This window comes from Lacerta agilis, chromosome 1 (assembly GCF_009819535.1).
Source record: "Lacerta agilis isolate rLacAgi1 chromosome 1, rLacAgi1.pri, whole genome shotgun sequence".
NCBI classification, from domain to species: Eukaryota; Metazoa; Chordata; class Lepidosauria; order Squamata; family Lacertidae; genus Lacerta; species Lacerta agilis.
Genome location: NC_046312.1, coordinates 47663649 through 47733947, shown reverse-complemented (window position 1 = coordinate 47733947; position 70299 = coordinate 47663649). Strand labels below are relative to the sequence as shown.

The 70299-nt window shown below is 44.4% G+C and overlaps 4 protein-coding genes across 6 annotated transcripts; 2 read left to right on the top strand and 2 right to left on the bottom strand.

Annotated features, from left to right (window-relative positions):
- The first annotated feature begins 10492 nt into the window (after positions 1 to 10492).
- On the top strand, positions 10493 to 29679 carry SLC39A13 (solute carrier family 39 member 13). 3 transcript variants are annotated; one of them, XM_033148021.1, is made up of 10 exons: positions 10493 to 10619; positions 21106 to 21408; positions 22315 to 22428; positions 24436 to 24557; positions 25205 to 25360; positions 26235 to 26324; positions 26704 to 26754; positions 27356 to 27488; positions 27611 to 27710; positions 28100 to 29679. In XM_033148021.1, the coding sequence occupies exons 2-10, from the start codon at positions 21138 to 21140 to the stop codon at positions 28173 to 28175; spliced, it is 1113 nt and encodes a 370-aa protein (XP_033003912.1). In that variant the 5' UTR covers positions 10493 to 10619; positions 21106 to 21137; the 3' UTR covers positions 28176 to 29679. The 3 variants fall into 3 exon arrangements, with proteins under 3 accessions (XP_033003912.1, XP_033003925.1, XP_033003919.1); XM_033148028.1 differs by lacking the exon at positions 10493 to 10619 and adding an exon at positions 10773 to 10863; XM_033148034.1 differs by lacking the exon at positions 25205 to 25360.
- A 4040-nt stretch (positions 29680 to 33719) lies between these two features.
- On the top strand, positions 33720 to 45498 carry LOC117046205 (transmembrane protein 178B-like). Its single transcript, XM_033148017.1, has 4 exons — positions 33720 to 34194; positions 40214 to 40327; positions 42460 to 42597; positions 43724 to 45498. The coding sequence occupies exons 1-4, from the start codon at positions 33747 to 33749 to the stop codon at positions 43966 to 43968; spliced, it is 945 nt and encodes a 314-aa protein (XP_033003908.1). The 5' UTR covers positions 33720 to 33746; the 3' UTR covers positions 43969 to 45498.
- A 347-nt stretch (positions 45499 to 45845) lies between these two features.
- Positions 45846 to 55310, bottom strand: PSMC3 (proteasome 26S subunit, ATPase 3). The gene is made up of 12 exons (XM_033148016.1): positions 55187 to 55310; positions 54909 to 54989; positions 54182 to 54307; positions 51909 to 52013; positions 51379 to 51441; positions 49269 to 49406; positions 48916 to 49059; positions 48481 to 48629; positions 47271 to 47367; positions 46972 to 47117; positions 46375 to 46456; positions 45846 to 46201 (listed from the first exon to the last, which is right to left on the bottom strand). The coding sequence occupies exons 1-12, from the start codon at positions 55211 to 55213 to the stop codon at positions 46091 to 46093; spliced, it is 1269 nt and encodes a 422-aa protein (XP_033003907.1). The 5' UTR covers positions 55214 to 55310; the 3' UTR covers positions 45846 to 46090.
- A 2792-nt stretch (positions 55311 to 58102) lies between these two features.
- On the bottom strand, positions 58103 to 69516 carry RAPSN (receptor associated protein of the synapse). The gene is given in 9 exon segments (XM_033148013.1): positions 58103 to 58968; positions 60140 to 60339; positions 60988 to 61041; positions 62085 to 62207; positions 62474 to 62572; positions 62958 to 63116; positions 64272 to 64502; positions 64504 to 64611; positions 68791 to 69516. Coding segments are annotated over 9 exon segments (1263 nt in total). The 5' UTR covers positions 69007 to 69516; the 3' UTR covers positions 58103 to 58895.
- Between the last annotated feature and the right edge of the window lie 783 nt (positions 69517 to 70299).

Sequence of the window (70299 nt, the reverse complement as noted above, 5' to 3'; positions counted from 1 at the left end):
AGCAGATTGTCCATAGGACAGAATCATCCCTGACCTTCACGGGACATTATAATAATCATTATAATAATCCTCCACATTATAATAATCATACTGTATTTATTAAGTTCATTTGTATGGGTTTTATGTGTTGATGTTGTCATAGTTACCACTTTAGAAAGGGGGGGTGTGATGCACAAGGGCCAGTAGGTGGCACTGCGCAGATGGAGGTTTAAGGTTTGCAAGCAGAGAAATAAAGTTATATTTTGCCACTCCCAACATGGTGCCATCAGCTTCATTCTACTCCATATTTGCAAATTTCTTTTAATACCCTCCCAAGTTCTTAAGTAATTATCTTTATACAAATTTATATTCTTTGCTGTTAACCACACACCCAAATATTTAATCTTCTTTTCAATTTTTAAGCCTGATAAACTTTGTCATTTATTTTTACTCCCATCATTCACATTTTTTTACCAGGAGCTTGGTTTTATCTTTATTAATTTCAAGACCTGCTATTCCTCCATTTTTATTTACCGGTATCTCTCTCATTGCTTTTGGGATTGACTCTATTGGTTCCTCTACAGATATCACCACTTTCATCTGCAAAAGCTTTAAATTTATATTGTCTGTGTCCCATCCTTATTCCTTTAATTTCTTGATTACATCTTATATTTGTGCCAAAACTTCTAAAACTGTTATAAACAATAAAGGTGACAGCCTTTAGTTCCTTTAGTTATTTTACAATTCTCACTCAATACAATATTTACTATCAATTTTGCTGATTGATCAGTATATGTTGCCTTAACTCCTTTTATAAAAACAGGTAGGTAGCCATGTTGGTCTGTCGTAGTCAAAACAAAATTAAAAAAATTCCTTCCAGTAGCACCTTAGAGGCCAACTAAGTTTGATATTGGTATGAGCTTTCTTGTGCATGCACACGAAAGCTCATACCAATAACAAACTTAGTTGGTCTCTAAGGTGCTACTGGAAGGAATTTTTTAATTTTGTTCCTTTTATAAAAGTATATCCACAACCCATATATTCCAAATCCTTAAACATAAAGTCCCACAATACGTTGTCAAATGCTTTCTCAGCGTCTAAAAACATTAAAGCTGTTTGTTTTTCATTTCTCACTTCTAAATATTCTATTACATCAATTATGTTTCTAATATTATATTTCATTTGTCTGCCTGGCAAAAATCCAGCATGATCTTGATGGATTACCCTTTTTTAATACAGTTTTCAACCTACTAGCTAATATGTCTGCAAACAGTTTATAGTCGTTTTTCAACACTGAAATAGGTTGATAGTTCTTAACCACCTCTGGATCTCTATCTTGCTTATGAATCAAAGTTGTGTATGCACTCTTCCAGGATTCTGGTAACTCCTGTATTCAAAGTTATATTCGTAATATATTTTAAAGGTTGTATTAGGTAATCTTGTAATTTTCTATAATAGAATGCTGAAATTCCATCAGGTCTGGGTGCCTTCCCTAATTTTGCCTGTAAAATTGCTTGCTGTAATTCCATCATTGTCACAGGTCCATTCAGAAATTACATTTTATCTTTCAGAATCTTAGGTAGTCGACTGTCTTCTAAATATTTACCCATTTCTTCTAAATTACCTCGTTTGGCTCAATATAGTTCTGTATAAAAATTCACAAATTGATCTCTTACCGGTATTTCTTTCTGATTTTCCACAATTCTACCTCCTACATTTATTCTATTAATGCAGGTTTTTTCTTTTTTGTTTGCCAAGCTTATAGTTTCCCTGACTTGTTAACCTGTTCAAATTGTTTCTGTTTAAAATATTTAATTTTCAACTCTATTTGCTGATTTATTATAATTGAATATTGCATTAGCAACATCTTGATATCCTGTTTCACTCTTTTTTCAAGAAGAATGTATTAATTCTTTTTCTTTTCTTGCAAAATTTCTTGTTTTTTTCTGCTCTCTTATCTTTCATTGGTATGCGCTTTGCTGTGTAAAAACCCCCTGCATTACCGCTTTACTGTCAGGGACTGAGCAGAGGAAGAATGATGGAGACTGCCTCCCCAGCCTGACCCTTCCGGAGAAGAGGAAGACAGTTTAGAAATACAACGGGGGTTTAAGGGCGGTCACAGCTCAGAGGCAGATGAGGGGGAAAGTTGGGAAATAATGGGAGAGGAGGAGGAGAGGGAGGAGGAAGCACTGTGTGTGTGTGTGTGTGTGTGTGTGTGACGGCTGAGGGACACCGTGTCTTTAGAAAGTATTCCAGACCCCACCACCACCCAGAACTTGGCGAGTATTGAAAGTAGGAGAGCAAAGAGCTCACAGACAGAGGGCACTCATCAGCACCCATAGAAGAGGTGATGAGGATGACAAATGAAGAAGTGGGAGAGACGGGGGGGGGGGGAATTCACTCAGGACAACACAATTATCCAAGAGGCTGGGTTCTAAAGCCTCTCTCTGTAAATACTGAATAAAAAGCGGACAAAAAGAACACCCCTTGTCTTTGTATGTTCCTGGGCAACTGGCTGTGGAGGTTGCTGACAGCAGCCTGACATTTACTTGCATCCCATACCACCTTAAATACTACAAGGCCCCTCTGTCAGAGACCAGCAACGTTTGGCCCCTCCTCCTCCTCCTCACTGAATTATTTTCATTTCAGCTGATTATTACAAGAACACAAGTCATCCTATGAGCAGCAGAACTTCCCCTCCCTCTACTCCCCACCACCACATGCCTCCCAGATGTGTTCTGGGTTTTCCTTTCTCCCAACCCACTGGAGCAGATTTGGTGGGGGTGGCATACAGCCGTGCGGGGAGAGAGAGGAAGTTCTGTCACACACTAAGAAGTCCTTGCACGAAAAAGTCACCTTTGTAATGAAGACCTTGTACCAAAGCTGAACATACACATTTTCCAAATTAATTTTGTCTGATGAAGCACTCCATGGTTCCACACACCTCTCTCTTTCAGTGCTCTTTCTACTATTGTTGTACAAGCAGTAAACTGTAGTTTACTCCTGGCAGAGTTCTAATTCCTAGCATCCTTTAATAAACTACAGTACCCAGAACTTGAGGGTGGGGTGGGGGAGATGTGCTTTGTATGCAGCCTTAGATTGTAGTTCTGATATTTTTTAAGCCACTTGAGAGACCAAAGTTAAAATGCTTTAAATAAACAACCAACCATCTGGGAGATGCCCTTCATTCCTCACAGCCCTCAGCTGTGGGGTTGAAAAGGTTGAAAACTGGCTGTGGGGGCAGGGAGAAATAATTTTTTTCTCCTAGTGACAAAATATTGTGCTTGGAGCGCTAGGGAAAATGTGACAAATCCCCGTAACACAGAAGCTGCCTTGAGGAAAGAGTTCTGGATTCCCCACAGCAGATTATTTAACATCTGCGTATCTGTTGCCCCGGCAAAGGTACTAGGAATTAGGTATCAAGACCTCTGCTGGGTGTGGGGCAGTAAATTCAAGAGTTAATGCGCTGACAGAAGCCTTGAGGTTTACATCTGAAAAACCAGATATAAAAATAATATGATGAGTAAGACTAAAATTCCCTGGTTTGTGCTTCCAAGGGGCAAGGACCCTCCTCCTTCTCCGGCAGTGACTTCTCCTTTTCTGCTGTGCCTTGCAGAACTGCATCCTGGGATGAGTCAGAACAGCACAACCAACCCATGATCTTCAGGCACTCTGCTCCCTCAGCACCCACAAATTTGCTCCCCAGGGCTCATTGCTAAACTACATGTTATCTGGGACACCTGCCATTGGATCTCCCACAGCTTTGTGTTGGTGGTGAAGGGTAGTGGGTATCTCTGAATTTGATCAAAGTAGCATGGACGTGTTTAATCCAGTGGTTTTCAACCAGTGTGCTGTGGCACCCTGGGGCGCCTTGAATGATGGCCAGGGGTGCTGCGAGCAACACTAGCCTCTGTTCCTCTTTCCTTCCCTCCCTCCTCCGATGCCCTCTCATGTCTCTGCCTCCCAAAAGCTTGTACAGCTGTTTGTTGCAGCAGCCCTAGATACAAACTCCCCAGGCAAATGGTGCCTCTGGGGCTGATCAGGGACAGTGGCAGAGCTTCATGCTCCGGCACTGGGGGGGCTGACACGCATCCTGGGGGTGTGGCACGCTGCCCACAGGGCCGTGGTGGGTGTCATGAGGGCGTGGCGCGCCACCTGGGGGAGTGGCGCACCGTCTGGGGGAGTGGCGCGCCGTCTGGGGGAGTGGCGCGCTGTCTGGGGGAGTGGCACACCGCTTGTGGGGGCGGGGCACCCAGCGTGGGCGGGGGGCAGCCGTGATGGTACCCCACCGGGAACACGCTGCCGGGGCGGTGTGCTCCCCCTACACTCCTCTTCCTCCGCCACTGATCAGGGGGCATTGGTAGCCAGGAGCTGAGGCAGTTCAGAGACCAGGGGGCTGCAGTGGCTGTCTGGAGGACTCCCAAGGAGGGGGGAGAGGAGGCTGAGGGAACACTCCACAAAAGAGGGTGTTTGAAAAAGGGTGAGAGGCTGCCAGCTCAGCGGCAAGCAGTGACATAACTAGGCTCCTGAGCCCCACAGGGGTGCCACAGAAAGAATGCAGTTGGTCAAGGAAGCCATGGACTCAAAAAGGTTGAAAACTTCTGTTTTAATTCTTTCCCTGTACAGTGTATGTTTTCTCAGTCAGTAGCATCACCTCAATGCCTGGCGAGAGAAAACACATTTTCCCCATCCTGCCTTGCAGGACACACAAAAAGTCAGGTGTATGAGTGTAATTTTGATCAGGACTTCTCTGTCCCCGCTTGATCTGATCAAATGCAGAGCATCTCGCAGCTACATTTGAGATTGTTTCTTAAAAGGTCAGGAAATCTGACTGCGGGTCGTTTCATGTTGGTTCCTGGCAAACTCCTGAGAGTATTGTTACATACCACCCCAATCTCTGAGCGGTGTGAGATTCCAGGCATTTACACAGGATTCAGTTTCCTCAGAATGAGAGACAGTGGAGACTATGGTGTCTTTAGGCTATATAGTTTATTTACACATATATACAACCTGAGCCTGTGATGGAGGGGCTCACAGCAGTAACACCCCAAGGGGGGCTTTCTTCTCCCATAGCCACAGCTTTAGGTTCCAACAGAAGTCCAGCATGGCTCTGTCTTACAGGCTTCAGCCTGCAGCCTTGCTTCCAGATTCTAGCTTACACACACACCAGCTCTATTCTGGTTTTTGTATTTCTGACTACCAGTGAGCTAAGGGAGGGGACCCACCCAATTTTCAACTGGCATAGAGCCACTTCTTTTGTTACCTTAATGGCCCATATTAGATGGTGCTTACCATGAAAGTCGCCTGGCTCTTTCATTAATATTAATCCTTGCTTGGATATTAACCCTTGCTGGATCCACAGGTTTGTCTCTCTCTAATTCACATGTTTCCCACACACATATGAATATATTGCTGCTCTGACAACTTCAAGCAAAATAGCAAGAAATTTGACTTTTCTTTTTCTCCAAACTGTACTTTGTGTAACAGGTTATTTCTGTCTAGTTTCCCATCCTACCAACGCAAGGTTGCTTCCAGACTGTCGCTATTTTCAGGTGGGATTTAGTTACAGTCGAACAAACTCAGGCTGACCAATTAAGGCTGATTTGGAGCTCTTGTGAAACAAACCCTCTTCCTCAGAAGATCAGACATTTTGCCATAAAAAGCGACAAGAATATGCACTGGAAAGTATGAGATAATACTTGCTTGGCACAAGTTGTCTAGTCTCCCCAAAGCAAATCAGAATGAATGCTCATTAGACCGGTCTCTAGAAATCACTTTATGTGGTCAATTATAAGCTTAAGAGTGTTTAAAGAATGATGGATAAGGGTAGGGTGTTTCTAGATAAGCTATGTAGAGGAAAGGGAACAAGAGAAAGTTTGAGCAATGGGAAGCAGAGGGTTTGATGAACACTAACTTAGGAGACCATCCCAGCTGGTTTTCAGTTGTGGTGCTTGTTGGGAATGTGTTGAAAGAAAGTCAGTGTATCCAGGACAAAGGCTATGGAAGATCACATGATGTGCATGAGTGAGATCCTAGTTTCAGTTTGGGCAACCCCAACTCAAAGATATTCTTATGCTCACTCCACTTTTTCTCTAAGTCATGAGAAGTTTCAGGGGTTTGGTTTCCTTTGAAAGCAGGTCACCGGAGGGTTATATGGTGCTTTGTAAAGTTTTGTGCTTATTTACAAGTACACGTATATGCCTTGGGCATTGCTGGAGGTGCAGCATCAAACACCCTAATAGACCACCCCACACACAGTTCGCTGCACCCATATCAGGTCTTCTGGGGAACAGCCAGCACCTTCAAATTCCCCCCAAATTTACTGGCTGCATCCTTTCTGACACACACACACACACACTTGGATTACATAGGGGTGGCCAACTTCTAAGAGACTGCGATCTACTCACAGAGTTTAAAACTGGCAATGATCTACCCCCTTTTTGGGGGTTCACGTAAAAGTTGTTGTGCTTCTTTAGGGAGGAGGAAAGTGACATTGAGCTTTTTTTTAAGGAAGGAAAGCCCTGTTTTTGGTGGTTTAGGTCATTTTAGGGGGGCAGGGCAAAGATGTTGAGGTTTTTTATGGGAGCCAAAGTTTTTTAGCTTCTTTGGGGGGGAGCCACTGATTTACCGGTGATCTACCACAGACGTTCAGTGATCTACCAGTAGATCATGATCTACCTGTTGGACATGCCTGGATTACAACATTCCTGAGGGAGGCAAGAAGAGGCACCCCATTCAGATATTTGCTGACCATTAAGAGTCATCAGCCTACTGTTCAGCTCCAATGACAACCTGCCACCTCTGACTGATCTAGCAATGGATGAATCTGGGCCAAACCTACCTGGTTTCAGGTTCATTAACCCTCTCTCTTAGAAACAAGAATCCTCAGACTGGTAGGTGCAGACATGGTCCAGATCAATATCAAGCGGTCAGGCTAGGCAAGATCCTGACCTCAGCCAGCTCAATTAGTATTAGGTGAAATATGAAGAGGAAATGAGTCTCACCTTTCCAACTTCCTCCTTCAGCTCTATATAGTTTGTTGGGGGGTGGGGTGGGAGAGTGAGGTAACCACACTTGCCAGCCTATGGTAAAGGTGGGAGTAAGGGGGGTTAGGAGGAGAAGGGGGCTCAGAGATGTCTGAGTACATGAGCTCCTCAATGCTGGCATTTCCCCTGAACAAGTTAGCAAGCTGAAAGAACCCATGGAATAGCAAAGCTCCACAACCCCTTTGCACTCCCATCGCCCCCTGAAGTGAACAATGAGTGAAGGGGGCTAGTAATGTTTAGGGTTCTGTAAATGCAATCTTAGTGCAGGCTGGACAAACCCTGCTTACACAGATCAAACCATCACCCAGCTCTTCCAACAGGAACAGTAGGGTTGGGTCATGTCAGTGAGACTAAAGACACAAATGGTAGCCATGTTGGTCTGCCATAGTCAAAACAAAATAAAAAATAACAATAAAAGAACAAACTTAGTTGGTCTCTAAGGTGCTACTGGAAGGAATTTTTTTTATTTTTTATTTTGTAAAGACACAAAGTTACTCCAAGAAATTTAAAGAAATTAGATACCCAAACATCATGTATACTCCCAACTGTAGAAGCAATTAACTTGCAACTCATAAATATATAAATTCCACATGTTTCCAGGACTATGGCAGGTATGCTACACAAGTTGAAATGTGACTGAGTTATCTGTATTAAGTTTTAATCTGCTGGTGGCTTTGACTTGTTATATTTTAGCATTGTTATAATATAAATATTTTGAAGGAAGAGAAAGAAAGGAGTGAAATATAAAACTATATAGATAAATAGTGCCTCCGTGTGGTTATTCTATGAAGTTACAATCTCTGACTTCCACTGAATGAGCAAAATAGGAAGTTGAGGACTGTAGCATCATAGAATAGCCACATGGAGGCACCATTTATCTATACGTACCCCATTTGGTGCTGGTTCACACTAACAAAATAAACTTTAAGCAAATCTTGTTTGGGGTTTCATCTTTGATTATTGTGAATGGGTCTATGACTGTTTACATACAATATCTCTAAAGCACATTTAACGCACCCTACCCCCCCCCCAAATCCTGTGAACTGTAGTTTACCTTTCACAGAGCTATAATTCCCAGCACCTGTAACAAATTACAGTGCCCATAATTCTTTGGGGGCAGATGTGCTTTGAATGTGTGTACAGTGTGTACACAGCCTATCTCTCTATGATTTGCCATAATGCAAAAGTGGCAAACTTTTTTATGTTGTTGTGAATACAGTTCCCAGTCATTCTTGTTATTAAGGGTCACTGGGCTCATTTAGATATATTTAAGCTATAGCTGCATAGTCACTTTACACTGTACAGTACAGTGGTACCTTGGGTTACAGACGCTTCAGGTTACAGACTCTGCTAACCCAGAAATAACGCTTCAGGTTAAGAACTTTGCTTCAGGATGAGAACAGAAATTGTGCTCTGGCGGCACGGCGGCAGCGGGAGGCCCCATTAGCTAAAGTGGTACTTCAGGTTAAGAACAGTTTCAGGTTAAAAACGGACCTCCAGAACCAATTAAGTTCTTAACCCGAGGTTATTATCATGCTACTGCTGCTGTGACAGGACGTGGGTGGCGCTGTGGGTTAAACAAACACCTGGAGGCATCTGATAGCCCTCAGAAATTTCCAGTCATTACCAGCACCCAGGTTAAACCTCTCCATGCTTTCTGTATGCCACAGCAGCAGCAAGAATCTTAATTGCAAAGAACTGGAAGAATCAAGAGACACCAACTGTGGAAGAATGGCAAATGAAGCTAAAAGACTTTATGGAAGTTGCCGAGCTGACAGCGAGACTGCGCGACCAAGGAGAGGAAACGGTGCAGGAAGAATGGAAGAAATTTAAAATTTATTTGAAAAAGTATTGTAATGTTTAATATTTTAAAACCCTGGGGAAGTAGTTAAAGCTTTGTGGTAGTTAAGTAGGGTATAAGCGATTTATAATATAAAACGTATTAGGAAAATGATAGTAGCCTAGGGCTTGCTGATCAGAAGGTCGGAGGTTCGAATCCCTGCAATGGGGTGAGCTCCTGTTGCTCGGTCCCAGCTCCTGCCCACCTAGCAGTTCGAGCACGTCTAAAGTGCAAGTAGATAAATAGGTACCACTCCGGCAGGAAGGTAAACGGCATTTCCGTGTGCTGGTTCACCAGAAGTGGCTTTGTCATGCTGGCCACATGACCTGGAAGCTGTACGCCGGCTCCCTTGGCCAGTAACACGAGATGAGCGCTGCAACCCCAGAGTCAGACATGACTGGACCTAATGGTCAGGGGCCCCTTTACCTTTTAAATGAATAAGAATGGATATTTGGTTACCGGTAAGTAATGAATCTGTCAAGGAAGAATGGTAATGAAACCCAGAAAGGAGAGGGTCGGGAGAAGTCACCCCAAGATGTTTGAGGGAAAATAGGATGAGTGTATAATAATTTTCTGTGTTGTGTGTGTTTTTGTATTGTTTATGTTTTGTTTCATATAAAATGAATAAAAAATATTTATAAAAAATAAACCTTTCCATGCTTTCAGTGGCTCCAACCTTCAGATCTTTTCTACCCTTTACTTCCCTCACAAACCCTTCATGTTCACTCCTCAATGATTTGCGTTATCATTCAGACATTGCTTTTGTGAAGGCAGGTACTTTGAAAACAAAAGGTTTTGTTGAAAGTTTAATAGCAATAATCTGCACAGGTTGCTGTTTACGCATATCCTGGCTTTAACCCAATTGAAAGTCTTAGCCAGTTCCAGCATTTTAAAGACCAAAGAATGGACACGAAAAACTAGTTTCAGGTAATAATTTTTTTTTTTTTTAAAAAAAACACTCTAGGATACAAGAAATGTGCTTGGCCACTCTTTAGAAGTTTTCCAAAACCCAGTGCCCTTCAGAGGTTTTGAACCACGAATCCCATCAACACCAGCCAGTGGGAGTTGCAGTCCGAAATCTCTGGAGGGGTCCAGTTGGGGAAGGCTTCTTTATAAGTATTATTACTATTACTATTTATTAAATTTGTATACCACTTTATACCAGCAGGACTCAGGGCGGTTCACAACATAAAAACACAAAATACATACCGGTAATAAAAACAAGAACAACCCAAGAATTCCCCCCCCCCAACACATTTTAAAAGGGCATCGGAGGTCTATCAACCAAATAGACCCCAAAAGGGATTCTTCCTCAGTCTTTAACACAAATGCTGTCCCAGAGGGAGGTGCAGGGCACGAGAAAGCAACAGCCACTTCTCTGCGCTGCTTCCTCCGCTGGCGAGTCCTAGCTTTGGCGAAGCCCTAGACTTGCGCTCTGTCACTTGTACGGCAGACTCTTTTCCGGTCCCCCATCCTGCCCTGACCGGAAGCGTGTCCTGTTCCCCGCTGGCTCCCTTAGCGTTTCTAGGAGAAGAAGCGCGTGCTCTCGCTATCCGGTCCCCCTCTGGCGGACACGTCGGAAGCGGTGCCGCGCGCTAAAGCGTCCGCCGGAGCGGCGGCTTTTGATCCGAAGAGGATGGGACCGACGTGGCTGGCTTCTGGAGGCGGAGCCGAGGCTAGAGAGGCGGGGGGAGTCCCGAGAAGGAGACGCAGCTGGATGGCAGGGGCAGCCCGGAGCTCCCCGGTGTCGCACGGTAACGAATCAGCCCCTGAGCTGCCCCTGGGTGGGAAGCACCCCAGCCCTCCATCCCGAGGGTCGAGGGAGACCAACTTTTCCGGGGCGGCTGAGGCAGAGGCGGGCAGAGCGCGGCCGGGGCTTAGAGCGGGATGGAAGAGGCGAGGCGCAAGTGGTACCCGGTGCCCGGGCAGCAATAGGAAAAGAAAGAGCACCCCGGGATTTAAGTGCGTGTGTGTAGAGGGGTATCCTTCATAGACCAGGTGGGTTACTTGGTGCCTCGGGGGAACTCGGCTCTTCGTCCTCCATGTCCTTTAATAACTTGCTGACAGATGTTGCATTTATTAGCTTCGTTGTCTCTGCCGTTAATTATACTGTAGCCTGATCCTTCACTTTCTTCCCTTTTTTATAAAAAAAAGTGCTGTGCTTTTGAGATCTTGTGACTGTGTGTTTCCTAGACTCTGTAAGGTTTGTTGAGAGAAGGGGTTTCCTTTTATCGGCTTCCGATAAGTGGGTGATACTAGGATAATGTAGCGCTCTTCTCTCACAAGGAGCAAGAGCTGCCTCGTAATTTTGTTTTCAGAAGGAAAATAGCCATAATATAGAGTTCTGATCCATACGGCACGCAGACTATATTGATGTGCTTAATGAGCCTTGCACTTACCCCATCGCTTTTCATTTCTCCGGTCCTCCACCAGTTTTCCTTCCAGCAGAAGAAGTCGCGCTAAATAGACTCTGCATGTTTACTCCAAAGCTATTTTACTGAGGTTTACTCCCAAGGCAACTTTGCATAGAACAATTTCTTAGATAATGTCCCATTGTGCCTCTTAATAAACAGACAGGTGTTTTAATAAAGGAGCATCTGTGATGACAGCTTTAGCATATTAGCTGGCCCACTCAAACTATAGCTTCCATTTCAGACAAATTATACTGTAATGGGAGATGTGGAGAGAAGAATTTCAAAGGCAAAATAATGGCTTGGTACATAGAGGCACCTGCATTGGGGATGAATGGAAGTGTATTCTATTTGGTAGAAGTTTTATGTCTTTTGGCCACCCAGAATCGGGTCTTGTAAGAGTTAGGATACTTCTTATAGGCAGAAACAAGTGTGTCTTGTGCCATCTTAAATACAGACACTTTTACAGTGTCAGCCTTTGCAAGTCTACTCAGAAGTAAATCCCACTGAGTTCAACAAGACTGATTTGCAGCCAAGTACATGTGGGATTGCAGGCTTTCTGATAATAATAGGGATCAGGAACCTTCCTGATCTTGATGGACTCCAACTCCCATCAGTCCTAACCAGCTTGGCTAATAGCCAGGGATATGGAAGCTGTAGTCCAACAACAGCTGGAGGGCCACAGGTTACCCACCCATGTATAAACTTTTGTGACCTGGAATTCACTTCACCAGTTGCATAACATATTATCCTCAACTGACAGATAAAAGATATACAGAAATTTGTAGAGGAGGGAGGGTGGAATGTTAAAAGTGGGATCAAAGGGCCGTGAAATGCAAAAAGCTCTGACAAGTCTGTTAAAGCTCAAATGCATATATGTTGAGCACAGTGATCCATTCACAATAGTAGTTATGGGTGCTAACCCAATCATAAGTTAATTACCTATACCTGTAATAGGATAGGGAACTGGAATGGGCAGATTTGGTCTGGTGCAGAGTAGTAACTTTGTCACAAGTAGTTTATCTTAACTTATGGAATGTAGTACAGAAGGTATGACCCACTATACTTCATTGTGACCTTACAAAAGTTTTTAGAAACACAGTGGAACATCTGCATTGAAGCTAAGTAAGGACACATGCTGCTCAAAGATCTGTGATTAGTTGTATCTTCATGGAGGTTGTATAATACTGGTGAATGGTGGACCCATGTAGTGGAGCTGTTTTAAAATATGAAGGATTCATGACTTGATCCTCTTTCAACCAGGAGCAAGTTCACCTGTCATTTGCCTCGTTATGTTCTCACTCTCTTTGTGACTGCTGGTGTGCTGATTTGATAATTGCTTCTCTTTAGGATGAAGGTGGGGCATCAATGAAGTTTATGCAGCTATGAATAGTGTGGACAAATCTCATAGAAACCTTTTTCCTCCTCCATCATAATGTTAGAATTTGGGTCCTCCCATGAACTTTATTAGGTTCAGGACAGGCACCATAAAGCACTTCTTCACACAGTTTGTAATCACTTGATAGGATTCACTGCTACAGCTTGGCCATTGGTCTGAGATGGCCCTAAAAGGGGGTTAGAGAAATTAATGGACAACGCTGCTAGCAAAATAAGGTGCAAAAGAAGAAGAAGAAAATGATCAAAGAGCAGTTTGGAGAAAGGGGGCGTCTTCTCCCGCTTTAGAGGTTGCTGAATACGTGCAGAACATAGCCCCATGAATTGCTAGCTGCACGTCTGTTCATAAGATGCGTTCATAGATGATGTCTCCTCTTGCTGAAAAATTCCACACTAATAATAGTCAAGCCTGGATGTTGCTGTGACTTTGTGAAAGTGGAGGGAAAACGCATAATGTGGTATTGCATGTAGAAGCCACCTTCCCCTCAGCTTTCATTTAAGTTACTGGTCCTTATGGCTACAAAAAATGTTTCAGATTGTTTAGCCAATGCCTGTTGAAATATCAGAAGTCAGGGAGCTGGTTGAATAAGGCTTCCAATGGCTGCATTTCAGTGACCTGCAGAACCAGAATAAATTATGCAAAAGAAGAAGTATTGAAGAATAAATTAGGCAAAGTAAGAAAGATCGTTCTGCTTTTCTTAGTGCAGAATTGCTTGGGATATTGAATTTTATTTTTATTTTTTAGCACAGAGTCCACACATTCCTGCCTGTGACTGACTCATGCTCCTGGTAGGCTTAAATTAGGTGCTTTTTAAGAATTCCATGATGGCTCTTGAAGTAGCATGTTGGGCAACCCCATCACACCCATGGACTCACTGGATGGACAAATCAAACTTGTTTTTCCAATTTTGTCTCTTGTAGAGTGGGAACAATGGCCTACCTCACAAGGCAGTTGTATACTCTAATATGATCTGGAACACTTGGCAAAATTAGAAGTGGCATAAAAACATGTCAACAGCTATAATGTTTCTTCCAGTTCAGATCTTATGTTGTTTGACAGGAGTTTGTCTCTGCAGGGATAGAAGTTTGTTTATTTAACAGAGCTCTATCATGGAACCCTGACATGGGAATGAGGCTCCCAGGCAAACTTAAATCCAGCCACATAGACCTAGGCCTGCTTCCAGCATCAGGCTATGCTTTGGTTCTGAATGGGTCACTCCAGGGTGAGTGGATTGCTTCAAACCCCACAGTGGCGGAATTGGTGCGGCTGGGAGCTGTGAAGCCTTGTAGCTGTTGGCAGAAGGTCAGGATTTCCAGTAGGATTCCAGGCGTTTACTGCTGCTGCTGCTGCTGGACTCATAAAGGGGTCTGGAAGAGAGTTTGTTTGTTGCTGTTTCTATTTCCGTTGCGGGGGAATAAGATGACATTTTGTCTGGGCTCTCTGGCATAATTAGAGATGAGCTTTGGGCATCCAGAGGAATATGCCTATATATATTTTAAGAGTGGCATGGTGGTAGGATACAAGACTGGAAAAATGCTGGAATAGTGTGGTCAGCAAAAGGGTAAACCTGCTGGCTGTCAGGGGAGGAGGCAGGAGCAGAAGAAACTCTTGACCGCTGCACAGAGCTTGCTGTGGAGAGAGCTGAGCTGGATTTTCCAGGTGCATTGGATAAAGGCCATTTCTAGAATAGACTGGAAATCTCTTGCAAGGGAGACTGAGCAGTTTCAGAAATGTCTCAAGTAAACATTCTCGCCTATTTCCCTTTTCCGTTTCTCTCTTTCTCTTGATGTAGGTTTATATTTCAAGTGGCATTGGCTATAGATTCTACTATCCAAGAGAATGGAGTGGGTGTAGATCTCTTGTCTAGAGAGGCATGCAGGCTTTTCACAGTGTTAATAACATAATCCTAAACATGCTTAACCAGAAGTGTTTTTCACATAGCAACCCCAATCATCTACATGTGCCATATGAAAAGGTTTTGTGTGTGTGTGTGTTTCTTGTTGTCCGGTTTTGGGTTTCTTTCCTGCAGCATCTCATTCTGACCTGGAAAAAAAATATCTTATGTATATCAATCCTCCTCCAGTTGCTATTTCAGGAGCACCTCACAATTTGGATAATCCTCCAGGGAACACAGTTATTCACTAGCAAGCAGAGTCTCCTCTCCTCTGGGACAATTCCCACTTCTAATACTCCAAAATGGAATGTGCTCTGAGTCAAGCTTCTACTTTAAAAAAAATTGTGTTGGCCATGACCTCAATCCTAGTCGCTGGGAATTATGAAAGGGTCATCAGGCCAGATGTGTTTTGCATTAAAGCTGTTTCCCTGAGTTACCAAGAACTGGAGTTCTTTTTTAAAACAATAAATAAACAATGGGGATTTCTTAGGACACACACACACATAGGTTTTTTTTTAATACTTGATGGCTCATAGCTGGATATGGGGAATTTACTCAGTTGAAAAACATTGAGTTTGAGTTGTTGTGAGAGGTTATGGAAGTTCTGAGCATGGTGCCTGACCTGTCATGGTTCAGTCCCACAAACATATTGTCTCTTTATGTTACTAATGTGACCTGTTGTAATTGTAGGAGAGGAGAGATGTAGAATCTTTTGTGCTGGCCCTCATCACTCAAGCTCTAGAGCAGGGGTCAACAAACTTTTTCAGCAGGGGGCCGGTCCACTGTCCCTCAGACCTTTGGGGGGCCGGACTATATTTTGAAAAAAAAATGAACGAATTCCTATGCCCCACAAATAACCCAGAGATGCATTTTAAATAAAAGGACACATTCTACTCATGTAAAAACACGCTGATTCCTGGACTGTCTGCGGGCCGCATTTAGAAGGTGATTGGGCTGCATCTGGCCCCTGGGCCTTAGTTTGAGGACCCCTGCTCTAGAGGGATGTTGCCAAAAATCCCCCCCCCCCATTCCCATGGCAAATGTTCCTTCTCTCAGTCATAATATGTAGAACTATTTGTTCCCTGGCTGGTGGTCAGGAATGAGAATTTTAATTCAACATAATCTGGAGAGCCATAGGTTCCTTATTCCCATACTTGCCACTTGAGAATGTAAGAACTGATTTGCTGCATTTGAACAAAGGTCTGTCTAGTTCTGCACTTTTTCTGCTGGCCAGATGCTTGTGGAAAACTCACAAGCAGGCCCTGAACATAATAGAAATCTTCCGATAGTTGGCTTTAACATCTGATGATCCGGTACACTCCCTTTGAAAATGGAACTTCCTTTGGAGCAGTAATGGGAAATGGCCATTGATCAACATCTTCTGCCATGAATTGGTTAAATCCTTTTATAAATAGGCATCTTCCTTAGAGGAGAAGTCTGTCAAAGTTGTGGTAGTTAAAAATAGTGCTTCCCTGTTCCGTTTTATTGCTAAACAAGAAGTGTGTGTGTGTGTGTGACAGGGGAAATATTCCCCGGGAGGAAAAAGTCTCTGATGGTTTGGAGGGAATCCTGCAGGAATCTTGAGTAGTACAGAGTGTGTTCCCCACATGAGCTTTGCTTTCTTTCACCCATATGTTGTGCAGTGAGCAGGGGGCTTCTGTGGCCTGAGCACCTGGTGCTGCATGGTGTGTACAAAAAAGCAGGTGTGCTGACTTTAGGGGAAAGGTGGTTGCTTAGGTTTGGTCTCTGGCATCTGGGCTCAGAAAGACGCTTGTCTCAACTGCTGGAGAGCTGCATCCAGTCAATACTGAGCTTGATGGACCTGTACAGTGGTACCTCGGGTTACAGACGCTTCAGGTTACAGACTCCACTAACCCAGAAATAGTACCTCGGGTTAAGAACAGAAATCGCATGGCGGTGGCACAGCAGCAGTGGGAGGCCCCATTAGGTTCAACCTAGGATGACTCAGAGAAGGAATTTTGGGAGGCATTTTGATACCTTACATGTCTCAGATGGAGTTATTTACATAGGTCCCCCAAATTAGTTGGCACTGGCATGATTAAGGGAGCACTGTTCTGTCCCCTCCCCCTCCCCAATGTTTTCCCAGGCCTTCTAGCCCCCTGGAACTCTGCCTTCTAGGAATTTTCCATAACTCACTGATTCCACCATGGGCCTTGCAAGCAAGTGCATATGGGCTGCTAAGCCACAAATGTTTGTCCTTGCCTGCTTGCTCACATGTCCCATGTTTGTCAGGCGTGAGTAGATTGTCTCCCAAATGACAGAAGTGGCCTTGCTTAGTAGTTACTCTTCTGTAATGCAGTGGTACCTCAGGTTACAGACGCTTTGGGTTACGGATGCTTTGGGTTACAAACTCCAATAACCAGGAAGTGGTTGCCCCAGGATAAGAATGGAAATCGCACGCCAGTGGCGCAGCGGCAGCAGGAGGCCCCATTAGCTAAAGTGGTACCTCAGGTTAAGAACCATTTCAGGTTAAGAACGGACCTCTGGAATGAATTAAGTTCTTAACCCGAGGTACCACTGTATAAGGCGAGTGTTTCTTTCCAAGCCTCTCTTAAATCACTGGAGCCAGAAGGGTGCAGTGGATGAGCAAGACCTCGGATCAAATCCCTGGTTCAGCCACAAAGTTCCCTAAGGGATCTTCAAATAGTCATTGTAGCCCATCCATCCATCCATCCATCCATCCATCCATCCATCTATCCATCCATTCCTGCTTGCTCTTGATTATCTGTTCGTCTCTTCGGCCATCATCATCTTCATCATCTTTCCTGCAAAGCCCCATATGTTGGAGCATAATGTTGAGAAAGTGTTAGTGTAGTCTAAACAATAACTTGAAATTATCCTTGAAAAGTTTTGCCATAGCAACAAGTTTTGCTCTTAGCAACAGGTTTCTTTATAAGGCAAGCTCTGGATGAGAAAGTGTGTGTGTGGTGTAGAGGCTGCTGCTCTGGCCAGATGGCTGAATGATTATCTGCATATAGTTTTATTTTACTTTAGTAGACCAGTAGTTATACAGTCATACCTCGACTCCGAACATTGTGGCTCCCAAACGATTGAAAACTGAAAGTGAGTGTTCTGGTTTTCAAACGTACTTTTGGAAGCCGAATGTCCGACGGGGTTTCCAATTGGCTGCAGGAGCTTCCTGCAGCCAATCAGAAGTCACGCTTTGGAAGTCAAACATTTGGGAAGTCAAATGGACTTCCGGAACTGATTCTCTTTGACCTCCAAGGTATGAGTGTACAAGTTATACTGTATACACTGTAGTGTTACTTTGACAATAAATACTTTAAGAAGAACCAAAATGGGTGAGGTGTTTATTCCCACATGGGAGTTCACCAAGAGAAGAGCTGAACTGTGAAGTGGAGGATTCTGGAAGACTTTCTGGGTGACACTGCTGACTGGAAAAGGAACCCCAAAAGATGGCAAACTGTACTGGCAGAAAGCTCCCCATGCAATTAAGAAGTCTTAAGAAGATTGGGGTTCTAGATCACATGATGGGGAGACCACATGAGTAGGGCAGCCTCCTCACTGCAGAAGTTAGTCCTCAGCAAATTGGGGGCTGTAGGAACAGTGCCAGGGGTGAGAAGCCAAGGCCAGTGGGCTCACCCCCTTGTGTGATGGAAATTGCCTGGAGAAGGTGGGGAGACTGAGTGAATAAGGCTTGTGTCTGATTCTGATCTTATCTCACAGGATTGCTCTGAAGGCAGAAGGGCAGGGAGTCCCATGTTTGCCAGCTTAACTTTTGGGGGGAGCAGGAGAGGTGACTGCATTGCCTGCAGAAAATCTTAGGGAGAAAGTAATTGTAGAATACAAATCTAAGAAGGAGAGGGAGGGATGGAATCTGTTTGAGGGTGGAGAGGGGAAGGCTAGAGCTCATTGGATGAGGACACACTTTGCATGCAAAAAGCGTCTCAGGATTAATCTCTGGCAACTCAAGCCAAGAGTATCTTGGGTTACTGAAAATGTTGTTAATTGCCTTTTTAGTATGATTGAAAGGCAAGATATAAATACTTCCATTGAATAACTACAAAGCAAGTGTGGGACCAGAAGAGATCTTTGCCTGAGACCATGGAAAGCTGATGCCAATCAGACTCAAGTAGACAGGACAGACTAGCTGAAGAAATAGTTTGACCTGATATCCCTAGCTTCAAACTGCAGGGCCAACAGATGGGCTAAATAAAATATTTTTTAAAAAATCTGTGGCTATCCCTGCCGAAGAGCCTTAAACCCCTGAGCTGTCGTTTTTGAGTGGTTGCTCCGGTGACTTCCCAAAAGGTGTTTCCTGACCACATGGTGTCTTGGATATACATGCGTAAGGACATGACAGAGCATACATTGTGGAATCGGCTGCTGCTTGGCTCTCTCACACCACCACAAACCTGACTGGAAGTGCATAGATGGGGCAAAGAGGGAGGAAGCAGGTCTGCCCTGACCAGATTACAAAAATATGCAGATACACTTGCAATATATTTGTTATGGTGTTACTACTTACTTTCTCTTCATGTTCGGCAGCCTAGGTTCCTTCAGAGACCCAAGTAGGCCTCAGGATTTTAGAGGAGAGAGCTGGGAAGGTCTTCCCTCTCCTACATGTAGTCCCAGCCTCTTCTGATCAGCAGGAACTTAAGTTTCAAATATTATTAAAATTCTTATACAGCCCCAAAGTTTACTTTCTCTCTCTGATTCTCTGGAGTTCCATAACTCAGTCTCTGATTGACTCCCCACCACCACCTCAGGGTCCCTCTTTCTTTCTTCTTCTCTCTTTCATTTAGCTTTCCTCCCCCAGGTGGTAAAGACTGCCTGCTGCTAGCCTTTGTAGGCTGTGGAGGTTCCCAGTTATATTGCTGCTGCTGAAGATTCCACCTAAACATTAGGAAGAACTTCCTGACAGTAAGAGCTGTTTGACAGTGGAATTTGCTGCCAAGGAGTGTGGTGGAGTCTCCTTCTTTGGAGGTCTTTAAGCGGAGGCTTGACAGCCATCTGTCAGGAATGCTTTGATGGTGTTTCCTGCTTGGCAGGGGGTTGGACTGGATGGCCCTTGTGGTCTCTTCCAACTCTATGATTCTATGCTTCCTCCTCTCACTGTTCCTCTGAGTCTTTATCTACTGATAAGGATGGGTCTGACACTCCTATCTCCATCCGCTAGGTCGGTGTTTATATTTGGTCATGATGAGGCCACAGCAGTCTGGAGATTGGAGTTGCTTATCAACAGCTGCTTACACATGGGCTTCCCAATGCAAAGTCCAACATCTCCAACCACTAAGGGTGGGATTCAGCTAACAGGCCCTGCCACCCGAAGCCCGTGCAAGAACTTCGGCCATAGCAATGGGGCTTTTCCTCTCCCTCCCTGAAATTATTTATTGGTGTGTGTTTTTCTTTTTGTAAATCTACCAAAGAATAAAACAAAACAAAATTGGGATTAAGGTGTTTTTTTCAGGACGGTAGAGGGCAATACACCCATTTGTTTATTGGTGGTGGCACTTGCCCTTCCTTTGGGAGGAAATGCTCTATGTGAGGGTGGGGGGGCAGAAAAAGTGGGGGTCAATGAGGGTCAGTTGGGGGGGGGGAGTGAGAACTCATGGGGCCATGGCAGCAGAAACACAGGCCCCGAAGGGGCAGCATACCCTACAACATTCCTCAGATGAAAATGTCCCTATTTTCATCTGATGAATGTTGGAGGGTATGGCATGGTGGGGGAAGAGAGCGGATCATACAGTTAGGTAAGCAGAAATATATGTGCTGACAGAGATCTGCTTAGTACCATGTTGAATTCCTCTCTTACATAATTTTAGTATCTGCAGAAGCCATTAACTCTGGGTCTAGTTTTGTACTACCATTTTGATGGGTTTCCAGCTGGGCTGCTGTTCTTGTGATGTCCTCATCAGTCAGCATGTTGCCTCAAGCCACCCACGGTGAACTGGTCAGGTTGCCACTCCATCTCAGATTCCATTGTTGTCACGAGCACAGATGGTTGGTTAGTATATTACCAGATGCCCTTGGCATCTATGCTTGGAATGGTGGGGGGGACGGGGGACACCTTGGTTTGGTCTGACTGGGTGACGTGGCCAAATTTAAATGGGCCAGCAGGCCACACCAGAAAAATTCCACCAGCTCAGTAAGTGTATATACATACAGGAGATATGTGAACTTTCTTTTAGGGATGGTTCAGAAGCACACAGCCCCATTGTGAAGACAGTGATGTTCAGTCACAGAAAAGGGCTGCTGAGATCTATGCTGATAACTCTTTTTCACAATATGAAGATCCCACATACAAGAATAAGTAGCTACCTAGGAGTTGCAGGGACATCTCGCTTCCTTATGAGGTTTCCACCTAGTAAAAAATGAGAGGAAGAAGTATGACTCATCCTTTCTGCCCCTGAAGCCAACAATGGGAAGACTAATTCAGTTCGGGAGGGGAAAAAGAACAAATGTCTTGGGACTGACTTTCAAAAGGGATGGGTGAGGAGGAGAAGCACTGAAGAGTCTTAGGCATGGACTGTTCATCTTTTCTCTCTTCCTTGCAGGGATTGACCAGCCAGGCTGAGGCTGCACAGTGATGATTGGGGAATGGCTGCTTCTCCATGGAACTCTCTCCTTCTTGATGCTTACGGCTGCCTGCCAGGCCCACGACCTTCCACTGAGCCAGGCTGACAATGAGGCTAGTCCCCTGTGTGAAAAGGAGACCGAGTCCTGGGGGGCCATATTCAGCGAGGAGCGCCTGGATGCTTGGATCTGTTCTCTGATTGGTTCAGTTATGGTTGGGCTGAGTGGGGTCCTTCCCCTGCTGGTAATTCCTTTTGAGACAGGGGCAGCACTGAAGTCAGAAGGTAAGCCAACGTCTCAGTATAGCACCCCCTGATGATTCCTGCCTTCTCTTTCTGGCTCAGCATCTCAGCCAGGGATTGCTCAGGGTAGCACAGCTTTTAAATGCAAGACCTGGATGTGGCGTTTGACTAATAAATGCTGCCTACTGTCATAGAGGAGCAATATGCTTTTATCAAGTCATTCCATTAAGTCAGGTGGGTGGACAATGGCTAAGTTTAGGGTTTTGAGCATGTGCCTGTGGATTTTCTAAAATAGGACCTCCACCCTCTAGTTGTAAACCAAATTTAATGTCACGAGAGGTGGATTCTGTGACTTGTGTAACTGCTGCATAGGTATAAGTATTTTGTAAGCCTTTGTTTTCTACCAGCCATGGGAAAGGGCAAAGCATCAGGCATAACAATGAAGCCCTGTCTTCTGGCCACTGGAAATCCAACTGGAAATGCCTCCTTTCTGTGGCTTTTGAGATTTCCCTTGGCACCACTTGCATAGTTTCGATTTTATCTTTGTACTCTTAAGGGCTAGAAACAGGATATTGACTTCTGCACTAAGTTGTGTGTTTGTGTGGTGCTGGCTCAGAACTGGGGAATAAACACAGCCCTGCTCTCTTCTCTAGACACTAGGCGGACACAATTTTCCCACTGGCCCTACCTCTCCCTGCGAGTTCACAACTGCCCCACTGGGTTCTGTTTCCAAATGTCCCTAAATAGCAGGAGCAATGTACTAGGTGTTTCAACTGGCTTTCCCAGATTCAGCACTTTCTTGAAAGTAGACAAAGCATCCTGATCAGCTGCTATGGCAGCAAACCCTATGCATGGGGGAAGAGATGACTGTTCCCTCAGCTTCCCCATGAGTAGCATAGCAAGATGAGATCAAGCTCTGTGGTGACTGGCTGCTCTTTGTCTTTTCAGAGGGATCCCATCGGATGAAGCAGTTCTTGAGCTTTGCCATTGGTGGGCTCCTGGGAAATGTTTTTCTGCACCTGCTCCCAGAGGCCTGGGCCTACACCTGCAGTGCCACTGCAGGTAATGCCTGGAACTGTGCAAATGCCCTGAGATCACACAGGCACTGATCTGCAAGGCGCGCCACAGCCATTTCTTCCCCTGTGTCTGCACAGATTGTTGTGTTCCATTTGGGGTCTCTTGTTATCTTTTCAAAGGCGATGCCTGGATGCCAGGGCTTGTTTTCTCTCTGTTCTATGCTTTGACTCCTAATAATAAGACTAATAATATAGTCACGCTTCTTCCAAAGCTATGTCAAATGAATTACTAATCAACTTGTTGCATTTGTATCCCACCTTGCCTCCAAGTAGCTCAGGTTGATGAACATAGTTCTTCTCTCCCCCATTTATCCTCACAACAACCGTGTGAGGTAGGTTAGGCTGAGAGTGAACGGCTGTCCCAAGGTCACCCAGTGAGTTTCATGGCTGATTATCATAGGGAAAATGCCTTGGCCCTCTTCCCCAGCCTGTAGCCCTCTAGATGTTGTTGGAGTACAGGCCCCGTTCTCCATGGCCATTGACCACTATGGCAGGAGTTGATGGGAGCTGTTGTCCAACAACCAGGCACCAAGTTGATGAAGGAATCATCAAGTACACTTCTATAGATGCAAGAGATGAAACAAACACAGCTGCCTTTGCTCCTGAATAGCATGTTGTTGCCTCTCTGCACTTCAGTAGCCTTGAGGAAGGGTGTTCTTCCATGCAGCCCTGCAATTAACTGCTTGATTCATAAAGGACAACTTCATCTGATCTTTAAGGTCTCCCTCCATAAGAAGGGCACCTGCCCTTGTGCTGCTGCCTGCCTTGAGTCCGCAGGTGTTGTGCCTCCTGAAAATGTGACCTTGGAAGACTTTCCCCGCCTTGTCAGCCTTTATCTGGCCTTTGGGCTTCAGGATTGCGTCACCCCACACATGCCTGTCATTCTCCCTTGCCTACAGCCAGTCTAAACAGCGTGAGGGAAGCTGATCACACTCCATCTAATCAAAAAGGACATATTTTGTCCTTAGGCAAAGAACTTTGCCAGGGTGTGGTGGGAGGAGGAGGAGGAATGAGGTCTCCAGAGCACAGACTTCATGCCTGTGCACGCAGCTTAGGCAGGCTCAGCTTCAGAATTTGCACTGGTAAACATGTGGCATTAACCAGGGGCTGCCTAATATGTCTCTCTGCACACAAAAAATAATAATCCCAGTTTTGTTCTCCGAATAAAACATCCAGGGTTAACGAATTTGCAAGTAATGCATCTCCAGCTTGCAGGATTTGAGTTTTCAAGGAATCAACATTCTCTCACGGGAACTGGGTTGGGAGGGAGCTAGGTGGGTGAAGGTATCCAGGAAGAGATGGGTGGGGAGCGATATACAGTGAGAGACAGAGAGTGGTAGCCATAGGAAGAGGGAGCTATAGAAAGCACAGAGTCCTCTTCTGTTTTCAAGGCTTCTTTTTTCTACACTTGAGAAGAGTGCTTGAGAACAGAAGAGCTTTGCTGGGTCAATTTATTATAGATTCATCCACTCCAGCATCATGCACAGAGCTCATCCATCCTTCCCCTGCCCACCTGTTTTGTTTACAGGTGATTTACAGGTTTACAGGTGTTCTGGGTCAGTTGGCACCCCCACTATAGCTGACATGTGAAGGCACCCTTAGACTCTTTTGTTTCAGCTTTATCAAAGATGTCTGCTGAGTGGACGGGTTGTTACTTTACACCAGCAGCACTGATAATACTCTAGAGCAGGGTTTCCCAAACCTGGGTCTCCAGCTGTGTTTGGACTACAACTTCCATCATCCCTAGCTAGCAGGACCAGTGGTCAGGGATGATTGGAACTGTTGTCCAAAAGCAGCTGGAGACACAAGTTTGGGAAACCCTGCTCTAGAGGTACACTGGCCCCAGATTTCTATGTCTCCTCTGGAAACCAGTTTGCCTTTTGTGTGAATGGAGCAGTGGGGGGTTACTTTTGGGTGGGGAAAATGGTTTTTGGGGCTCCTGATTTTCAGGTTATGATGAGACTTGTTCATTCTACCTCTTTCCCCTCTACAGGAGAAGGGCAGAGTTTCCAGCAGCAGAAGCTCCTGGGACTCTGGGTGATCATTGGTTTGCTGACCTTCCTGAGCCTCCAGAAGATGTTCCCAGACAGTGGAAAGGAAGGAAGCTCCAGCTTGGTGAGTGGATTCTGAGAGGGGTGCAAGATCCCAGTTTGATTATGGCATGTGATGGTTAACTTGTGGCCTTCCAAAATGTTGTTGCACTACAGTTCCCATCATTCTTAACCATTTGGCTGGGGCTGATGAGAGTTAGACTCCCCAAAAAATGTGGAGGGCCACAATTTAACCACCCTTATCCTATATGAGTTCCCATCCCCACCATGTGCACAATTCCTTTGTACTTGGCATAAATTTGTGCAAATATGGAAATGCTTTCAAGATGGTATTTGAATACATTGTGCAAAATACAAAGTATGGGATTTTCAGGTTTTGAATTGTGTGTGTGTGTGTGTGTGTTTAGGTTAGAGTAGGCAATCTGGAAAGCAGGATATCTGTTTGCTTCCCCATCAACCTTGCATGAGCAAAGTGGAGGTTGTCCTTGTCTGATTTGTGTGACTTTGCCTAACAAACCACTTAAAACGACAGTCTCTGGGCTTCCGTATCCATTTTTTGCACACTTTCTTCTGCTTTGGAGATCATCAGATGTGAAGTAGCTATAGTTTTCTTTGAGTTTAGGATAGCACTGTATGAAAGGAATGGAAAAAGGTTTCTGGGCCACTGTTTGATGGACATGGAAAAAGACCAGCTGCTTCTCCATGACTTAGGTCAGTGATTCCAAAGCACCTGCTAAACGGATTCCAAATGGGAGCAGTTTCTCTGCTGTGCAGGAGGCAGCCAGTCCAGTCCAAAGAAAGAAGTTGGGCACAGCTCAGAGTAATGGTTCTTCTCACTTGTCTTCGCTACCAGCCCAGAAGATCAAGGTAAACCATTTGGTGGGGGGGGGGGTGTCCATGGGCCAGTGGAGAAAATGCGATATGTGTCTAAGCAAAAACAACTCAAGAGGAAGTGCAATAACTTCCTGAAAACAAAGATGGCAGGCAGTATTCAAAAAAATAGCCAAACCCCCACTTTTAGGGGAGATCAGGCATCCAGATGCTTTCCTCTTAAACATGTATGAATCCTCCCTATAGTGAGTCAGACGATTGGGCTGTCTAGCCCCATCTACTCTGACTTGTAGTAGCTGTCCAGAGTCAAAGTCACTGGTTTTTCCCAGTCCCACATAAATGGCAGGGATTGAGCCTTTGATCTTACCACTGAATGATGGTTTCAACTCATCGCCTGCTTGGTTTGGACCTTCACCTGCCTTCTCCTTGATCCTTTATGTACATAGTCTATACCTGAATTTAAGCTGCTTTCTTTAAAAGTCTCTATCATTAAAAACAAAATTCCCACGTCTTTACAAAAATGCCATCTCTCAGCATCTTTCTGTGTTTTTAAGAACATAACTGCCATTTTCCCGTTCAGGAGAGAGCTGGACCACATACACCAAGAGAAAAGCCCCATGCTGCATTCCCGTTTGACAGCTGACAACCCATATTTTAAATTTCTGCATCTGCTTCTCGAAACAGGATAACCCACATCCATTGGATTGTTAGAATATGATAGTCACTTTAAAGACTGCTACTTACTATGTTATGTGCCTCGTTAACCACATTCACAAGTTCAATATAAGCTACATTGTGGATAAAATTGGCATTCTTAGCTTTGTTTGTGAAAATGGCGTCTGTGGTCTCCTTGTCTTTCAGGTGTTAGATGCTCTGATTTTATTTCTCTCTCTTTCCCCTGCCACTGTAGATCAGCGGATACCTCAATCTTTTGGCCAACACAATAGATAATTTCACACATGGCCTGGCAGTGGCAGCCGGCTTTTTGGTTAGCAGAAAGGTAAGTTCCCTGTTTAGGGGACCTGTTTGACTCTCCCCTGACGTTCAGATCCCAGAGGTTGGTGTTAAAAGCAAGTAGACAAATAAGAAGCAATTCTGTGCTGTTTCTGTATAGCATTTTCACTCTAGCAGAAGATCTATATAATATGTATGAAATGACTACAGCTTTTTTCCACATTCTTCCTTAAAACCCAACACTAAAAGCCCTTGCAATTGCTTTGAACACTAAAACTGCATAGATCACTATACAAAGGGGGACAGAGTCAGCATCTCCCCTTTCCCCCAGGAAAAAAAATGTTTAGAAAAGTCTTGCTTTGCTGCATTTGTGTCCCTGTTGAGTGATATGGAATGTTTTAACATGTTTCTGCCATTGGATGTAGGTTGGGCTCCTGACCACTATGGCAATCCTTCTGCATGAAATTCCCCATGAGGTAAGTAGCATCTGTAATAGGCTTGCTGGGAAGTTGTCTCAATGTTTTGTCTGAGTAGGAGGCCAGGGCTTTGTTTGAAAGAATGAGCAAATCTCTGAAATATACACACTCTGTAACACACACACACACACAAACACACATACAATAATATACAAAACTTTCCAGGGAAACAAAATCCAAAAAGGTACCTGCCCCAAGAATCTTACAGTCTGAATTTTGACAATGAATGAAGTAAATGGGATGGAAGGGAGAGACAAGGGATAAGCAAATATTGTATATTTGCACATCCTTAGGCTTTCTCTCAGCTAAAGTGTTGGTGGCAGATGGTGAATGTTCTATTTGCTTAGAATTACTTATTGACAACCAAATAATTATAAAGAATACTTTACCTCCCTATGAGGCTAGAATAAATGAGTTAACTGACTATGGTCCATGTTTGACTTCCCCACTTGTTAACTCTGAGGCTTGGAATTAGTTATCTGTTTGGGAAAGGGCTTTTTGTAGATGGCAATTCTGGAAAAGAGCTTGCAGTGCCATGCTTTGGGACTGCTGTCAGCTTCAGTGCAGTTCTCTTTCTTTTGTGTCCGCTCTGTTGCTGTAGGTGGGAGATTTTGTCATCCTCCTTCGTGCTGGCTTTGATCGCTGGAGCGCAGCCAAATTACAGCTCTCCACAGCCCTTGGAGGCATTCTTGGTGCTTGCTTTGCAATTTGTGCTCAGTCACCTAAAGGGACAGGTAAGACTTGGAGTATGCAGAAGGGATTAATGAGAGACCCCCATATCCATCCCATCTTACCCAAATAACAGTTCTCTCCTGCCACCTCCTGGTCACTGATGTGTTTCTCACTATCCATGCAGGGGAAACCATCGCTTGGATTCTCCCATTTACCTCGGGGGGCTTTTTATACATCGCCTTGGTAAATGTCGTGCCCGATCTCTTAGAAGAGAAGAATCCTTGGTAAGTGTCTTCACCACATCTATTTATGGGGGGAGGGACTTGTGGGGGGTGGGGAACACCCCATGCATGACTTCCAGGGCAGCAAAGGGAAATCTGTGGCCTCCATATTGTTGGAGTACAACTCCCATCATCTCTATTGACTGTGTTGAGTGGGGCTGATGGAAGTTGGAGTCACGCAACATCTGAAGAACCAAAGGTTCCCCATCCCTGATCTTAGGAGCCATTTGTTCCATCTTACAATGGCTTTATTGTTTTTGCAACCTTTTATTATTATAAGCTGCCTTGAGGATCCCAGAAGGAATAAAAATGGGGGGGATGGAAGGATCCAGATCCTCATCATGTCTGATCTTCAGCCCATCCTCTCCTCTTCTTCTTTTTCCTTCACCCAGGAACTCAGTGCAACAAGTACTCCTCCTGTGTACTGGCATCATTGTCATGGTGCTTCTCTCATTCACTACCGAATGAGCGACTCCTGCTCCGGCTGCCTTCTGCTGCTTCCCAAAGCTGCCTTCATTCTGAACTGTTACAGAGCAATAAGGGACACCATTGAATTTTTGTTTTGTGTGCCTGTGGATTTGGCTGCTGCTACGAGAGGCAAATCAGGGATGCCTGGTTCTGGAGGGGAATACTGGACTCCATTTCTTGTTTCTAAAGCTCCACAGGCCAGGACTTCCAAAGTATTGAGAAAAGAAAGTGGGGTGGCTGGATTTTTCTTTTTCAAGTTGTGTGTGTGGTTAAAAAGTAATAATTTAAATGAACAAAAACCAACCAGCAATGAAGAGAGGAACTGCTTTTGTTGAAATGGGCAGTGTTGCCAGTTTGGACTTGATGTGTGCTAGAATAAAAAGGCAGGTTGCAATGTCAGCGTAGAAATGAAAGAATTATCTTCCATCCCAGGCCAAAATACCTGGTTATTTCATATAGGAAACCACAATATACCTGGTCAGACTTACATTAGTCCCTCTAGCCTAGCAGTATGTACTCTGACTTGCAGTGGCTCTCCAGGATCTTGGGCAAGGAAGGCTCTGGTACCCAAGATCCCTTTCAAACTAGAGATAGTAAGTAGGGATTGAATCTGGGACTTTTTGCATGGAAATCATAAGTGCTACCGTTGAGCTATGGAAACCTTCTCCCGCCCTGCCATAAAATTGCTTTCTGGACCTTCTAGGATGAGGTCTGCTACTGCCTGATCCTGTCCCTCTCCCTAAGCAGTAACTGAAGATCCAGTTGGATTGAAGCATTATAACTGAAATCAGTATTCACGTTGGAAACCTTTGGAGAGGTTGTTCAATGCCTGCCTCTAACCAACGAACCTGGCTATAATGCCTGGTTTACAGCTGTACAGCTTAAACTGGGAAGAGTTCCTCAGGCTTTCAAATCATAAGGTAGTATGGAAGTAGCAGGCTCTGCCTTTCTGGATCTGTCTCGGCCCCTGTGACACATTTTGCATTCCTTTTGGGTGACCTGGTAGCTCCTTGCTGAGTGAGCTGGCTTGCTTTACAAAAAATATAGGAAAAGGAAGATTTTCTGGATGTGCAACTGTGCAGGGTCAAACAAAGAGGAATGACTACTGGCCACTCAGCGCCAGCACAGAAGATTAAAGTCAGGACTGTCAAGAAAACTAAATGTTACAATTTATAGTTTAAAAATGGAAGTAAACGTAGCTTGACAGCCTAATTCGAATAGACCCTTCAGTTGCCAAACAGTGAGATAAAATGGCTTCTAAAAACAGCAATGAGATTCAGTGTGTATTGAAAGACAGAAGAACAAATGACTAAATGGTCTTGTTGCAAATAAACAGTGCTTTCAGTTGTCAAATGCATTTTGACCAAGCTGTCTTCAGTGGCACAAAGGTAAATTGTGTGTGAGGTTATGTGCTCTTCAAAATAAAAGAATACAATGATGTTACATTTATATAATGAGCTGTTTCGTTATTTGAACTTGTTTATAAATAAATGTTTTATCATTATTTGTAGAAGTTATGTTGTTTTCTGTGAATAGTTACAGTTTTAGTTGCAGATATGTATGGTTTTCTTTGTAGTCCTGACTTTTTATCATCTGTGCTTGTGTGCCTGTTTTCTGTACTTGCATAGTGCAGCAACCAAATTATGGAATGTGCACAGGCCTGATTATCACCGGGCCTCTAAAGAGGCATTTCCTTGGAATCATAGAATTGTATAGTTGGAAAGGATCACGAGGATCATCTAGTCCAGGGATGTCCAACCCGGTCGACCGCGATCGACAGGTCGATTCCCGGGTGATATTGGTTGATCGCTTGCTCATTACTGGCCCCAGCCCCTCTCTGTGTCGTTCATTCACGCAGGATCGCTAAAACGGAAACCGGAGTTATCGCTGCCCAGCTCTGTTTTTGGTGAGGGTTTTTCAGTATTCCTGTTAACTAATTAGGAGTGCAAATTCAGTGCCCCCCAAAAAGCTCAACAACTTTGACCTGCCCCCCACCCCAATGGGTAGAGAACTGCCTTTTTTCTGGGAGTAGATCACAGTCTCTTGGGACAGGTGGGTAGTCTCTTGGGAGTTGTACGTCCCTGATCTAGTTTAACACCCTGCAATGCAGGAATCCTACAGCCATCCCTGGGTGGGCTCAAACCACCAACCTTCTGATTAACAGCCAGGCACACTTACCCATTGTGCCACAAGGGTATGGGAATGCAATATGTTATTATTAAAGCATTTAAAAGCTGTAGCGATAACCAGCTTCTCTTTTCTCTGAGAGCCGCCCAGTGTTTTACAGTGTTGCACCAATGACAGAAGCAGCCCTAGAACTAACAGTAGTTTCCACGGCAGCAGCTAAATCTGCATCCTGACTCCAGCAAATGGATGACCATTTTCTTATCTACTTTTATTTTCTTTCAAAAACACTACTGGGAGAATATCAGCACAAAACTCTGCTGCCATTCTCCACTCCAGAGCTGGCAGGCATCTGTTGTATGTTTTGTTTCTGTTTTAATTCAGTAGCGTGGATGTGCTAATTACACGTGGGGAAGTGCAAATGATCTGGCAGTTTTTTGTCTTGACAAGTCTTTTTGTTATATTCCTGTTTTAGGATGTTTAAAAGAGAGGTCAGATGGGTTCAGACTGTATTAAGTTGTTGAGTTTTGTTCTGGTTTGAACATGCCTTTACTCTTTAGTGCTTGCAATCCTCAGATCATTTGTTTGGCAAGTTCTAGTGAAGCCTAAAGGTGGGATGCCCCTTGGGGACTCTGTCTAGATCCTGAGGGGTGGGTGGGTGTTTCTGTATGATTGCACAGCTTGCAGCTCATAACTCAACATCACGTGACACAGTGGATATGCATCTGATGTGCTACTGAGTCATGGGAAGCCAGAACAATCATTAGGACAATCGCTTGGTTGTAGCCTGCGTAAGTTGCAGGAACAGCATCCACTGTTGATCACCTCATGCGCCATCCTCTCTGCTTAAGGAGGGCATGAAGAATAATTTAAACATCTGCTCCCTGTTGCTCTGTAGTGGAAACATATGTTGTTGCTTATGCAGCCTTAAATCTGCAGGGATGGGAACACTGTGATTCTGTGTTATTTTTGTGGTTTTATCAGAAGGACGGTTACCTATAGTAGCCATATAGAGGAAAGTTTCAATCACATATTTTCCAGAAAGCAGTAATGAATGCATCTGGTCTGCCCCATTGACTCTCATCATGAAAAAGGCTGTCTCTCTCGATCTGCCCTTGGAAAGTAGCCTTTCTTTAACAGCTGTTGTCAGCTGTTAGGCAACCAGCTTCAGAATATCACTGTGCCAAAACAGACACCCTTCCTATTCCCAGGCATCCTGTGTGATTATTCACTGTTAGGCAGTTAGTGCTGCTCCAGGACTCTAATTTGCCACGCTTCTGTGCGGACTAGCAAAGCCCTGGCTTGAAGGAGGGAACGCTACCATGGAAGACACAGTACCCAATATATTTTTTCCAGGATATTTGTGGTCCTTAAAAATCCAGTTGGCATTGGTAAGAGGCTTTGGTGCATACCCAAGAGGGAGTACCCAGAAGCGTATGTTATTTGCATCGGAGTTCAGTTTGGCGTAGGCTGCAAGCTGCAGCAGGAATTTTCTGATCACAGTTCAGGAATGCAAAGTGGGTGACATTGACTCATTAATCTCTGTGAGCTGTTGCTTCTGGCTTGCGGCCCAGACTGCCTGGGCTGGACTGTGTTTGCAGATCTTTGGAAGCTTTGCCTAAAGTGGCCATTCAGGGTCCAAGGGAAGAGGCCAACCCCAGTGTTACATACAGGATTGGTGGGGGTGGGGGGGGAGAGTACAGTTAATCTCTCCACACTATTTGTCACTTCAGAAATGCAGAGAGAATCCTGTGTTTCTGGCTTTGTTTTGCACTAGCTCTTGTGCATTTTCTCATTCATCTGTATTGATCTACTTGGCATTGAGGCAGTAGAGATGAAATAAAGAAAACTGAGTGTGGCCTCGTCTTTGTCGGCATAGATGTTTTCACCCAGAAAAAATGAGAGCCAGTGTGGTGTAGTGGTTAAGAGCGGTAGACTCGTAATCTGGGGAACCGGATTTGCGTTGCCGCTCCTCCACATGCAGCTGCTGGGTGACCTTGGGCTAGTCACACTTCTCTGAAGTCTCTCAGCCCCACTCACCTCACAGAGTGTTTGTTGTGGGGGAGGAAGGGAAAGGAAAATGTTAGCCGCTTTGAGACTCCTTCGGATAGTGATAAAGCGGGATATCAAATCCAAACTCTTCTTCTTCTTCTTCTTCTCCCTTTTATTGGACTCCAGAATGTATATCACTGGGAAAAAATGACAAATCATGGAAAGAACCATCTCTGCCATTGGTCAATGGTTGGAAGGAACAAGAAGAAGCCTCTGGTCTAATCCCTCGTGGCTCTAAGTATGATCATTTCATATTTCTTTCATTTTCCTAGTCAGGGAATTTGCCCAAAGCCACTTGTTGAGTGGCTCTAGAATAGGCATAGGCAAACTCGGCCCTCCAGATGTTTTGGGACTACAACTCCCATCATCCCTGACCACAGGCCCTGTTAGCTAGGGATGATGGGAGTTGTAGTCCCAAAACATCTGGAGGGTTGAGTTGGCCTATGCCTGCTCTAGAACAAGGGCCAGGAAACCTGTAGCCTTCCAGATGTTGGAGGTCTCCAATTCCCATCAATTTCAACTCGCATCAAGGATTATGGATATTTTAAACAAGGAACATCTGGAGGGCCATATGTTCCTTTCCCTGCTCTTGAAACAATGGAAATGCCAAGGAGCCACAAATCATCACAGCTTCCTGGCATGTGTCTCCATTAGAAATGTGTACCCACCTTTCTCCTTTCACATGATTGCTCCTGGAAGTACAGCAGCAAACATGCCCAGCATATAAAGTGTTTTAATTCCTCAGCAACTGCTTTGAAACTCTTACCAGGGCAGGTGGGGTGGTGGAGAGATGCACTTTGTGCCAGTGTGGTGCAATGGCCAGAGTGTCGGATTGGGACCATGATTCAAGCCCTTGCTGGGCCACGAATCTCACTGGGTGACCTTGGCCCAGGCACTGCCACTCCGCCTGACCTACCTGACAGGGTTGCTGTGTGGCGTTTCAGCCAGGAGGGAGAGAAACAGGTAGGTCTGAAGGAAAACGTGGGCTTGACACGCGAGAAATAAACGTGCACGGTAGCATTCGCTTTCCTCGCTAGGACGGCTTGAAAAATGAACCCAGAGAGCCGAGGCCTGAGACTGCGAACAAAATAAACACAAACAATTTTTGAAGAGCCCAAACCAGGAACGCGCTGCCCTCAGCGGTCTCCCGAGGAGCCCAGCGGAGCTGCCGGAGGGCGCGGCTTCTCCCTCTCCCGCCTCCCCTCGGGTTCCCCGTGCTGGGCCAGTTCCCTACTCGAGGGGCGGCTGGGCCTGGCGAGCCACGAGGGCCTCCTGCGGAGAGCGGGAGGCGAGGAGAGAGGGAGGCTGGCTGGCGCTGCGGCCCCCCGGCCGGGCTGCAGGGGGAGCAGTGGCGGGCGGCGCGACTCCGAGGAGGCGGCGGCGGCGGCGGCGAAGATGGCGGCCGCGGCTCAGGCGCTGAGTTGCTCCGGGCTGCTGCTGGCCGCCGCCGCCCTGGCGCTGCTGGCCGTGGCCATCGGCACCGACTCCTGGTACGAGACGGACGCGCGGCTGCACCGCGAGCGCTGCCGCAGCTTCGGCCACAAGCGCAACGCCCACAGCAACAGCAACAACAGCGACCCGCCCGGCTCCATGTCGGCGCCCAGCCCGCACCTGCCGCTCCGAGCCCGCCCGCCCAGGGCCCTGCTCCCCGGGCAAACCTCGCCGCCGCCGCCGCCCTCGGCAGCGCAGCCGCTGCTGCTCCCCGGGGCCGCCGCCGTCGCCGCCGCCGCTTTGGCGCTGGAATCGCACTGCGGCCGCCGCTTCAACTCCACCGTCTCCGGCCTCTGGCGGCGCTGCCACCGCGCGGGTTTCGAGCCCGACAGCGAGGAGCTCATCCAGAAAGGTGCGCGGGGAGGGGGCGGCGGCCGCCGCGCCCCACAGGTCGAGGGAGGGCTGCGCCGGCGGGGGTCGAGGGCGCCCGCAAGCGAGAGGGAGAGAGAGCTCGCTCCCGTCGAGGGAACCGTTTGAGGGGCGTCGGTGGGATGGGTGCTGCTGCTGCTGCTGTCCAGGGTGCTGAGTCTGCAGAGCTGCCTTCCCCGCCCAGGCCAGGGAGGGAGACGCCTCCAGGGGGACCTTCTCTGCTGAGCTCCTTGGGGCTGTGGGGCCGAGTCCCCGCCTCAGGGCAGCCTCCTCACCCGCTCTCCCCGCAGATTTTTAGCCAAGCGCCAGGTGTCCCAGAGCCTTGCAGGCTTTCTTCTCCTCCTCCCATGGTGGCAAGAGGGTTCAACAGGAGCTTGAAGGGGGAAGGGGGGGCAATTGCATTTTCTCAAGTCAAGGCTGCCTAAAATGGTGGTTATTTCCATGTCCCCACTGGATTCCCTGCTGGCCTAGATCTCTAGGGCTTAGTGTCCTTTCCCAAACGCTCACAATGCCCTCTTTATGCATGATAATAACCCCGGGCAAGATACCTCCTGTATATGTTCCTCTGGAAGACCTTGGGTGAACCAGCTGGGCATGGGTACAACCTGCCAGGGTTTCTGTGGTTGCAGCCATTGGGGAAAGTGATGCTTGTCACAGCTGTGATTGGACGGTTTGCCAAACAAAATGCAGTGCACACAGTTAAAAATAAATAAATGGGCAGGGGGTGCTGTACCCACCTGGGTGAGAGGGGCAATTTGTTTGGCCAGGGTGGGATGTGCTTTATGCAGAAGGAGGATCTTGCTTTGGATGTGTGATTGTCCCGAAAGAAAACATACCTTCATTTTCCAGGGACACTATGCACACTTCCAGAGTCGTGCAGTGTGGTGTCAGAAACCTGGGGAGTTGCCTGTAAGTGGCATTGTCTATATATGAGTAACAAACCTGAATGCTGGGTGCCACTACTGCCACATGGCTACACCATAGCCAGCTGCAGGTCACTGTCAGGTATATATCTCTTGATTCTCAGGCAAAACCTTTTTGTGGCTGCTCTCTGCTATTCCACTTTCCACCACGAGAGGCTAAGAAATGTCCCTATCATTCCTGACATATACCCAGGAACTGCACATAGAAAGCAGCTCTTGCTTTACCCTTCTAAAATTTGGCAATGGTTGTCTTCATTGTGCTGCATTGGACATAGAGTGGTTGAATCTCACACCTTTTCCATAGGATTTCCTTTACCTGTAACAGTTGTGGAAATTGCAGCAGGATGGAAGCTCATGCTTCCAATAAACATGAGCTATATAATATTCCGATGCTGGCAGCAAAAGATGCTTCAGCCCATTTCCTTACATTTCAAGTGTAGTCTTCCAGGCAGTTGAAGAAATTGCTAATAGCAGAGATTGTGGCATTTCCATCTCACAACAGGAAATAGTTAAATCACTCAATAAAAATATATTTCAGTTGTCTGCTAAAAGAATGGCATACAGCACAATCACATAATCAGCAAAAAGTTCAATTAGCAATGAATTTAGAAAAATCAATGACAAAAAAACATTTCCTACACCAATACTTAAAATTAAAAAAAAACAGCAACAAGGGTAAAAGATGTTGCACATTAAAACCAGTAACAATGAAATTAAGTGTTATACAATTAAAGCCTGTTGGAGAAACATCTGGGGTGTTTTAAAAGTATTTATGTATTTTATACCCTGCATTTTGAGAAATCTCTTTCTCAGTGACGATTTAAGGGGATACATATGGAGATGGCAAGATGATGGTTTGAGGTAGAGTTCTAGCTCTAAAAGTCTTTGAACATATACACCAATAAACTGTCTACTCCCTTGCTGCCCCTTACACCTAGAACTGCTCCTGAAAACACCTTTACTTCCTTCAGGTCTCTCCTCAAAACTCATCATTCCAGGAAGCCTTTGGAACAACTCATAGCCTATTGTGTAACTAAGCCAAAGCACATGTAATTAAAATAATAGCATGCCCTATCCTAACCTCTGGTTTGCCCCTTCTGTTAAGGCTTCACGGCGTGTTTTTTAGGTTGTGAATGTCATTGGGTTGAGAACCTGTCAAAACTCTTCTTTGTGAAGCCTGATGTCCATGAATGGTGCTATATAAAATAATTATTATTTTGCTAACCTGGTGTTTCTGATCCTGTATCATAGCTAAGATATAGATGTGGATTCTCTTTACAGAACCCATTGTAACGTCACCAGCTGCTTTCCTGCATTTAATTCACTAAAATCCATCTTCTGCATTTTTATGTTTCCATGCTGAAAGCAGTTCAGTTACTTCATTATAGTAATTAGTATTGTCGTGGATCATGCTGTTTTACATCTCTTTGATTCTCCCTCCTCCACTTTGGCCAAAGGCCTTCTGCTCCCACTGTTATTTCCAGAAGGATTGAAAACAAACTCTGTTGCTTGTTCTCTAACACTGTTTTCAGCGTGTTCTCTCTTTTGTGAAAAGTTAATTCATGTCAGACTATGGGGCTACAATCCAAGACAGAGCTAGTTTTGGGTAAACCCATTAAACTCAGTGGCATTAAGCATGCCCTTGTGTTGGATTGTGGCCCAAATGCCTTCCTGGGTTCCTATGGCTTGGAGGGCCGGCATCCTTCCTGGCTAGTATGCCTTCAAAAATAATTATTCCCAATACATAGTCATGGTCTTGTATCCTTTGCCATAATTAATATTTTTCTATGTATGGATATATTTGCACATAAAAGAAAACGGCCTTGTTTTTTCAGGTTGCAATCCTATATTCACTTACCTGCAACTAAGCCCCATTGACTGCATTGGGATATACTTCTGAGTAGATATGTATGGTATTGCACTGCAAATTACTTCTTCTGGTCTCTTTTCCCTATCTTCCGTTTCCATGTCAGTTCCTCTATAAACAACAATACCTATTCAAAGTAATGAGCTCATGTGTGTGTCTCATCATGTACTTATAGTCAGTAGAGCAGTGTGCCCCAAACTTCTGATGGCTCAGACACTTAAAAATAAATAAATCAATAAACTTGAAGGCATACTTCATTCTTACATTTGAAAAGGCTTCTAAGCAGCAACACCTAATGATTTCTGACCACTTGTGCAATAGAAATGCACTTGTGCAGCAGGACTTCCAATTTCTCTTTTACCCCCTCCAGCTCTCCATCTATTCTGGAAGATCTCTCTAGATTTTGAGCACATGTGGGGCTGCAGGGGGAAGTAGAGGAAACTTAGATCTCATCCAAGGCATGTAAGAATAAGAATTATCTCTCTTCAGAGTAGCCCTCCTAGGTATGCCTGTGACTCACTGTTCTGAGTGTGCCTCTTTAGAGGGCAGGGTAATTCTGTTACATCTCTGCACCAGGAGTAAATGAAAGAGCCACTCGCACTTGGTGCAGAGACCTGGAAGAATGATCTGCCTGCATTGGAGGCTGCTGGGATGAAGGAGACAAGACTGGAGTAGTGGATCAAGCAGTGGGAAGCCTCTTCTGTGATTGGGTCCCTTGAGCTGACATGATAATCTTTATTTGCTTCTTAATGCACAGGTCCTATTATAGGAGAAGATATAAGAGGTTATATAGGCCAGTTCATTTGTCTATCTAGGCTGGTGTTTTCTACTCTGGCTGGTGGTGGTTCTTCTTTGGGATCACAGGCACAAGGCTTTCCCTGATTCCAGCTCTTTTTTTAAACTAGAGATGCCAGAGATTGAACCTGGGATTTCTGTATGCAAGGCATGTGATCTACCACTACATTATGACTGGAGATAAATGTCTCCTGTTCTGCTGTGCACTACTGAAGTATATTTCTTTAAAAGCTTTAGTTTATTCACGGTGAGCATTGATGCAACCATCATTTAAACTTCTGCTATTTAAATGCAATGCATCAATTTTCTGTGACAGTTCCCACTTGTGACAAACTGGCAAGGATTAATTTTTACCAGTTTGAACTATGAAATATATGCTTTTTAACCACTAAGGGGGGAAATGCAACCCTGTTTATTCTTTTTCACAATTTTCTTCAAGCTCCCAAAAGTGAGTTTTTAAATATTATATATATATATATATATATATATATATATATATATATATATATATATACACACACACACACACACACAGAGAGAGAGAGAGAGAGAGAGAGAGAGAGAGAGAGAGAACTGCTTGTCACAAAGCAATAATTTTTTCCCCAATATAAAAAGTAGGTTTGCAGAGACTACCTTGGATTTGATGTCTCAATAAAGATAGGGTAAGAAACTGATACTCCCTAATCTCCTAAAGCAGGTGAAAATCAGTTTAATACATTTAAGCACATATTTGCCTTGTCCTATGGCTAAGCAGTTAATTATAAATACAATGAAAATGCAGGAAAGAGAAGTTCAGTTATTTAAATCAAATCTTTAAAGAGCTCTAACAAGTGATAACAGAATCCCCTGGGAGCCTACAGAAGACACCAGAAACTGACTTGAGTTGGGGGTCTATCTGAAAGACGCAATTCACTGTTATGATGATAAAATCATGAATTGATAACTCTTTGGTTTGGCTCTATAATATTCCATAGCACAAACTAATTTGGAAAGGCCACTTAAGGGTGATATAAGAGGAGGGACTTATGGATTACGTTGTGGAGAGGTTGCCTCTATTTAATGGAGATGAACAGTGATTCAAAAGGCCACAGTCACAATATTCATTCTAATTTTTTTCTTCACAGTTTTCATCCTGTTATTTTTTTTAGAAACTTCAGGTCCCATTTCAGCTTCTCCCCATTTCTTCCATAGTAGAAATAATCTTGTTCTGCTATTCTGTTCCTGTCCACTATAACGAGAACATCAACCTAGAAAAGAATATATTACTATAGGTCCTGCTGATTATGTGATGCCGTACTTTAATAATAATGAAATGTGATACTGTAATTAGTAATAAACACAACAGTAATAACTATAATAATAATAGTAAACACAATACATCATAATTCTGAATATTAAAAGTGCTTTACATATATTATCTTTTTGCAATCCTTACAACACTATAAATAGGATCAGTATTGTTGATCCCTTATTGCAGATGCCGGGCTTTGGTTGGGAACCAGTGGTTTGCCTAATACTTTGTACTGAATTTGTGGCAGAGGTGAAATTCAGTGATACGGTTCACATTGAATCAGTGCTGGATTTACTTATAAGCTAAACAAGCTATAGCTTAGGGCTCCAGTCTCTTGGAGGCCCCCAAAAAAATTAAAGGAAAGAAAACTGGATGTACATTTCCAAAATATAAGATAAAAAACAAATAAAATAAAACCTACATACAGCAACAGTGTTTTTTGTTGTGTAGGCTCCTATGATGTAATGGCCCCCGGCTGCTAGCCTGCTCCCTAAAATATCACATATAAAGGGCCCCATTACCTTCAGTAGCTTAGGGCCTCATCAAACCTAAATCCGGCCCTGCATTAAATGATGGCTTAGCATTATGAGTACAAACTAAAGCAAGCCCTTCTCCTCTTTTCCTCTGCTGTGACCACAAAGAAAAGATTAGCAGCTTCTGTTTATGTTTTAGATTAGCCAGTTTCGTGTTACATCAGAACTGTTTACTATGGTTAATCTGAACTATGGTCAGTGAAAACAAGCCTGCTTCATAAACTATGGCTTGAAAGTGGCTTGTTTCCACTAAACATAGTTAAGAATAACTGTAAATTGCCTGTGTTGACTTGGCAAGCTGAGGTTAATCTAAATGGAAGCAAAAGCTTCTGAACCTGTAACCACGGTGAGTAGGAAGGGGGAGTCTGCAAGCTTGAGGCTCGTTTCATAACAATAAACTACGCTATGTTTCAGCATCATGCCTGGGCTAGCCAAGTGATTTCTTGATTTGCAGCTCAGTCGCTTAACCGGCATGCTGCACCAGATACAGCAAAGACTTAATATAGTTTAGGAGGCAGTAAAGGGAAAGCAACGTCAATAAAGCCTAACGTCAGATATATAGTGTTTCTGTTTGTCATTTTTTTCTCTTTCAGGAGTCATACAGCGTTGCACATCTGTGAAGTATCACTACACTTCATCTTCCCTGCCACGCAACTTGCCTGTCAATATTACCAACACTATCCGCCAGGATGAGTGGCATGCCCTCCGTGAGTATCCGAAGCACTCGCTGAACATAGTTCTTTTGTATCTTTGTTACCAGAATTGATCGAAATTCAGGAGGATCACATGTACCTCCTGGAACTGTACTGCTTCAGAATGCAAGTGGGGTAAATCACACATTTGAATATTCCTGTTGAAAGCATCATGAACATGAAAGCTAGCATATCAGGGAGCCTTCTTCTTGACACACTAGCTTTCCATGTACATCGTCTTTTTGATGCACAGGAGTAAACAAATACTTTCTGAGCCCACCCAAGACCACCATGCCTTCTATTCATTTATTTTAGCCTTGAATTTTACCTGCTATTGGCTCCAATAGGAGGGCTTTTTTGAAGCCTAAATGCAGTGTTTTGTAGAGGGTCACAGCTGCTGAAAACACTTCCCACACTGCAGTTAGGCTAGGAAAAAGCCTCCTAAAATAGGATGCTTTTTTCATGCAAAACTGCAGCTGCTGGCAGGAAGGTTACATTGAGAGAATGTGTGTGTGTGTGTGTGAGAGAGAGAGAGAGAGAGAGAGAGAGAGAGAGGGAGAGAGGGAGGGAGGGAGGGAGGGAGAACTGAATGAAAGAACAAATGGTGTTACCCACTACTAACTCTGACCCTGCCCACTTGGACCACATTTGCTTTCAGTTGGACCCAACCAATGCTGGTGTGAAGTTCTCCCAGCATTTTCTCAGGCAGGCAAAGAAATTGAACTGAGCAGCTTTGCACTGGAACAATGTTTTGGGTGCTGATGTAACTGAGGTGCTGCGTATATTACTATTGGATTGCAAGTTTACTACTGTGGAACTGAAAATAGCTTGGAGGGGATCTGAGTCAGCCAGTCCTGAATTTTTTTTGAAATGGTCAAGTAGGCAGTGGCGGAGGAAGGGGGTGCGTGGGGTGCGGTCCGCCCCGGGTGTCATCACTGGGTGTGTGTGTGACAAAATGACAAAAATATGAGGGTTTTTATGGGCTCACAAAACTTTTTAGTTCAGTCAACAAATGTAATGAAACGTGGCTGACACTGGGCGCCACACCGCGAGGGCCGGCACTTACCGCAGGGCCTGCAACGTGCCCAAGCCACGTGTCTCTCCTGGGAGTGATGTGGTGGCTTGGGCGCCTGCAGGCTCCACGCTGCCTGAAATGACAGTGTGGGACTTGCGTCTGCCCACCGCCTCTCCCTCAGCTGCCCTATAGCTGACAGGGAGGGGCAGAAAGGCTCCATGCCGCATGCCCCACCCCTGGCTGAAGGACACGTGGGCCGCACCCAGCACCCGAGCAGCTAGCTACACTGTTGCATGTAGGATGACTGCTTTTTACATTGTTATATATTCCTAAAGCCAGAAGGGATCAAAATGTCATCTATGCCCCAAATTAAGGTCTCGTCCCTTTGTTCAGGGCTTTCCTACATTTGTGCTCCAAACTGGAACCCCCTTACAATGCTAAATGCTGCCATTCAACAGCTGGTTCCCCATATAGCTTTCCTTTCTGGTGGTATCATACCTTGTACTTTAATTACTATTTTCCTTTCTTCACTGCCATTCCTGCTCCTTGGTCAAGCCCTACCAACCCACTAGCCATATGCTAATGTGTATCTAACCCTTTCCTCTTCATTGCCTAATTTCATGGACACTTTTCTAGACTTCTTTGAGGACACAAGTCAATAGCAACCTAGCTTGCTCCTGTAACAGCACCACATCAGCAGTCTATGTGTAACCCAGGAGCACATCATGCTTCCGAGTGGGAGCCTGATGGCATGGATAGTCAAAGCCTCTTTATGTGCTTTCTCGTAGAGAGCCATAAAAGGTACAAAATAAAAAAGCGCAGTGTAAACCACTTGTAATAAATATACAAGGCGGCAAATTTTCACAATCTGGCTCATTTTCCAAAGTGATTATTTTCTTGACTTGGGGGTTGTTACAGAAAGGCTTGCTATTTTTAGGAAGCTCTGAGACTTTGCCTTCTTAAATGCATTATAAGATTTCACAAGATGGAAGCACTCGTATTCATGGATCACTGATGCAAATGTGAGCCTCCACCTCTGATTTCCCCTGCTGTCTCCAAATTACTCTTCACAGACTCTTTTCTCTCTCTCTTTTCTCCATCTTCTTTCTTCCTTGCACCAACACCCCCTCAGATCTGCGGAGAATGACAGCTGGCTTTATTGGTATGGCAGTTTCCATCATTCTCTTTGGGTGGATCATTGGTATGCTGGGCTGCTGTAAACAGCATGAGCTCATGCAATATGTAGCTGGACTGCTCTTCCTTATGGGAGGTGAGAGTTCTTTTTACTTTGTAGACTGAGAGCCATTTTCTGAACAAATGCATTTGGTATTCTGCCCTATATGTAATGAATTAAAGCTGGGGGGGGGGGAGAGACTGGGCTCACAGGACAAGAACTAGGGAACAGGTGATATAATTGTTTGGACTGTCTCAACGAACTTAAAATGTGTGATAAAACTTTCAAATGACAAAAAAGAGGGGGATGGAAACAGATGGTACTTACCCAGTTCTTGGACCAGTTCTACCCTGTATAGTGGGAAACCCCCATGAAGGATTTTGACAGATGGGTGGGACAACCAACCTGTCATTTATGTGGTATATTCATGTGGTAGCATGTGATTGACCAGTGGGTGGCGCTGACCATCTGTCAAATACTGATAAGGGTCTGGCGCAACTTCTTTCCAGTAGCACCTTAGAGACCAACTAAGTTTGTTCTTGGTATGAGCTTTCGTGTGCATGCACACTTCTTCAGATACTCATACCAAGAACAAACTTAGTTGGTCTCCAATGATTTTATTTATTTATTTTGTTTCGGCTATGGCAGACCAACCTGTAACTGAAAAAAGTTCCTCACCCTTCTGTATACCCACTGCTGTGCTTGTAGCTGTGCGACTGGCTACTTCATATGTGTGCTAGTAGAATATTGTATTTTTATTTTTATTTATTTAACTGGTTTTAGGTGAAGCCAGAAACCCTCTAATGTTTTTTATGCATTTTATAAATTTATATCCTGCTCTTCCAAAGGAGATGGTTTTCCGTTTCCTTGTACAGTACAACATGGAAAGAGCAGCATAACCTTTATAGAGAGAAAAGCAGCTGATGAGGAAGAAGGTATTCAAAACAGATTTTTTTTCCCTGTAGAGATCAAAGAGCGAGGTCAAAACAAATGTGAAAGCATAGTTCAGATTTGACAGTAGCCTGAAAAGGAAGGGGCAGGAAAAAGGCCGATGAATCTGAGATTCAGATGCTGTGGATAATAGGCTGTGCAAGTTTGTTTCCTTCTACAACAAAATCCCTCAAGTTACAAAAAATGGGAGAGTTTACAGATTTGAGGCAGCTCTTTGCAAGGAAGCTAAGAAACATTGGCTTTATCTTTATCTTTCTTCTCCTTTTTTCAGGTACCTGCTGCATCATCTCCCTTTGCACATGTGTGGCTGGGATAAACTTTGAGCTGTCTCGTTACCCTCGCTATGTCTATGGGTTACCAGAGGACATCAGTCATGGCTATGGCTGGTCCATGTTCTGTGCTTGGGGAGGCTTGGGACTGACACTTCTGGCAGGATTCTTATGCACATTGGCACCCTCTCTCAATAGCCCCCGGACTGTTGTACAGAAACCCAGACAGGAAAATGGTACTGTGTGATGAGAAGGGAGCAAAGGACTCTAGCAAGCACAGGCCAGGCCAGGTCCGGCAGTGGGTTACTGCCAATAGTGGGGGCATCTGAAATTCATAAAGAAGGGAGGTTCCCACTGCAAACAAACGAAGGAATTCAGCTGCTATGTCGAAGACTTGGGGGGGGGGACCCCTCCCTTCCTTTGATTCTTCAGCCTGCCTGTCTGATACAACCAACCAAATCAGGTTAATTCTTTATTCCTGGCTTGCCTAAAGGGAACTTTTCTGTTAAATAGGGTGTATTGCTGTAGGATCTGTGTACCATTTAAGCTGAATCAGATTTCTGCTAGGAGCAGAAGCCACTGTGAATTCCCTTTGGCATCCTTGTGACTCCAGGGAACTCCATTTCCAAGAATCTTTGAGGACCAGTCAGAGGTAAAGACCAAAGGGAAGTCCAGCCAGTCTCAGTATTCATAGAATCATAGTTGGAAGGGACCCCGAGGATCATCTAGTCCAACCTGAATATGCAGCCGTCCCACAGAGGGATTGAACCCGCAACCTTATCAGCACCACGCTTTAACCAACTGAGCTATCCTATTGATTCTCTTCTGCAGCAGAGACCTGATGCTGTTACAGGCTTAACACAGCCTACTGCTTCAGCCTTTGACACCAGCTTAAGTGGGGGCTTTATAGACATTCAGACAGGAACATTAGCAAGTTCTTCCTCTGGACCACACAGTATCTAACCTATGCCAGTTCTGGAAGCCAAATATGTATAGCAGTAGCTCATGAAAGGTTACTTCTGGGATAACACGTAGGGAGTTAGAGCAAGCAGCAAATAAATGAGACTTCAGTGCTTGAGGAATTCTTCCACAAAGGCACCAGGCCTGAGTTAGCGTCAAGATAACTCACACTTGCATACAGAAAAGCATTTTTGGGGATGGCAGGGATGGCTGAACCTAATTAAGTTATTTAGTCACTTGTGATATTCCTGCTTGAAGTAACACAAAGAACAAAACAACAGGTTTCTGGGTGAGGCCAGAAAGTGGACCAGGGCTCCCATCCTAGAAATGATGTTGTCATAGCAACTGCTGTAATAGGCAAATGAGATCTGCAAGCTGCTTCAAATCGTTCCAGGCTGAGTGTAGAACTTTACCATTTTGGATAATGAGCACAGAAACTTGAAAAGACAGCCCACTTGGTAGCATCCTCTTCTAACAGAAAAGGAAGCACTTTTTATTAAATGGACTCGGTACGCACGTGAACAACGAGAGCTGGGCCTAACTCAGGAACATCAACAATGGTGCTGAAGGGGAGGAACTGGTCTTTCCTCATTGTACTCCTTTTCTGTCTCCTCAAAAGACTACACAGAAGCCTTTTTTGGAGGGCTGTTTACATTGTATTTTTAAGTGGCATGTAATTAATAACTCAGTGCTAAAGTCAATGTATTCATGGAAAGTGTGATTTTTAAATGGAAGTTGTAAGTTTCAAGAGGCATTAAATTAAAAGGCTTGGTTCCAGTGAGAGGCTGGAGATTCTCAGCCTTTTGGATCTCATTAAGAGAGGTTGACATTAATTTTCTGCACTTCTACACAACCACAACTGCTGGAGAAACCCTGTCATGCAGCTGACGATACAGGGAGACAGGAATGTCACTTATTTTAGCAGCCAGCCTCGTGATCCCAGCTGTTGATCTTGTTCCTGCCCACAAAGCCTAATGTGTGTATGGGACAAGTTTTGCCTCAAATAAAGAATTACTTCCTCTAGGGACTATAGTATACCTGCACCTTTAGTTCAAATGCTCTGTAGGGGGTGTAAGCATACATCAGCAGGAACTGGAATGTTGTGGTGAAGGCGTAATTTTTTAAAAGATTAAGAATTCAATCACACAAACAGCAAATGACAAACTTTGTGCAAATTTTGGTGTTTTTAAGGGGTTAAAAGGAACACATACGCCTCATACATGCATAAGGGTACCATTCCACGAAGGTAATTCTTTTTCTTCAAGGTGTAGCAACATAACAGCTGCCTTAGTCAAAGCAAATGCTTTATTTTAGCCCATCAGGTAAATAGAAAGTAAGAAAGTTCCAGATCCAACTCGTGATCCTGGTTTCTCAGCCAAAGCCTGAATAATTAGCTTCAGGTGCAAGAATCAGGCATAATATTGTAGATTGGCTTTCTTCTTGGCCTGGACTTCCAAGATTCCTTCCATGTAATCTTCATGGGTAAGCTCTGTAGCTCCATGCCGTAAGGCAATCATCCCCTGATCCAAAGAGAAAAAGGATGGCTCAGAAAAAAACCCTAATAATGCATCACGGAAAACTGCCACTCTTTTGTGTTGAAGGCACTCTCCCCAGTTCAGCATCAGCTGCTGAGGGCAGTTTCTCAAAGGAAGCAACATTGGGGGGTGCGGGGTGGGTGGGTAGATCTACTTACCGCTTCCACACAAACTGCCTTGCACTGTGCCCCATTGAAGTCATCTGTGCAACGAGCCAGCTCTTCATAATTCACATCAGGGCTGCAGAGAAAGAAATTATGTTTTTAAAAGGAGAAAAGAGCTCAGCTGGAAAGGACACATTAAAAACTTCCTGAGAATGCTTCAACTTCAAAGCTAGGGCTGTGCATAATCAGTGATAAAAATTAATTTCTGCACCACAAAAGCAAAAAAACCTGCCCTCTGTATAAAATTAAGCACTTACTTTATTTAAATTTGAATAAATTATTCTGATTTGACAAGTTGTAGGGAAAGAAAAGAAGCAACGATGGGTACTAAAGCCCCGCCTGACCACTGGAAATGTTGCTTGGCTATCTCTTAGATTTCTGAGATTACATCAAGTACCACCCAGCGCTAACGTGTGTTTACAGCCATAAAGATCAGAACTGTGCTTTGAGAAAGTCAAGATTCTTAAGCCCAATAGTGCTCCTACTGAATCCAAGACAAGAACACTCTATAGTTTACTTATGGCAGGGCCTGGAGAATAAAGGAATACTATTGCCCACAACCCAGCCATTTCCACATTCCTTTTTTAATACCTGACATTCATCTTGCGTGAATGGATCTGCATAATTCTGGCTCTAGCCTCCTCATTGGGCATTGGAAACTCAATCTTACGATCCAGTCGCCCTGAGCGGAGTAGAGCAGGGTCTAGGATATCCACACGGTTAGTTGCAGCAATCACCTGGATAAGAGAGAATCCAGGAGCAGTGATTTCAGTGCTCTGAGATGCAGGTGAACCTATTGACATCTCTCTCATCAAAATGGATTCGAAAGCCACTCTGTAATCTCTGCTTGCAGCACCCCCACCTTGTACCCTCAAGCAAAGGAAAGTTACCTTGACTTGTGTGTTGGGTTGGAATCCATCAAGCTGGTTCAGCAATTCCAACATAGTTCTCTGTACTTCCCGATCACCAGCCTTTTCACTGTCAAATCTGGAAGAAATCATGGTAGAAATTCAACTTTTGTTACACAGCATATCCCTTGCAGAAACCTTATTTTCTTGTTCACCATACAAGTATAAGCCTAATCTTACTTCAATTAAATCTTACATCAATTAAAATGCCTGCTGTAACAACAATTGTCAGTAGGTGCTGGAAGTTCAACAGGGAGGGGACCTGTCTGACCTCAAATGGAAAGAAGTTCCACAAAATTGGGCCCAAAATGCCTAACACATGGCTCCTGGTGGGTACAAGTTGTGCATCTGAGCCATGGGGAAGTGCTAACAGTGACTACCCCAAATACTTCATTGATGGGACAGAGATAGTAGGCAGTTATTGAGGTCTCCTGGATCCAGGTTGCTAAGGCCCTTGTACAAGAACCCTGAACTTGACCTAGTAGTGTGCATGCACACGAAAGCTCATACCAAGAACAAACTCAGTTGGTCTCTAAGGTGCTACTGGAAAGAATTTTCTATTTTGTTTCGACTATGGCAGACCAACACGGCTACCCACCTGTAACTTGACATAGTAGTGTACAGGAAGCCAATGCAAGCTTTTGAACACCAGACTTCTGTGCTGGTGAAAGTCTGTCCCCATGAACAATCTAGCCCCCACTGGAGATTCCAGATCAGGCCCAAGGGTAGCCCCATACAGCGCACATTGGTAACCTCAAGACTTGATTATAGCAATGCATGAATCACTATGGCCAGACTATTCCTGTCCAAAAACAGCTGTAGTTGATGTACAGGCAACCACCAACTGATGTGTGACTGGGTACGCAGCAACCTAGAAGTGGCTGGAAAAGGGGGCCTGATGGAGCAAAGTGGACTTATGCATGCTCCGCTCATGCACACAGGGGTCAGGAAATGAAACCCCATGCAAATCTGCTGTTGCCTGTATACGGAGCTAGCCTATAAGGGGGGTAGTTTTTCAACAGCTACCATGGATCTCAATCAGGACTACAAAATTTCAGTCATCTTCTCATCCAACATATATTCTTACAGAAATCAGAAAGGATCCTATCAATGCTTGTACATTACAGTCTTGTTTGGCTTCACAAAGGAGCCTGGCATGATTTCCAGATCATATACAGTCGCAGGATCTTACCTTTTTGTGCCTATGGCATCAAGTTCATCAATAAAGATGATAGAAGGTGCTTTCTCCTTTGCTAATGCAAAGGCATCTCGCACTAATTTGGCTCCATCTCCAATGAACATCTGCACCAGCTGTGGGCCAGCCAGCTTCAAGAATGTAGCCTAGAGAGTGGGTAGCAGAAAAAGAAAGTATATGCAGGCTTGTGGGTTCTGCACAAGTGTGGTACCCCAGGAAAACAATTTTTTTACTAAATACAGTATTTTCCATCCTATCAGTATGCACTTCCATAAAGTAAAGCAATTTTAAAAACTAATATTGAAATAAAATAATCAAATCAAATGCAGTATGAAAGGATTTAGATTTGGGGCATGGACTACACAGCTGTGGAATCACCATACAGACCCCTACCCAATACTAAGACAGTTCCTGGACTTTGGGAAATCTTACCTTTGTCTGTGCAGCACATGCTCTTGCTAAAAGTGTCTTTCCTGTTCCTGGAGGTCCATACATGAGGACCCCTTTAGGAGGCTGGATACCCAGGTTTTCAAATTTTTCTTTATGATTCATTGGCAAGACAATAGCTTCTACCAGCTGCCAAGACAGAAAGAGACGAGGAATCCTTACTATGAACCATGCTGCCCATTAATTCACACTCCAGGACAGGTATTATTTATCATTTATAAAGCACCTAAAATGTATCCAGTGCTGTAGGCATATTCAAAACAAGACAATCCCTGCTTGCAGGCTTACAGCTTAAAAGACTGCTCCCCCCCCCCCCGCCCACAGCCTCTTGTTCTCACCTCTTGGATCTGTTTATCCAGTCCCCCAATATCACTGTACTGCTCTGTAGGCCTCTCGTCCACCTCCATGGCTTTGACCCGTGAGTCATACTCTGTGGGCAGGGTCTCCAGAATCAGGTAAGAGTCCTTGTTCACTCCCTGCAGATATAAGTTCAGGAATTAGTCTTCTTTACTCCAAAATCAACATATTTAGGTCATGTTCTCTGCCCCTCCCCCTTTTAAATTCTCTTGTGTTATTGTTGCAAATCCATCAAGAATCTGTCAATTAAACATTAGAGCTACTATTTCTGGGCATTAGATGAATCAACAAGCACTGTTGCACTGGTTTAATTTTGGACTCCATTTTGAAATCAAACAAGATATTAAAAAATAGTTACTAAACTGAGAAAAGGGAACAGCCACAGACCTTCATGAAAAGGAATATTTGTCATCATAAGTCATGTTAAAACCACTAGTCTGAGGCATAAGAAAAATAATTATTGTATGCACCAAGATTCAGCACCAGAGGAGTAAACAAGAACCCCATAATAAGACACCAGGCAGTTCTTTTGTGAAGTGAATCTCACGTGTTCATAAGTATCCAATATTTCTTTAAATAGAATTCTCTTTTTGGGGGGAGGTGGGGGTCTTGAGAGGCCACAAAAAAACTCTTGGAGGGCCACTTTTGGGTTAGCAACCCCTGCTGTACAGCATTAACACATACCTCAGCTGCATTAAAAGGGAGGTCTATTATGGACTATTATGGCAGAGGAACCAGAGACCAAATTGCAAACATGCACTGGATTATGGAGAAAGCTAGAGAGTTCCAGAAGAACATATACTTCTGCTTCATTGAGTACGCAAAAGCATTTGACTGTGTCGACCACAGCAAACTATGGCAAGTTCTTAAAGAAATGGGAGTGCCTGATTACATCATCTGTCTCCTGAGAAATCTCTATGTGGGACAAGAAGCTACAGTTAGAACTGGATATGGAATAACTGATTGGTTCAAAATTGGGAAAGGAGTACGACAAGGTTGTATATTGTCTCCCTGCTTATTTAACTTATATGCAGAATTCATCATGCGAAAGGCTGGACTGGATGAATCCCAAGCCGGAATTAAGATTGCCGGAAGAAATATCAACAACCTCAGATAGGCTGATGATACAACCTTGATGGCAGAAAGTGAGGAGGAATTAAAGAACCTTTTAATGAGGGTGAAAGAGGAGAGTGCAAAATATGGTCTGAAGCTCAACATCAAAAAAAACTAAGATCATGGCCACTGATCCCATCACCTCCTGGCAAATAGAAGGGGAAGAAATGGAGGCAGTGAGAGATTTTACTTTCTTGGGTTCCATGATCACTGCAGATGGTGACAGCAGCCACAAAATTAAAAGACGCCTGCTTCTTGGGAGAAAAGCAATGACAAACCTAGACAGCATTTTAAAAGGCAGAGACATCACCTTGCTGACAAATGTCCGTATAGTTAAAGCTATGGTTTTCCCAGTAGTGATGTATGGAAGTGAGAGCTGGACCATAAAGAAGGCTGATCGCTGAAGAATTGATGATTTTGAATTATGGTGCTGGAGGAGACTCTTGAGAGTCCCATGGACTGCAAGAAGATCACACCTATCCATTCTGAAGGAAATCAGCCCTGACTGCTCACTGGAAGAACTGATCCTGAAGCTGAGGCTCCAATACGTTGGCCACCTCATGAGAAGAGAAGACCCCCTGATGTTGGGAAAGATTGAGGGCACAAGGAGAACGGGGCAACAGAGGAAGAGATGGTTGGACAGTGTTATTGAAGCTACCAACTTGAGTCTGACCAAACTGTGGGAGGCAGTGGAAGGCAGAGGGCCTGGCATGCTCTGGTCCATGGGGTCACGAACAGTCAGACACGACTAAACGACTAAACAATAAACAACATTATGGACTTAAATCAAACAGCTAAGAAATATTGGCTAAATGGATTGCTTGGGGTGGCAAGCAGATTACTAAAATGTCATAATAATTCTCAAGACAATTAGGGATACCTCATTTATGGTAAACTATCCTCAACAGTATATCATGAAAAACAAACCAGGTATGTATTTATGGCTGCTTATGGTTGCGCAGAGCAGAAACTACTCACCACCAGATCTCCAGGCTTCAGTTTTTCAGCATCAACCAACCCAATCACAGGCAGGAAATAAGTCTGTTGAAGAAAATGCAACAAAATATTAATAATTGGATTTGACCTAGGCTCCATCAGTTCTCCAAATGCTCAATACAACAAACAAGTCTAAAATACACTCTTAAAACCTAAAAAAAGCCTAGCTTAAAAATGCCTGCTGAAATAAAACAGGTTTAAAAGATATGCCAGGTAAGCTTCTCTTGGGAGGTTATGCCATGATCTTTAATGCTTTGTGTGGGGGGGGTGCATAATTCAATGGCTATTTTCAATGGGTTCAATGGATCTGTTTGTTTGTTTGGTTGTAAGCTGCTTTGGGTTGCCCTGAGCAAAATAAAGTGACTAACAAATTTAATAAATAATAAAACAATAATACTTTTTTGCATGTACAAAATCCCAGATTCAATCCCTTGCACCTCCAGTTAAAATGGTACAAGGTAGCTTCATATATGTGTGTATAAATGACAGCACTCTCAACATGCTGTTCTCACCTGACGAGTAGAGGTCTTGATCACAGCACACTTGCCCTTCCTTTGAGAATCAAGGTCAATATTTGCTCCATCTTCCTCTTGGTCATTGGGATCAACATCTAGCAGCTAGAGGTGCAGAGAACAACAGGAGTGCAAGCATACCACAATTAATCACATCATAATCCTGGCTGACAATTACACACAGCAATGGAAAGAAGCACCAAGTTATCCAGCAACCATTAACAGAAGAGTCTTTGAGGCCTCCAGAATTATCTTGGTCCACCACTCATTTGCAGGGGAAATCAGTAGGTACAAGTCAGTAGGTAGTTTTGCCTATTGCACAACAGCTAGGAAATATTGTGTAATATAGGCAGACACAATTTAATTTATTAAGCATTTACTTATATCACCCTTTAGCCAAACAGCTCCCAGGGTGGTTCACTGCAAAATATAAGCTAATAACTAGTGTCCAAACGTTGTCTCAGTATTTTCCCCTGCGTTTTAAAATGAAAAGTAGTCACCATTAGAAATGCAAAGGGAGACTGCAGATTGCTGCCTTTGCCAAGAAATGTAGGTCCTCTTTGCAGTTGATTTATTTATGACTTTATCTATTTTTCAGACTAGCAAATTAAAGCACAGGGAGAGAGACAACTGTCTTCATACTTACTTGGAAGTTAAGTTCCATTGTCTTCAGTGGGGTTTACTCCCTAATAAATTTATTTAGCACTGCAGCCAAGAAGTTGCATCAAGAAATCAAACTGAGCTAGTGAAAACTATGAAAGGGACTCTGCAGCAATGACAACATTAGAAATAATGCCTTTTAAAACATACATACATATTTTAACAGGCCTAGTTGTTATAGTGCTTTCTCCACAGACTCCATCCCTGTTCTCTTTGCAGAACTAGTTTAGTACTACCATCTTAAGCCATCTTCTAAAGCAGTGTTTTTCAACCTTTTTTGGGCAAAGGCACACTTGTTTCATGAAAAAAATCACGAGGCACACCACCATTAGAAAATGTTAAAAAAATTAACTCTGTGCCTATATTGACTATATATAAAGTAATTCTCTTGAATAGGAATCAAATAAACACAAAGAAAGTATTTTATAATTACTCTATTATGAAATAGTAAGTAAACAGAAATTCTTCTCTCCGCTGCTGCGCACACTGTGCTTTGGCGGGAAGGAAGTCGGAAGATGATGTCAAAAAACCCACATACCCCCCATACCCAGGACACAGTCCGGTGCCCGCAAAAGAAAAAAGATTTTTTAATGGAAAATTCCAAGAAAATACACGTCCTTAATAGTCTTAAGCCAATTTCAGGCTATGTTCACTTCACTTGCCAAACTGCACTCCCACTGAACCGCAAAAGGAGGGCTGCAACCATCATAAACGCAAGTTTCCAGCATCCATGCTGGCAGCTTATGGAGGGGGCGGGGAAGGGCCCACGTCAAAGCGACGGCAAGGAGGAAAATAATACTATTATACCGACACCCTGTATCAACGCAAAAGATTTTGCCTAGTTTTTCTGTCAATCTAATTGGATGTTATAGCCGAGATACTCAAAGCAATTAATTAAAAAAAACCCGCATAGGAAGCGCACTTCACATACTTCGGGGCACAAAAGTTTAAGCAGGCGCGTGTAGAAGGAGAAAGGGGGAGGCCGCCGCTCCCTTTATTAGAGGCTCCTGGAAAGCGCGCCAACGAGCAGGCAGCCGGCAGAGGAAGAGCAAGCAGTGGTAACTGCCCTTCACGCCCTCCGGCGCCGCTTCTCCACCCTCGCACCGCCCTCCCTCCGCCGACGGCTCCGCCAAACGCACCACCGCGGTGCCGCCCTCGCGGCTTCTTCCCTCGACCAGCCCGCCCATCTCATCGCTGCCTCCATTTTGCCCGCGCAGCGTCAGTAGCGCCGAAGGGCGGGAAAACAAACCCCGCCAGGTCCGGCCACAAGCCCCGTCTGCCGTTACCCCGAGGGGAGTCCCCTCCTAGGCGCCGCGAATTTAGCTAAGCGGGGCCTCGAAAAGAGCCAAAGAGAGGCGTCGCTGCGGTCTCTTCTCCACCCGCGCCACTCACCTCCACCGTAATGGCCATACCGCGACATCTTCACCCGAGTAGGGGGGGAAATCCCAACCATCTCCACGGCACACTAGGCAACATCTCGCGGCACACTAGTGTGCCGCGGAACAGTGGTTGAAAAACACTGTTCTAAAGCACCAGAGGATTGTCTCATGTGCACAAATAACAATCATTCATTGTTCGCAGCATCCATTTTTCTATTGGCATAAGAAACTCACCTCTATGACATTGGAAACTAGATATGGCAGTGTTTTGTTTACTTTTATCTTCTCACTGTTCTCTTTGATCTTATCTTTCATGGCTTGCAGCTCATGGGTTACTCTCAGCACCTCACTCTTCATGATCTGTAAATTCCAAGTAAGACATTACTTCAAAAAGTAAGCATCAACATAAGTATGTTCATGCAAGTCCAGAGAGGGGCAACTAAACAAAAAATAAAAGGAAACAAATCTGTGGAGAGAAAAAAGCAGCAGCAAAAATAATTTAGCCATAGTAGAAGAAAACGGAAGTGTCTCCCAACAACTCTCGGCTAATTCTTCTCACAGAGCTACAATTCCCAGAGCTCCCTGGGAAGACAGATTTACTGTTAGACCATTCTGAATTGTAGTTCTATGATGGAAATAGGGAAGGCCTAACAATGCTCAGCACTGTTAACTACACTTCCCAGGATTCTTCGGGGGAAGCCATGGCTGTTTAAAGCGCTATGATGCTGCTTTAAATGTATACTGCAGTCGGGACTTAAGTGACACTTTAAGTGACTGGGCATTTTGCATCGAAAGGCAGGCCGAAGAACAGGTATGCCAGGTGGGGCTGGTGACGAGAACGGTCTTTAAGGGGAAGGGCGAGCCGGGTGTGTGTCTCGGTTAAGGGAACTATACAGAAAAGACTGAAAAGGGCCAATGGCAACCTGGAGCCACCGGCTCTGCCAGCCCAGCGCAGCCTCACCTTGATTTCGCTGTCAAGCAGGCGGGTCCTCTGCACGATCTCTTCCGTGGACATCTTCAGGACCTCCTCGCCGATACCATCCTAGGCAGAAACACAGAGTCATGGCCAGAAGAAGCGCGTCTCCTCGGGCCCGGGCCCTCCTCACCCACCCTGGACCCTTCCGCGGAAGCCATGGAGCGGCCCGACCGGGGGAATTTCTGCCGCTGAACAGTACCGAGACCACGGAGTCCCCTTTCGCCCCCCTGCACCCTCATCAGTCCGTCCCCCCATTTCCTCACCTCCGCTTCATCCCAGACCGACGCCATCTTTCTTTAACCACACTAGCCAAGCCCCGCCTTTGAAGCAGCAGATTCGACGCGCTTGGCGAGAGCAGCGATAATGACTGTCTTTGCAGTCGCGACCGACGTCTCTCAAGGTTCCCCCTGTCTCTTTAAAGCTGAGTCACCTGTTGCCTTTTCCTCAACCCAGAGAGAAAACACGGGACAGTCGAATCTGCCGAAGCAGGTGAAATAGGCGATTTCCCTACACTGGAGTCATGTGACCACGCGCTCAAATTCGCTGAGTCTTTCCCTAGGTCCTTAGTAGAATTTCGAGCGCTTCAGCTGCCATATTAGTTTGGGGCAGCGGCCGAAGCCTCGGACGACTTAGTTCCATAGAGATAAAAACTTCAGGACAAGCACCCTTCCCCTCGTCCTCCGTTCGATTTCGGTTTTACGTTGCGGGAGGAGGGGGAAAACATCCCGTTTCAGAATGCGGGTAAACAATCACAAATGCGCCTGGCTTTATTTTGCGCGTATGTGAACAGAAAACGCGAGCGATGGACAGCTCAGCTAGGTTTTCCTTAGCTGTAACAACCAGCAAGCTTTTAATTTTTATTTTTAACAGTATGCTGCTGCCTCGTCCCCACCTAAACGTGTTGTTGACATAAGTTCATTAAACGTGGTTATTATATACTGTTTGCTGACAGGGCTGGAAAACGGGGGCCAGCAACAGGGAAGAACGAGTCTGGAGGCCAGCTTAGCTTTAAAGCCTTTTAGGGATAAAATATTCAGGCAGTCAATTAACTGTGAACTTTCCCCTTAAATTGCTCAGTTAGTTGACAGCGTCGCAATGTTTCCATACGCACGACGTCAGGTGGTTCAGACGAAAGCACACCCTTAGCGCTCTTCTCCTGCGCAATCGCCGTTATCTACATAAAATGTGTTTTATGAAACCGGGATCCGAGTCATGTTTCAACAATGAAGACCGCTGCCAAGTCATTCTCACTCAGACCCCCATCAGATACGTGGAGATCGTGACCCACAATTGGTTAAAATTCTCACGCATTCTGCATTATGGGGATGCTAAAAGTGGACTTCATTAGAGGGTTGTCATATAAGCCACTGTCTCTCTCAGCATGCCACCATCACATCAGCAAGATGGATTATTAATAATGGGTGACATCATGCTAGGAGATTGTTGCAAGCCACTCTCTCAGTCTCAGCTCTCCTCCCTCCACAATCCATGCTAGGAACATTTACTGTAAGCCACCACCCTGATAATTTATTGAAAGATAGGGTATAAATCCTAATAAAGCCCGAGCTTGCTTATTTGCAATATAGCAACATTAACATGTCATTGTACAGTTCCCCTCTTCCTTGTACAGGAAACCCTTTCAGAACAACCTAATAAAAAAAACCAACAACACATTTTTTCACATAAGAAAAGGCAAGTTTGAAAGCATTGTTGAAAGTTGTTTTTTGTTTTTACATCTAGTGGGCACAGCTTGGCAAAGCCTGGTACCTTGCTACTACCTTTAACATCAATTTAGTATTCAGTATAAATTGAAGGGTTTTTTTAAAGCACACCTTGCTCCAGCTTTTACCTATTTAGTTGTGTGGCAAACTGCTTACAAAATGCGAATGTTCTGTCTTAAACCTACCTCGGCTTAACTGCCTCTGCTGACATGTTAGGAACAACTTGAATTGATGTGTAATACGAGTACATTAATTCAATTATTCAATACTGTCTATCTATTGAAGACAATGGTCTTGAGTTGTGGTTTTTCTGCTGTATTATAACAAACAACTAGAAAAATAAACTAAAGACCTGAAATGACTTTCCAGTGTGTCTGTCTTCACTAGTTGCTTGATAAACCTGTTGCTTATTGCTTATAAGCTTGTTGCTTAATAGTCTTGCATTTACTAGGGGGAAAGAAGATTCTCAATGCCATTCCTCACACACTATGCAACTGTAAGCATATTTTCTCAAAAGTAAATCCCACTGAGTTCAGTGGGACCTCACAACAAATGTGTTTAGGATTGCAGACTTTGTGAAATGTGTCTTCTGGAAAGCTGTAAAACACAGGTACGGATTTAATCTAGCATGCTACATATAGATCAGGGTCCAAGTCTTCATCATCATGCAACTCCTATGCTGCATTATAGGGATGAGGGGCGTAGCCTTTAAAATATGCTTTTGGTAAGAACTTTTCCTGTTTGTAATCTCCTGTAGGGCTGTACAGAAGGGATCCCAAAGTCCACTGTAAACTGTAGAAAATACAATCTCTCCTCCTCCAACCACCTCCCAAGTCAACTTGCTGTCAAACCAAAAACCACTGGCAGTGAAAAAGCAGGATTCTTGTGAAATCTGCTAAGATTCTGCACACACATAGCATAAGAAATCCACAAAAACCCTAACAAACATACTGACTTATTCCCTCATCCACACTTAGGGTTGCTCACAAGCCTTTTCCAATTCTCCTCAAATAGGTCTTGCATTAAAAATGATGCCATTACCTTCTCTCTCCATTCTGGTTTTCTTTTAGTTTCTGTTGTTGTTGTTGTTGTTGTTGTTGTTGTTGTTGTTGTTGTTGTTGTTGTTTTGATAGCATCATTTTTTATTAATATACTGTTGATTTTGTGTTCCTAACTACAGCATGCATTACTGGGTTAAAAACTGCTTTTAATGTTTGTGGGCGGCAGTGGTGGTGGTGGGAGATACAACTGTGTCAAGGTAATTCGAAAATACTGAGTCATTGGCCGATACGACTTTATTGATTCCAGTAGAAATAGTTTTACCGAATGTATAAATATACTGAAGACAACATAATTGCAGACAGATAACTGCTAACTGCTTCTGCTTGTGTAACATCACAATACTATGGCAAAGGAATAAAACAAAAGAAAGCCCCACCCACCCCCCAACACCTTCCCCCACCCGGGCCCAAGAGGCTTTCCCTTTGTAGTCCATGCAGCAACTGGATTTTCTGCAGGAGCAGAACAGAGCAGCTCTCAAGCCAAATAAATCGAATACTCTGGGCAGAATCCGAAGCACACTATGGCAGACACACAAACACATTGCTGAAGGACAGGTGGAGACATCACAGAGCTGAACATTCTAAGGCAAAAGAAGCTGAATTTGATAAGCCAGGTGAGCTCATCAAAGGATCCTATTTTATATTATGGATATCATATTAATTTCCCAAAGTATATACATGGAACTGCTGCTAGGCACCCAATACATGCCATGAGGAAGTAACATAGCAATACTTGGGAAATGGCTGGTGCCTCTCCATAGCTACATCACCCAAGTACAGTGTGTTGTCATGATAATTTTGTTTCCCACGAGGAATGAATAAAAACAAGGTGTGTGGTATGAGTGTCAGAACTGGACCTGGTAGAAGCTACCAGAAGCAGCAGAACATGAGAATGAGATGACTGGGATAGTAGAAAGACATGCTAACCAACTCCCTTCAAAGAACAGAGGTGACATATTGGTTGTGATAACTGGTTTTGAGGAACGAGATGTCAGAGAACTCCAGGTAGACATCCACAACTCAGATGTGTGGAACATCAGGTAGCAGAGAACTAGGTCCACATGTTGCATCCAGTCTGCAGGAGACCCTCTTCCTACCCATTGGTTCCCCATCTCCGTACCATGAGCCTAAAATGTTCCAGCTATTTGACACTTCTCGAATGAACTCTCTTAAATCATGGATTCGGTGGATCACACAAATCCTGGTTTAACAGATGAGCGCCGGCAATTGGGGCAACCACGTGTCCCATTGGTCTGAAGGCACCTGCAGTGGAAAAGAAGCACACCTTGAGCTGGAGTGTAGAGGAAGTCCTAACTTAAATAACTAGTCCTTAGGGAGGATTAGGACCTGATATTACTGATTACCTATACTCATAATTGAATCATAAAGTTGGAAGGAACCACAAGCATCATCTAGTTCAACCCTCTCTGCAACGCAGGAATCTTTAGCCGAGCATGGGGCTCAAACCCACAACCCTGAGAATAAGAGTCTCAAGGTCTACCAACTGAGCTATCTTAGTATTTAAGATACAGGAATAAGGCAGAAAACGGTACCATTAAAAACACACACTGCCACACAAATCAATATTCAGAGTAGACTCATTGAAATTAAAGGACATAAGCCCACTGATCTTAATGCATCTACTTAGAGTATCACTGTTTTCCAAATCTGTTACAGGGATGCTTTCATTTTCATTTAAGAAAACTAAGCAACTCATTTGCTGCAATTTGTGGGTTTTATCCACTCACATTAATCATTAGTCATGGCTATGCTACCAACCTGTTCATATTCTCTTTTTTTGTTTCTTAATATTTGATCTGCTATTTACTACATGCTAAAGTTAGCCTTGCCAGATTATGGATGCCAAGATTTCTCGTCCATGAGGTCATTTGCTGTTTTCTTTTTGATGCTGGCCTCCAGGACCTCTTTGTTTACAAGCAGCCTTCCAAACCACTCCTGAACTTCCCTAGTTTCATTCCATGCTTCTGCAAAGCATGGAGTTGCTCCATTTACTTGCTCTACCCACTTGCCTGTTGCATTTCCCACCATGAAAGGCAGATTACCCCCTCAACTCCTTTTTTAATGCACAGCATATGCTAAATTTGGACAACATTTGGAATAGATGACATTCAACTGCTTCCTGATTTTATTATTCTATTTGCTCATTTTGGAGTAGACATCAAACACAATCCATCCTTTCTTCCATTTCCAATTCCCCACATTTTGTGTCTAGTTTGTGGTGCAATATGACCTAGTTCCTACTGGGTTATAAACTTCAATATACCTCCCTGCCAACTTCTCTACAAAACAAGAGTTGTGTCATTAACAGCAGACCTTCATTCGTTAATAAAGGATTCATTCATTCATTCACCAACATCCCCCAGTCATTCAGCTCTATCACTTATGATGTGATGCATCCTTTTCTGCTACTTACTTTATATGGAAGACATGGGAGCAGGGCAAAGCTTGGAGCTGGTGGTTCTTGTCTCCAATGGATTCGCCACACATGCCACAGTAAAGCTCCATTTCTTCCACACATTCGTGAAACTTCACCACATGGTTGCGAAGCTCTCGCTGCTGCCCCTTTGTGCGGTAGATTCCTTCACACAGGCAGTGAATCTTCAGCAGGCCAAGCTGTGTGGAGATGGGGAAAGATGGAAAGGGCATCTCAGAGGACTAGAATGGCTTTCTGTGGATCCAACCATTTGAACCCTTAATCCACAATAAAACTGTCCCTTTTACAGCTTTCTGACACCTTTGTCACCTCCTGTGTCTCCTCCTTGTCCTCTACCATCTGCCAGGTTAGTCTTCTGTCACCAAGTATTTGGTATGTCTCACTCAGATTTTTTTTTTAAACAATCTTATTGTAGCTGAAGAGTGTGCAGTTCTTTTCATTTTTAAAAAATAGATTAATTTCAGGATATAATAAAATAATAACAAAATAAGGGAGAACATGGTTGCAACTGCAGAGTAGAATCCATCAGTCAGAAGTTTCTTAAGGACTTTATGAACATAGCTGCTCCATATGCCAGGCGGTTTCGTTTTCATTGCACCCACAAATGGGCATAAGCTGTAGGTGGTGACTGGACGAGTTCCCTTCAATTAGGATATTCAACTTTTTATATCCTTTCTTATTTAGAGTAAACCCATCAAAGTCAATGGCCATTGATTTCAGTGAGTCTTCTCAGAATATGACTTAGATGGAAACAACTCAAATATTTTAAATAAATAGAGCAGATTACCTCATAATTGGCACAAGGAATTGGCAATGAGAGGACTGACCTTGTTTCCTAGTCCCTCTGCCAGCTCATGAGCCTTCTCGACACTTTCTAGTGCCTGTGGGAAATTAAACAAACTCACTATGCTGCATATTACTGCAGACGAGACAGAAATAAATGCATTTTATGCAGCTTTCATGTTGCATGCCGAAACACACCTCAGGTGAAAAAGGCTATGGCTTTAGCTTGAAATTTATTTTGAAAATTATTACAATCTATTGTGTGCATTTCTATCGGAGCTCCTATATCTACTCATTGACTCAACCGTGCAGTGGCAGTGAGAAAGCCTAGTTCCACCCTAGAGATTATTAGGGAAGGAACAGAAACTAAGCTGGTCAATTTGGTAAGGCCTTTTGTAGAAACCTATGGTGCAGCTACATGGTCCTGCATGTCACAACTGATTACTGCTGTTGGCATCCATCTGTCTCGAGAGACAATGGAGTGGGTCTGTAGGGGCAAACTCAAACCGCTGGACAATCACAGCGCCCACGGTGGCTGCAGAAACTGGTAACTTGTAACTGCTGCCTCCCACGTTGGAGAGCTGCAGATTTCCCATCTACCCCTGCCATGAAGGAATCCTTAGTCATACTCTCTGCGAATGGTCTGTGAACATATCTGAGCAGGAAGGCATTGGCTCTGTCTCTTCATGCTCACTAACCCTGAAAGAAAAACCATCGTACCGTATCTATTATGGGAACAGGTAATCTTAATGTTTCACGGTTATCTCCTGATTCGCCTTATTGTGATCTTTTGAATTTCCCCAGCCACAACCAAGGATCTTTGGTCGGAACTGGATGTTACAGTTTTCTGTAAAATGAGCATGGAACTGAAGAAATAAAGTGCCATGGTGATAAGCATCAATCCCCCTCTGCTCCCCATTTGCTACATTGGTGTCTTAGGCTACTTCTGAGTTCATGAAATAAAAATCATGCACAGGAACATTGGGTTGGTACAGGCTAGGCTTTACCAGTACTAAGAATATTTAAGGCGGTATCTGCGAGGGCCAACTTGTTGGGATTTAGGGGAAAGAACTGAAACGAAAGAGATTGAAGGGGAATCAAGTGTCATCTATTCAGCTTTTCAGTTTAGCCTATCACTGACCTTGTCCAGTTCCTTCTGAATCACCCAGCACTTGGCCACGCCCAGCAGCACCTGGACCTGTCCCAGACGGTTCCCAATCTCGGTCATGATACTCATTGAGGAATCGTAACGGGGGAATGCTGTCTGCGGTATAAGAGAGGTCAATCACTCTCCAAGCCTTATAACTTCATCTCCAGACTGCTTTTGCCTGTTTCATAGGACGGAATGGGTGTTTCATACCTGCAGGAGCATGCAGAGCTTGTCTGAGGCCCAGGACAGGAGTCTTGTTAGAATAAAGTCATAAACTCAAACCAAAAAGCAGTGGGTCTCTGGCGAGGCACCCCAGCTGGCTTAGTCCTGGGCAAGTGTACCTGGCTGCCCCCCACCCCACTCCGCATGGGCCTGCATACCTGTACATCTGCACGGCTGCGGTGGATATCAGCAAAGCAGAGCAGGCATTGTGCCTGCAAAGGACGATCTCCATGCTGAAGGGCAATCTTCATTGACTCCTAGCAAGAAAATGTCACAGAATCAGAATTTAAACCTTTTCAACCACACCATAGATCCAGTTTGCTCTAAGAATTTTGCATCTACTTGCGGGTGAGGGTGTTCATATATTGTATATTGGTCTTGTGCCCCACTTGCAGTGCAGAGCCCTCACCCATGTTATCTGCTGGCAATAAGAGAAAGCAGGAGTATTCTTGTATGAGCTACAGGGCATGTATTGCAATAGATGCCTTTATCTATTTGTACTAGATAGACCCTCTGTTTGTCTATCTAGCTCAATACTGTCCACTCTGATTGGCAGAATCTCTCTAGGGTCTATTTGACCTTTTAACTAGAGATGCCAGGGGATGAACTTGTCTCTTTTTTTAGTGCCTCACCACCTTGTACCTCACAGCATTCCATTGCATCAGCCAAGCGCCCCAACTTCCGATAGGCCACAGCCATGTAGTACTGACTCATCGCTCGGTACTTTAGACTCCAGCCCTTTCCATAATCATTCACCAGCTCCGCAGCCTTGCATGGAAAGAACAGGGCTTTCTCATAGTCCTTAAAAAGATAAGAGACAAAAGCAGGGAAAGAGGTAGGTGGGAGAGAAGCATGAGACCTTAAGACTGCTTGTGGAGCAGCAAAGGGCCTGTCAAGGTAATAATGGGAGCACCTATCTCTAATTCTGCAAGCAGGCTGAAACCTAGTCCCTAATCAGCCAGGCTGTAATGTGCATGCATTGTATGGTATGTACAGCAGACATGCCTATTTCTGATCAATCTCTTAATTTCACGATCTCTCATAAATTAGCAGATTTATAAACTCACCTATTTTCAGTAACTGAGGGGAACCCACCTACACTGCACATTGCTGTTGCTCTTCAAAGGGACATTGTATAGATTTTAGTGAACACCAATTTGGGAAAAGGGTTTGAGTCTTTTACAAATCCCCAAATTTAAAGTGAGAATGCATTAAAAACAAGCGTTGCCAAGGTTACACCCTGGGTCAGGGGGGCTATTGCCCCAGAACAGGAATATGCTTCTTTCCCCCAGAATTGGGAGAATTTCCTTCTCAGAAATGTAAAGCATTAGGGGGGGGACCTGCCAAACACTCTCCAATAGAAAACACTGGTACTAGCAGTGCTTTTAAAGCACATTTAACTTGTGCATAATCAGCCTTATGTGCTTGGCAAACAAACAAACAAATGGGGACGGAAAGGGGACAGGTGTCCAGGGGGAAAAGACTCTGGCAATCCCACCCGCCACTACACCCAATGTGTTTTGATTTTGGCTTTAGACGTGATTGCTGGAATGTAACCCCTGCGTAATTTGCAGGCTTCCTATACCAAAACTGTCATATATGGAACAGCCTCCAAGTCAAGCCCTTCTTTAAGGACTGCCAACTTGGCACTGCCACCTCTGCTAACTAGGCATTCAGTGCCCTGCTCCTCCTGTTATTGTTGGCAAGGGTTGTCAGGATCTTTTCGGCCTGCATGATGGCTCCCCACACTCACTGTGGGGCAGCCTAAGAGGGGGCAAAGATGTCTGCCTGTCACCAGGATACTTTCCTGACCTCATCCAGCACATTACATGACCAAACCAATCTGGACAGGCTCATGGACATTTGTCTTCATGCCTCAAATTCCTTCTGCTCCTGTCATATTGTCCAACCTCTTAACTGCAGTCCCTCTCCACTTCCTGCCTGAGCAGTACCCACCTTGAGGTGTGTGTAGAAATTCCCTAAGCTGCAGCAGACGCGGCACTCCAGCATCTTGTCATCATTGTTGTGGGCATAGCGCAGGGCTTTCTCAAAACACTCCAGAGCCTTCTGGAAGATGCTGAGGCCGAGGTAGGCATTGCCCATGCTGAGGCTGACTTGGCCATTGAGCTGCAGGCTCACTGTGGTACCCTGCATGTGCAGGCAGGTCTTGCAGTAGGAGATGGTTTTTTTGGAATTCACAGAGTTTCTCATTGCTCCGAGCCAGATTCAGGTAGCTCTCTGCAAGGTAGTCTGGATCCTCCAGCTCCCGGGCTGTGTCAATCTGCACAACTGCAAACTTCCAGCAGAGAACAGAACATTTAAGAAACATCATCTCTGTTGCTAGAAAAGAAACCGTGATGCATTCAGGTGCATGATGCACTGAGGAGCTTGGAGTTAAGAATACAGAGGTATGATACACTGGGTGAATCAAGGCCAGAGGTGGTGGTTTAAGCAGATGCAGGAGACCTTCATGACAAAGAAGCCTCAAATGTTGGTTCAAGGAGGAGCTGCCAATGGTCACAGGAGAAGACAGAAGGTGGGAGAGGGAGGAATTTAAACCTCCTTCATTGGAGGTTTTCAAGCAGAGCCTGGATGGCCATCTGTCATGGATGCTTTAGTTGAGATTCCTGCATTGCACGGGGAACCTTCCAACTCTATGATTCTATCTTTTTATGAATCTCAATGTGCATAGTAATTAATCCCCATCCCTGACACCTATACTACTGTAAACTCCAATGATTCAATTCAGTATATTGCTGGTTAAGGTCAGTTTTCTTCCTACTCAATTATCCTTACCAGAGTTTCTGTGTGAGGGAATTTCAGGAAAGGTATATTTCAGTAAAATTCGAGATTCCTTACCCATAACCTACCCTGTCTTTTTATATTTCAGTTCTGGCCTTTTCAGAAAGATGGCAGCAGTATGTGAATGGACTGAATTGCTCCCTAAATAATTTGTTTTGGCTTATTTTCAACTACATTATTAAATAGCTTTAACTAAACTTATTTTCTTAAATAATTGAATAGCCGTGCAGGTCCCATTCTCAAACACTAAACACTGTGATATCCGATCACTCTCATGCCTCCCTGGCTCAGTCTTCCCATTGCACTGCAGTCTGCTCCTTTATGGCTCGTAAAACTAATTGTTTTTATGGCTACTCTGTCTGCTTTCTGGTTTAACCCTGTTATTTGAGTGGAGGTTAGCGGGAATAAAGGGCCAACTGCCTAAGAAAACTGTTACATGTGGGGAAGCTAGGAGGGCAGAGGGCGCTACCAGCAAATTCAGTGGTATAACTAAAGCTGATTTAGAGATCTGGTGAAACAAAGGTGCTTCCCCAAAAAGGTTGGACTTCTGGGGCAAGAAAAGTGACTAGAAACACGGGATAACCCCTTGTGATGCAGTTACATCTAACCTCCCCACAAGCAAAGAAGAATGCTCATTAAATAGTCAACATTTATGTTGCAAGATGACCCTTGCAAAGAAATCAGGATGAATGCTCAATAAACAGGTAATCTGGAAGCACCCTGGACAAAGAAAGGGCTTTCTTGTATAAGAAACAAGTGAGTCAGAAATGGTAGGATATTGCTGCCTTGGTTTTTTAAATTAAGCTGGCCAAAACCCAAATGCAATACAATTATTTTTCTCTTTCTGCTGCGTCTCCTTACCTTCCTGCTTCACTTCCATGCAGAAAAGTGTGTTCTGGGTAAAGCAGCCCTAACAACTCATTCCATAAACTTGCTTCCCTTCTGCGTATCATTAAGAAAGGGATTAATTGCTGCCAGGATGCTGATCCTTGGAATTGCACCCTAGACCAGCCCCTCTTCAACTCACATAGCTTTTGTCATCCAGAACCTTTGCCTGTGGTCTCTCATATAGTGTTAAAACAGGTGCAACTATGTCCTTTCCCAGCTAATTAAAACCAGCTCCCATGCTGGATTTGAGGCAAAGAATTAAGTGCCATCTTGATGAACAGAAGTGCTTGGCAAGGCTTTCCATTTATAAATTGTTTATTCCAGAAGGTTCTCCAAACTTAGGTCCAGGTCTCTTAATTTAGACTCTGAAGTATTCAAGGCAAGGTATCTGTATCATTTCCAGCATCTTGATGAAGCACACGTTAGAGATGAAGTCATCTTAGCTATATTAAATGTTTCACAGGTTATCGTCCCTGTTTATTATTTTAAGACTTAATATTGGATCTAAGCCAATGCTGTCCATGCATGTTTGTGCATGTACTGTGTGTGTGTGTGTGTGTGTGTGTGTGTGTGTGTGTGTGTGTACTGAACTCATGCACTCATACAACTAGACTTCACCTTCCTCGCTCTTCTCACCTTCAGAATCTGCTCTAAAGAGTTGGTAGACCCTTCAGAGCAGATTTTGGGGGCATAATGGGGTGAGGAGACTAGAAGGAGGGGAAGTCTCCTTGCTCAAGTGCAAGCCTGCTCACACAACATTGGATTCTACTGTGTCTTTTCAAGCCTGCTATCCCATTTGTTTTTCTGTGGTTTAAACCTGTATTTCCCACACTTGCGGCTCCATCATTCCTGACCACTAGTCTTGCTAGCTAGGGATGATGGAAGTTGTAGTCCAACAACAGCTGGAGACCCAAATTTGGGAAACCCAGACTTTAAACCTTTAAAAGCTGTCAATATTTTGGTCAGTTTGGAAGCTCTCCTGCCTATCCCTCTGCATTGATTTCCCGACATGTACCTTCTTGTGACCTTCACTCATCCATTCCTACAACCCTCAACCATCCAAAGGGTGCCTGCTCCTTGCAATGCCTTCCCCCTTTCCCCCTTGCTGTCCTGGAATGCCCTCCCAGAACACTTAAGAACACAAGAAGAGCCCTCCTTTGCAAACCGGAATGCTCCTGGCCACTGTGTATGGGTTTGAGCATCATTAAGCACCTCCTCATCCAATGCATCTGCTCTTACCTAAGAAGCACCTGGCTGTGAGCTCTTCAAGATGGATTGCATCACTCAGAGGCCCGCACAGAGATAAATGCACTTGCTTTGTGGAAGATGTGACCAGATTAAACAGGAAACCCCTAACTGGGGAAGTGACATTAAACAACTGTTGGGGTGGCTAATTGTTGTTCCTCTGTAGCCCCTCTTTTAACTTTGTGTACATACCTATTAGGACTGGGAGCTCTCTGGGGCAGGGCTGTATCCACCTGCCCATGTTTCAGACTTTAGTGTTTAGGTTCTATAGAATCTCTTGTGTGGCTAACACTTGGTCTTGGGGCTCTGTGAACCCTCAAATGAAACGCTTGCTAATGCTACTTGTACACGCTGCGCCAGCAAGAAATTAGATTCTCAAGTATTTTACTGAATGGACCACTAGTGGAGCCGAGTCTCTGTTGAAGGTACACTGGCCAGCACCCAACCCACGATACACAGATAATCCCCCCACAACTGTCTACACTGCATTTTTCCTACAATTGCCTTAAAATAAGGGTGACTTAACCTTTGGCCCTCCAAATGTTGCTGAACTACACTGTAGTCATAAAAGACGTAAGTGCAGGGCTGTGGCTTGGGTGAAACTGCCCCACAGGCCAAATGGGGAGGCCTGGGGGCTGGATGTTCCCTGCCACTGAACTACAGCTTCCAAACATCGGCTACACTGGCTGGGGCTGATGAGATTTGGAGGGCTCACAGATTCACCACCCCTGCCTTCAAGAGAACTAGTGTCACATAGTGGCCAGAAAGAACAGAGATTCTGGAATATCTGAATTCCAGTCTCGTCTCGTTGGATGGCCTTTTGCAAAGCACTTACAACCCAGTGGTTACTAGCCATGATGGCTGTATAGCCTCCCTCTAGGATCAAAGGCAGCACGTCTCCGAATACCAATTGCTGGGGAACAACTGGAGCATCTAGCTGGCCACTGTGGGAAAGCGGATGCTGGACTAGATAGCTCTTTGGTCTGATCTATAAGGGCTCATCTTTTGTTTACCCCTTACCCCCTGGTTAGGTCATCACAAGAAGGTATGCAGGGTGCTCTGAACATTATGGGGAAGTTCTGGCAACCCTGATGAAGCACCATTTGGGAATCACTGCCTTACTGGCATCAGACCATAAATGCTAGTAAAATGGTAACAACAAAGGAGTGTCTAGCTATTGTTGCTATGATTTATTAAATTTGTAGAACACCCTTCATCTGAAGATTGCATAATATGGCAGATGAGTCACTGAAATCAAGGCATTGTCTCCTGAACAGTTATGCACACTTTCACATGCAAAACTGAACAATCTACTACAATAACATAACATGCTATGGCTAGCACAATTACGTTCCCGGGAATTAAACATCAAAGATGAACAATCTAAGAATTTCTGGGGATGGAGAACTACCAAATCCAGGCTCACTGTATTTGCAGTTTGTCTGCTGAACTGCTCCCCAAAGCCTGCTTGCCCACCACAGCTCCCATCCCCCTTTTAGTGAGAGAAAAGAGCAGGCAATCAGCGTGAAATCTGCTTTACCTTTAGCATGTCTTTGTACCTGCCCATCTCTGAGTGAGCGGTGATGAGGCAACCCAGGACTCGAAACCTGCCAGCAGCATCCGTGCTCTTTTCCAAAACCTTCAACCAAACTTGCAGGGCCTTTTCTGTCTGGTTGGACTGGTAAAGTTGGAGTCCTTTTTCTATCTGCTGCTTTGTCTGGTCCTGACCCATCTCCTTTGTGCTCAAGAGCGTCATATACTAACCTGCCAGGACAGCAGACACACCGTAAAACACAATAAAGTTGGTGCTAAAACTGGAAGGCAGATTTTGCCATTCAGAAGCTCTGGACCACAGGAACCTCGGACGATTCAGATGAAGGAATGTCAGCAGGAGATGGCAAATGTGGCCACCAAGGTCTTAGGGCAACCATCCTAATATTCTGGGCTAGCATCTTGTATGCTGCTGTCCTGCTAGAACTTTCTAAAACCCAAATCAATGAACAAAAGAGGTGGAAGACAAAAAAAAAAACCACGGCAAGAAAAGAAGAGGAAAATCTCAAGTGGCTGGAGTGAAATTCAATCGGAATGGCCACTCCTGTGCCCCTCCCCTCCATTGGTGACAGCTGTGCCCGCCAATCCTGGTCACATGACTTCACAGGAATGCCAGTCTTGGTAACTCCCAAGGTCAGAAAGCAAGCCAGAGGCAGCCGTTGTCCTTCCCTCTATGTTGCTTTTATAAATATACCAGAGAAGGCATCATCTGCTGCTGTAGTGTAGCAAATTAAGCCTTTCACCCATTTCCGTTCTAGCATTAAAAAGACTCTAAAAGCACTAAGGGTTTATGAGCAGCCTAACCAAGAGATGAGATGTGTGGTGCTTGTTAAGCACAATGGTCAAGAACGCTGCCTTCTTTAGGATTCCAAACATGCATCTTGGAAACCTGAGTATTAAATGCAGAAGGATTTAACACTGAGGATCATTTCGCACATTAAACAGCAGCAAACCTCAGAATGCCACATAACATACATTCCTGAGAGGGCTGTTGACAGTCACAGCTCCCTAATGAGTGAACATCTCTGCTATGTGTATTTGTGGAATTCATCCTCTTAATATTTAGGAACACACTTTATCTTAGATGTACATTTTAAAGTGTAACATTTGAAGTGGCCCTGAAACATTATTTGCCAGCTACGAACTTAATTGGGACCTTTTTCAGGCAAATGTAAAGCTGAGGTTAGGGAACTTGGCACCAATCCTCACATTGTATTTTGGTATTCTCCGGTCCATACTAGTATGGAAGCATGTGTTTTGTAACACGGAAACTGCTGGTTGGCCCAGTGCACACTGGAGAGTCAGTTCCTGTTATGAGCCTCTCAATGAATGCATTCATGGGGGGAAACCCTGCATTACAAAAACTATTTTATATAAGTACAGATACACATGTGACAAAAATAGCTATGACTGGTACTCAGTATGAGAGATTGTGGCACATCCATAGTTTACTGAAGGTGTATTAGTGTACAAATTAATACAAATGAGATATATTCAT

What these genes read in the sequence shown, in the direction of transcription:
- SLC39A13 (XM_033148021.1), top strand. Translation starts at nt 21,138, where the DNA reads ATGATTGGGGAATGGCTGCTTCTCCATGGAACTCTCTCCTTCTTGATG. An exon ending in GGCAGCACTGAAGTCAGAAG is followed by an intron (nt 21,409 to 22,314) that starts GTAAGCCAACGT and finishes TTGTCTTTTCAG; the next exon opens with AGGGATCCCATCGGATGAAG. An exon ending in TACCAGCCCAGAAGATCAAG is followed by an intron (nt 25,361 to 26,234) that starts GTAAACCATTTG and finishes CTGCCACTGTAG; the next exon opens with ATCAGCGGATACCTCAATCT.
- LOC117046205 (XM_033148017.1), top strand. Translation starts at nt 33,747, where the DNA reads ATGGCGGCCGCGGCTCAGGCGCTGAGTTGCTCCGGGCTGCTGCTGGCC. An exon ending in CGAGGAGCTCATCCAGAAAG is followed by an intron (nt 34,195 to 40,213) that starts GTGCGCGGGGAG and finishes TTTCTCTTTCAG; the next exon opens with GAGTCATACAGCGTTGCACA. An exon ending in ACTGCTCTTCCTTATGGGAG is followed by an intron (nt 42,598 to 43,723) that starts GTGAGAGTTCTT and finishes TCCTTTTTTCAG; the next exon opens with GTACCTGCTGCATCATCTCC.
- PSMC3 (XM_033148016.1), bottom strand. Translation starts at nt 55,213, where the DNA reads ATGGCGTCGGTCTGGGATGAAGCGGAG. An exon ending in TAGTTTCCAATGTCATAGAG is followed by an intron (nt 52,014 to 54,181) that starts GTGAGTTTCTTA and finishes CTGCACCTCTAG; the next exon opens with CTGCTAGATGTTGATCCCAA. An exon ending in TGAAGCCTGGAGATCTGGTG is followed by an intron (nt 49,407 to 51,378) that starts GTGAGTAGTTTC and finishes TTATATCTGCAG; the next exon opens with GGAGTGAACAAGGACTCTTA.